This window comes from Orcinus orca, chromosome 5 (genome assembly GCF_937001465.1).
Source record: "Orcinus orca chromosome 5, mOrcOrc1.1, whole genome shotgun sequence".
Lineage (NCBI taxonomy): Eukaryota > Metazoa > Chordata > Mammalia > Artiodactyla > Delphinidae > Orcinus > Orcinus orca.
In genome coordinates, this window is record NC_064563.1 from 48,080,436 (window position 1) to 48,152,524 (window position 72,089).

The following is a 72,089-nucleotide window of genomic DNA, read 5'->3' on the forward strand; positions in this document are numbered from 1 at the left end:
TAGAAATCCATTTTCCAATAGAAAAGAATCTGTACTTGGTAAATAATGATAAAGGTATATAACTTATTAAGAGGTACAATGCAAGCTCCTTTACAGGCCTTATCTAAAATTCTCTTTTCTTTTAATTGAAGTATAGTTGATTTACAATATTATATTAGTTTCAGGTATACAACTTAGTGATTCAATATTTTTTTATAGATTATACACCATTTAAAATTATTACCAAATAATGGCTATATTTCCATGTTCTGTACAATATATTTTTGTTGCTTATTTATATTATACATAGTAGTTTGCATCTCTTTTTTTTGTTTTGCGGTACGCGGGCCTCTCACTGTTGTGGCCTCTCCCGTTGCGGAGCACAGGCTCCGAACGCGCAGGCTCAGCGGCCATGGCTCACGGGCCCAGGAGCTCCGCGGCATGTGGGATCTTCTCAGACCAGAACACGAACCCGTGTCCCCTGCGTCGGCAGTCGGATTCTCAACCACTGCGCCATCAGGGAAGCCCATTAGTTTACATCTCTTAATTCTCTACTCTTATATTTCCCCTCCCCCCTTCCCTTTCCCCACTGGTAACCACTAGTTTGTTCTCTATATCTGTGAGTCTCTTTTTGCTTTGTTATATTCGTTTGTTTAATTTTTAGATTCCACATATAAGTGATAGTATAGAGTATTTGTCTTTCTTTGTTTGACTTATTTCACTAAGCATAATGCCCTCTAGGTTCATCCATGTTGTTACAAATGGCAGATTTTCATCCTTTTGTGTGGATGAGTAATACTCCATTGTATATATATGCTAGATCTTCTTTATCCTTTCATCCGTTGATGGACACTTAGGTTACTTCCATATCTTGGTTATTGTGGAAAGTGCTGCTATAAACATTGGGGTTCATGTATCTCTTTGAATTAGTGTTTCATTTTCTTCAGATATACACCTAGAAATGAAATTGCTGGGTCATACGGTAGTTATATTTTTAGTTTTTTGAGGAAACTCCATACTGTTTTCCATAGTGGCTGCACCAATTTACATTACCACGACAGTGTATTACTAGGGTTCCCTGTTCTCCACATTCTTGCCAACATTTGTTATTTGTAGGCTTTTTTGTTGATAGCTGTTCTGACAGGTGTGAGAGTAAACTGGTGGTTACCAAGGGTTGGGGAAGGAGGAAATATGAAGTTGTTGCTCAAAGTGTACAGAGTGTCAGTTATGTAAGATAAGTGCTAGAGATCTATTGTATAGCATAGTACCTATAGTTAAAATACTACTGTATACTTAAATTTTTGCTGAGTTGATAGATCTTATATTAAGTGTTCTTGCCACAAAAAAGCAAAGAGGGTAGGAGGAAAATTTGAAGGTGATGAATATGCTTATGGCATTGATTATGGTGATGGTTTCATGAGTGTATGCATATCAGAATATCAAGTTGTTTCTGTCAAATATGTGCAGCCTTTAGTGTATCAATTATAAAAATAAAATATTTTAAAAGATTTATGAAATTTATAGTTTCATTTTTCTTATAAATTAATGTAAGAGTAATTTGTTCTTATATTTCAATATGTTACAAATTTAGTGTGCATGAGTCTGCATTCTCTAAGCCCAAATAACACAGGAGCACAGAAAAGATTGATTTTAAACACCTGAAATATTGAGAGATGAGAGATAGTTCCTATTCTGAGGCTAGTTTGCTAGTTAGGGTAATTAATAATTCTGTAGAAAATCTCAACAGTAACATTAGTCACATTTTTTTGGAGAAAACTCATCTTCACCGTATATGTACTTCCAAATTTCAGTTAGAAATATTAGTCATGAGAGGATTTTGTCTCTCTCTTGTCTCCTTGTTCCCTCTTTTTCTTTTCCCATCTTCCATCAATTACGTAAGCATGGCTAAGGTATAAAGCAGAGGCCAGAAATGGAAAAAAGCAATTCCGTGTAAACTGGTAAATATTTACAGTGATACATAGGGATAAATGTAAATAGGAAGAATCCAAAGGCTGAGAAATAATGGAAATAAAGTGTTGCATCTGTTGCTATTTGATTGGTAGTAACCAAAGTATAAATTGATATATTAGATTGCCTATGGAGTGAAGAGACCAACAGAACTGAAATGAACCCAAAAAGAGAGAACAAGTTAAAATTTTGTTTTTCAGATAAGACTCTTAACCATGTTGGGTTTACTATGCATACTTATGTAAAATGAACTGTAAAGCAATATAGCAGTCTCCAGTTCCTCTTCACTAAAGAGCTTATCCTTATGATTCCTGCAATGTTATGTTCCAGGTTGAATTCTTTTCCACTCTGGAATACTCAGCTACTTCATCAAACCCTTTATTTTAAAATATTAGTTGTACATAGCATCCTAAGAGACATAATTTATGCACCAATGTATTTTAATTATTTTTTGCAAAGAAATTTAATTCCTCCCAAGAACCCCCAGAATATTGCTTATTGTTTTGTGTTTTTGTGTTTCTCTCTCTTTTTACCTTCATAGTTGTATTTGCATTCTTGGAAACTATATTCTTTCTGGAGGTACAAAATTTTTCTGAGATGAGGCAACTGTCTATTTTTAGAAAGATTCAATTTTGGCTTGAAGAATTAGATGAAAATTAATCCCTCAGTACACAAAAATTTGGGAAAGAATTACTTCCTATGAAAAGGCATTAACTATCTTCCTTGCAGTCATGTCCTATCGCCTGTAAGTACCACCATTTAATCATGTTCAGAAAAAAACAAAATAAGATAATAAAAATAGTACTCTTTCATATTAGGAATCACAGTATAGGAGACCTCAAAGAAGGGGTCTTCAACAAAGGTCTAAAGACCCTGGTATAAGCTTGGCCAGTCTGATTCAAAGTTAGTGAAATGCACTCAGAAGTCTCTTGTACATATAAGGGACATTTTCTTATATTCACTCATTGAAATTTCCATATACCTAATCTAGGTGTGCATTCAAATAACCCCACTGCAGTTCATGCCAAACTAGGAATTCCTCAAGATAAAAGAAGGGAAATACATCTATAATATATTAATCATGAGAACAGATTGATTATAGGTGTAATTTCTGCCCACATTTTCTGCCTGTGAGATACTAATACACCTAGTAGAAATGGAGACTAAGTAATCTTCTGCTCTTTGCTTACACTGGATTTTTGCTTAAATTAACACACCAAAAATATTGGCTCTAATTTTAGTGCTATGAGCACTTCTGTTTACCTCTTTGTGCTTAGCACCTAGAACAGTGAGATTGGTATATAGGAGGTGCTCACTAAAGGTTTGTCAAAAGAATTATGAAATTGTCCTAATTGGAAACAAAATCCATGAGGGAAATTTTACATCTTGCTTGCTATTTTCTTGCAATCTTGTAAAAAACAGAGTAAGAAACAGGTTATAAGTTATTTAGGAAAACAGGTAGCTTTAGGGGTTTGTCTAATCCTGGTTCTGGAAATATTGAAAGCCTACTACATCTTAAAATCCCATATTGAAGGAATTAAAACCCCCAAATTCTGAGCCTGATAAAGTTTCAGGAAATTTGTCAAAGGGGTTACATAATAGAGAGATATTAATTGATAAATACCCCTTCATCTTTTCTTTTTATTCATTTGATAAATTAGGCTTACTATTTTCAGATTTTTTTGAACATTTTGTTCACAAATACTACTAGTTTTGATAGCCCCCAAGTTAATTTTAGGGTTAGATGAGTTAACGATATATATAGTTAAACCTTGAACAACTTCAGGGTTAATCTGCATATAATTTATAGTCACCCCTCCCTATCCGTGGGTTCCTCTGAAGCTGGAGATTCAACCAACTACAGACCATGTACTACTGTGGTATTAATTATTAAAAAATATTCACATATAAGTGGACCTGTGCAGTTTAAACCCATTTTGTTCAAGGGTCAACTGTATAGTTTTATACAGGCCATGAAGGGTATCTACCACTGTAAAGAAATCTTTTCCTGAAAGGAATGATAGATCTATTGTCAATGGGAAATTCAGAAGCCAAAGATACAAATGGGAGGGCATGAGTTGAGCACTTAAAAACTGCTAAAGTACTTTCCACCTAACTCTAAGACTCCCATGCTAGATAAGTTGGTCATGGAAAGGGTTAGATTTTAAATCGCCTCCCAATCTCAAGAAAATTTTCATGCTATGAGGTACACTGTAAAACACCACAAAATTCCGAACCCAACAGCACATCCCTCTTAGGTATTAATTTGACTTAGAGAGACCCAAGACTTAGCTAAATAAATGTAGTCCTCAAGTTTCAAAGAATTGAGTGCTCTACCTTCAGGTGCACCTGCGTGTTTTATATCTAAGAACCGTGGTTCTGGAAGCTGTAGACACCTATAAAAAATGGCAAAATCTTACTAAGACAACCTAGAATTATAATGAACATTATGGGGAACATTTCAGTTAGACAAGCTCATTCATCTAAGAAGTGCACTTGAAAGCAAGGGTTTCCAAACAGCAAAGAAAATGGGATACCTATTTTAATTGGCATGCAGAAGCCTCCAAAAATCTTGAAAATTCCAAATTAGCTTCACTCTTGAAGAGTTGTTGTAAAAGGCTAATGTAAAATTAAAGACACAGAAATACCTAAAATAAAAGATTATAAGATGGATGTGATATAATATATGACTCCTAATACTCTTCTCTTTCTTCTTTTACCTGAGTACTCAGTCTACTAATTCTCTCCCTGAATTGTCTTTCCACTCTGAAGAGGCTACAAAACCATTAGCGAAAGTCTGCCAAGTTAGTGGCCTTACAACTGCAACAGCTCCAAGGCCAGAACCTAAAACAACAACCTTTGCACCTCCTCACCCTTTGCACCCACCTCGTGGTCCATCATCAAAATTCTGGCCCAGAAATTGGTGTCATATTTGCAATCAACTGGATACTGTAAAAACAGATTGCCCTTAAAGGTTTTGTGCAAATCCTTGGACACTAACTCCGATGTCCCCATGTCTATCCTCAAAGAAAACACCCGTATGTTCCCCTCCCAGGGTTGATGAGACTCCAAGAGATTCTCCAATAAAAAAAGTTAGATTGCTGAAGCCAATGAAAGTGATATAGCTTTTGATATCCAGATGGAATTGAGAAATTGAAAAGGGTAATAAATTTTAAAACTCTAATTAAATGAATAAATTTAGGAGTCTTATTTAAAAAAATACTAAGTGTAACACCCACACCCACACACACAGTCTTTACAGAGACAAGAACAAAGATTTAGTAATAGCAAATATCTTGGAAATGGTTAAGTTTACTATTATGTTACAGATGATAGAAGTAATGTGTGAGACGCTGCCTGCCAATTCCTGGCCTGCCCGTTCCATTTGCACAGGTGTCAGATCTGCCTCTAGGTGCGAAGGCCTCCCCTGCCTAACGCTGCTTCCTCCTCCGTCTTTCACAGACTTTAGCCATCAATAAATCATTTGCAATTCTAACTCTCAGTGTCTGCTTCCAAAAGACACAGCCAACATAAGGACTTTGGAGTATTTTTATGCACAGGATTTGACACAGGATATGAAACTGATTGCCATCTTTTCATTCAAATCATACCTAATATAATTCCTCCTCACCATCACCATCCATGAACCAATTTTGTTTTTCTGGTTTGTTTGGAGACTGTCTTTTGCTTACCTCTTTATTATAGAGCACCTCTAAGAACAGCAAGGAAATGAGAATTGCTTGTTAGATTGAGAAATAAGTTGATCCAAGAAATTAGAAACTGGCATCTTTCTGTAAATTAATAATTCAGCATAACCACAAGAATTGTATGATTAATCTAGGCCTTTTCTTTTCTTAAAAAATAAAGAAAATATTAAATTACATCTTATGGTTGCAGGATTTAATGCAAATGTGTATACGTTTTTTCAGATCAATGTACGCCTCTATGCCACAGAATTTTGCATTATTTTCTCTCTTGGTCCTAGTTACATAAATCATCTGTATAAGCAACTCTTTTCTCACATGGTAAATTGTAACACAATATAGAATTACTTATATTTAAGAGTTACATCGTTTTGAGAGTTACATGAGAGTTATTGTGTAGAGAATAATTAAGGACTGTGAAATAAATTTGTGTTAACATTATGTATCTTTTGCAAGTATTTTTGGTGAAAGAGAATATCTACAACCTGGAATATTATTTATCATTTATCTATGAAAAGAGTAGCAGATTTAAAAAATGACAATTTACTTATAAAGAAATAATAATCAAATAATTTTCTAATGCTATTTTAAATATATATTTTCTCATCTGAGTACATAACCAGAGAGTTGGAAAAATTCGACCTCCTTAAAATCAGAAGCAGAATGGATTTTCACAGGTCTCTTGAATTTTCTGGCCAGGAATTCTGTACATCCACATAATTCTAGTCCTATTTAAAATAATGAAATCCAAAACAAAAAATGCAACGTTTTTTAGAAGCATTAATGTGCTGGCTATGCTATGGTTGTATAACATGATTATATGTGGTTATATAATATTAAGACACAATATGTCAATTATATCTCAAAAATATGTATTTTTACATATTTTTACAACTGGTATAGTAATATATATTGGCATGCAATATTCAGTAGATAAATTAAGTTAAAAATTTATATTCCATTTTATTCTGTAATTACATGTTATAAAAGTGCCCACCAAATGGAATATTGATGATCATGTCATTTGATAAAGTATCCCCATAATGTATAAATATTTTTTTATTGATGAGAGTTTTTCTTTTTCTTGCTTTTTTCCTGTGTCTAGCTAGAGTTCACATCCACCTGACCAAAAAAAAAATTGTGGTGAAGAGAAATATGAAATTCTTCTAACATGTTTTCTTTGCATTACTTAAGAGTTCCATATTATACAGCTTATAAAAATTACCTCTCCTTCAACTGTACCATGTTGACCTTTTAACTTTATAAATAACACTAGAACTGTTGGTTCCTATACTGTCATACTATATTTTTATATGGTTTATGCTTCACTTGCTATGCTTATATTTACTCATTTTCTTTCTATATATTTTTAATTAATATTTTAAATTTTGTTTTGGTATTTAAGGAGGGTTTATTTTATCTACTAGCTATATTTATAATAAACCTTCCACAAAGCTCTAGTTTTCCTTTGCTTTTCTTAAACTTCAAATGTTTTGTCAGTTTTAAATGATATCTTTTGAATTTCATTTAATAAAACCTCTGCATCATTCTAACTTCTATTTTTCCCTTGTTTTCTCTCTTCTCTTCTCAATTTTTAGTAGAATTTTATATTCTAATTATGTCATAGCATATGAAATTTTCATAATATTCTTACATTTTTTTCCCATGTTGCTTTAGTGTTAGAGTTAAACATAATTAGTTATCATCTTCAGTGCTTTTGTGATTTTTTTTTTCCCATATCTAGATAGTGAAGTATTTCTTCTGGTTGTCTTCAAGGAAGGATTCATGAATATGGTTTTTCCTGAACTCTTACATGCTTAAAAATGTTCGTTTGATTTTCTGTAGTCCTGAAGAACAGCTTAGTGAGTATAAAATTCTTCATTTACATGCTCTTTCCTTGAGTTTCATAAAAATTCATTCCATCATGCCTTGCTTGCTGAAGAGAAGGCTGAGATAAACTGATATTCTCTTTCTTATTAGACTTAATCTACTTTACATGGAGCCCCAAACCAAAGGATTTTATTTTTGTTATTAACATGTAATAATTTAGCTAGTATGTGTCTGAGAGTTGACCATTCTGGGCCACTTTTGGGATAGGAAGTAATTTTTTAAAATATTTTCTATCAGTTACTCCAACTTGATCTAGATACTTATTAGATATTTTTACCTGCCTTATCTATCAATTTCTATCTGACACCTTTTATTTTTTTATTTCATTTCTATTAATTTTGGAAAGTTTTCTTTTTATAGTTCTTGTCTGATATATTATCTCTTGAGAAATTTGTAATTTAGTATTTATTTCTGGTTTGACTTTGTCCTTTTTAATATTTCTGTTTTCCAAATTTATTTAACTCTTATTCTACATTAAGATGTTTTCTTTTTGTACATGTCTTTTCTGAGTTTTTGAATTTCTGATTTGAGGTATTTTTGCATATGTATAACTAGTGTTTAAAGATGTATAATTTAGGTTGCAGTATACTGTTTTAGTTTTTCTATGCTCTTGGTTACTCTTTAGAGATGATTTTCATCTGGGAAAATGGCTAACTCCTGGACTTGGGAAGAAAAAATACAAGATTAGCCTGAAACGTCTTGTTCCAGCAAAAAGTAAAGAAGGATCAAAAAATGATGGAGACAGGCAGTACTTTCTAAACTAACACTAACAGAATTATTAGTTATATTTCTAACTATATTTCTTAGTTCGAGTGCTTTCTTTTGTTGTCAAAGTGCAGTTTCTTTAATCAATTGTGCCATTTTAAGGAATTGAATTTGCTAGTCTTCTGATTTTTGCAATCCTATTTTATTTCTGCCTGATTCATTTCCACCTTTGTTTCCTTCTTTTCCTTTACATCAAACCTCCAAGAGACCCCTTTCTCTATTCAAGTAAACCCAATTCCCTGGAATCAGTGTCTTTCCTATACTTCAAACTCAAGCCCTTTCTTTTGATTCCCCAGTTGCCAACATCTAAGCCTCTAGATATTACCCCTGTTCCAAACATTTTTCTACAACTATGTGGGTCTCTTTTTCTGCAGATAGTTCAATATGAAGCCCAACATTTATAATATGATGCTCAATCAATCCTATTTTCCATGCAATTTCCACCTAGCTCATCTCTGGAATGGTCTCTGGAGTGTGCTTTGCTATTTTTGGATATTTTCCTACTATCAATAGGTGTATGAGTAGTTTATCATCTTTGCTTGATATGTGTGTCTATTGAGAGTGTGGAGATATGGATCTCAGCAGTCACCATTATTCTATGAAAACCTAGATTTTTGTTTTTAAAATATTGCTCTGGCTGAACTTTGACATATGAAATAGAAGATGGGGAAAGAGGGAATCCTTAGAGCATAGTAAAATTTTGAATATATTACAACAATTAGAGAAGCAAAATAACTGTGCCCAGAAAATATGAAGATGTCTATAATGAGATAATTTAAATAAAAGAAAAAAAATGATCAATCCTTGTTATTAGTCTATCTGGAATGTCAGGTAAATGATACCACCTGTCTCAACTCTATCTGTGCATCTGTAAGTGAATGAAAAATTTAAGCTACATTAAAAAGAAACCAAATATCTATTTTTATGATATACATCCTATAGAATTCTATGCCAAAAATTATTTAGACATACCAAAATATTTAATTTTCACAGTAACATTATGATTATTACGACTAATTTGCAAATGAGGAAATTGTTGCTCAGAAAGATTAGACTTTAAATATCATGCTCATGGCAAAATAGCTAATAAATGGTAAAGCAATTATTCAAAATTATGTTTAAGTATAATTATATTTTTAAAGATAAATTAAAATACTAGAAAATAAATACTTTGTTTCACACAAGTGATAGATAATAGTAAAGCCAATAAATCTGAGTTTATAACTTTCATTGTAAAAATCTGCACATCTAAATTGGAAACAGTTTTTTGAGAGGTAAATCACAGTATCTTGACATTTTAGTGATTGTCCATAGTATTCTTTTCACCCAATCAAGACATGTCAGAATGAGTTTCACCACAGAAATAGATTAATCGATTAGGTCGAGCCAGGTCTAGGCAATTCCTGTTTTACAATAAGAGAAAACACTGTGATATTCTTAAGTGGATATTGACTTCTACTATGGTAGAAGATCAAGATTTATTATCTCAAATGATAGTCAACAGATTGGCTGACAACTATTGACTTGGGGGAAATCGCAGCAGGGCACTGAACCACCACTGAACCTGAAGAAAGATCTGTGTCTCTCACAGCAGGATAAGGCCAATCTTACATCAAGAAAATAGACCTAACTAGAGACAAGGACCATTAAGAGGTGTTTTTCCATTTATTTGGTTTGTAATGTTCCTCTAACATCATAGTAACTTTAAGACTGAGAACAGTTAATTGTAGCATTAGAGAGTCAGTGATGAAATGTCTACAATGGTATGCAAGTCTTAACTCCTTAGTAAAAATAATTATTTATCCATAGTTCAAAATGTTCTCAGTTAATACTCATACCAGCTTAAGTATGATAAACCCAATTCCTAAAACTGTAAAATTCACTAATACCTCTTTTAGAGTGTTCAATTACTAATATTCTCATACCATTTCATAAAACTATTAAATGATAAAATGGTATTTTAAATATGAACAATTGTTTTAAATCGTATTTTAAAAGAACAATTAATAAATTATATTGTATTCTAAAATACAATATTTTGGAGACAGAATAAAAGGTAAATCATGTAAACCTCTTGTTTTTATCAGCCTATGTAAACAAGCCTGACAAAATTTAAACAAAAAATAAGCACCAATGGAGACAGATCTAGCTAAACACTTTGCAGCTTTTCCTCATTTTTGTTTAAAAGGAAATATAACATTCCTATTGCTGAAGGAAGGCAAAGGGACAAACTCAAGAATAAACAATAATCTGTAGACTATAAAACAAAACATGTAAAACAAATAGGTTAAGTAAGAACAAAATGGAGGAAGTGTAAAGCAAAATGTATATGGTAGGGAGAATCTTAAGATATCCCACAAGATTCCCCATCCTTAATACATACACACCTTCTCCCAGTTAATCCAATACTAATGTGCTGCTGTGAAGGGATTTTGCAGATGTAATTAAGGTATTAAAGTCCCAACTCAGTTAACTTTAAGATAGGGAGAGTATTCTCAGTGGAACTAACCTAAATAGATGAGGCCTTAAAGAAGCTATGGTCTTTCTAAAGAGGCAATCAAAGTGTAATAGGTATCTCAACATAAGAGAATTCTTCATTTCTGGCTTTGAAAGTGGAGGGACTTAATGACAAGACATGTGGGCAGCCTCTGGTTGCTGAGAGTGGCCTGACCAACAGGCAGTAAGGAACTGAATTCTGTTAACAGCCTGCATGAGCTTGGAAGAGGACTCCAATCTCCAGATGAGAACACAAAGAGCAAGATAAAAGTCTGTTATAAGTGTAGACAAAAGACCAGTAGAGAAGGGAAACTGACAATATAGACAAGATACATAATGATTGACAGGGCAAGGTCCTGGAGGAAATGCAGTGAGGGAGGGATTGAGGTCCATGTAGAGAGATTGTACTTGATTAGGACAAGTAACCTCTCCCTCCCTGGGACTAAAAGATTAAGACAAAGACTGATTTATACAAATTTGTGTTTGAGAGGAGGTAATTAGGATGCTGAATCATTCACACTTGATAGGCTTAGTTTTTACCTGAAGTAGAAGGCATTTTTTTTTCTTTGCACTGAGAATGAGTGTTGACTAGAGTAATTCATTTTTGGAAATATGACTGAGGAGTTTACCAAGAATAATAAATAAACTGTTATGTAGCCTTAAAAATCAAACTAAGGTTGTAGACCAGAAACTTTTAAAATATTTTTTGCTGTGAAGAAAATTAAAATCTCATTATGTATGTATTGACTGTCAACCCATTTAGCCACAGAAGAGCTACTTAAAATGAAGCAAAATAAAAAGTTAAAGTATTTTCTTTAAAAAGAATATTTGACGAAAGAATGTTTACTGAAATTGCCTTTTTGAAATCACTTTTTCATTGAAAAGTTTTACAAAAATTAGAGTGCTCTTGAATGCAGAAAATAATTCCTTCTGAAATACCATCAGTACGATCTGAACTAGACAAAATAGAAATGGGGTCAGTTTATCCCCTGCTGACCCTAGCCTCTCCTTACCACATCTGCAAAAAAATCACTGAGGGGCAGAATTGTTTATTTTGATACATCCTTCATGCATTTAGGAGAAAAATGTCTTTTAGGAGTTTTGAAGAGAAAACTGTGTGGATTCACTCAGACAACAATGCAGTGTGAAGTGAGAGTTTTGTCACCCTCTTTCCTTGTACATGTCTTATGGTTAAGGTTGCTCAGAATTAATTCATTAAATATTTATTGAGTTCTGACTAAATTCAAAGTTCTGAGTTTGGTCCAGTGAATACATCAAATACTAATAACCAAATAAAAACAAAACAAACAAACAAGAAAACAAACAGGGTCCCTAATCAAATCTTAATATACAATTCTTCGGAATAAGTTCTGGGAAGGAGTAAAACTGAGATCAGACAGGGGCATAAAAGAGAAGGGTTCTAAAGTTCTCAGGGGTCAGGACAGGCTGGCTAGAAAAAGTGAGAACTGAATGAGTCATGACATGCTAAATAAAGAGTGGGAAAGAGGAGCATATGAGATGCCAGAGGAAGAAGTAAGTGTAATGGATTGGAGACAGAAAGAGTATGGTCCCCAAACTCTGTACATGTGAAAAATTAAGAGCATTTAGGTATGACTGGAGCATAAAAGTATATGTGGGAGGGGAAGCAGCTCTATACGCACCAGTTGGGATCAGATTGTTAGAAAATTCTTGGGCCATTTTAAGATGCTTTAGAATTTACCCCAAAAGCAATGGTACTGAAGTGGTTACTAAAGGGTTTTATGCAGTCATGACATTTAGGAAGAGTATCCTAACTTCAGTGTGGAGAATGGATTGGATGTTTTTGGACTGGATTGGACTACAGGACATGGATTAAACATTTAATTCAGAAATTCGTTTGAAAGTCTGAGAGGTTATGGTGGCCTGATTCTGAGTTTTAGCTATGGAGAAAGGACAAAGTGAAAGGATTTGAGAGGAGGGGTTTGGTGCCTATTGCAGTGTAGGTAGGGGATTGAGAATGGGGTGTGGGAGTGGGGAGAAGTAATAACTGGATTTCAGTGGAGCTGGTGAGCAAGGTAATTTTCAAGTTAGTGAAAGCATAGAAATTTTATTAGACAGCCGCCATCTATTGTAATGGATCTGTTGTATTAAAGTCCAAAATTTAGAGTCAGGGGATTGCTGAGCGTGTTCTCAGCATTACAAAGGCTGAAACTACATGAAAGTAGAGATTTTAATCTTCATCAGTGCTTTCCCTACACCATTATAGATGGTCAAAACACATTTGATTATTATTACATTTGAGCTGGTAAATGTGTTAAGAATTATGCTTATCTTATTTCAAACAAATACCTATGGATACTTTCTACAAATTCTAGTTTTGATATTTCTTCAGGATTCTTATTTGCTTTTTCATGTGTTTTTCTCTATGATTTAATAGTTTGATATTGTATTTTGACATGTTTTTAGTCTTGATATTTTAGGATATAAAGAGCAATACTGAAATGTGACAATTAGTTCTCACTTTTTTCAGAACATTGATCTCAGTTAACAAGACTGCAGGGTTTACCTTCCCTAGACCTCATCAAAGAATATTAAAATATTGGTGAATTATAGCACCAATAAAACTATGAATATCAGAAAATACAGCACAACTTCTCCCTAGTTGGGACAGAAAGAAATTTCCATCAAGGAATTGTTTTGTACAATTAACTAGCTGCCGTATTGACTTCTGCTCTGTGGTTACTGAAAAATGTGCTGAATGAATCATCTCTCCAAAATTAAAAATCATCCCTTTCCTCAGAAAAAAATTATTATGGAATCTTGGAAATTAATGAAAAGAGCTAAGGATAATTTACTACTAATTATGATCTATTTTTAAACTGACAAACATTATTTGAACAATTTATATTCACTTAGTTGATCTTTATGGTTCCTTTTACTACTAAATTATATCATAGTAGAAACAGGTTCAATTACTATATTCTACTTTGTCAAGTTAAAAAAAATTACTTGAAATATAGATTATTACTGTGAATAAATCTACCTACTGATCTACTTATAACATAGGGACAGCATTATTTAAAATAAATATAATATATCTTTGCTTCTTAAAAAAACAACAAAATTAGTTTGCCAAGTCATGCCAAATTAACCACAAGGAGGTACAATTACTTGCTCAATTAAGAATTGTTGAGAAATATACCTAAATTTAAAGAGAAAAATTAAAAATTAGAAAAGATGTGCTAAAGAAGAAACAGAGAAAGCAATTTTTTTCAGATGATAATTTGATTTAGAAATCTTAAAGATCTAAGGAAAAAACTAATGTTCTTTTCTTTAAAAGTCTTGTAAAATAAGAAATTAATAAAAGTTGTTTACAAATAGTACTCTCATCTATGAGTAGGTACAGGATATTGGAATTGTTATGGCTAATCTGTTGAGAATTACATGGAGTAGTCACATCATTTGGTAAAAAAACCTGAAGAAGCCTGAATGAAAAAGGGCCAAAAAATTACATAACATTTACACTTTTTTTTTTTTTTTTTGCGTTACACGGGCCTCTCACTGTTGTGGCCTCTACTGTTACGGAGCACAGGCTCTGGACGCACAGGCTCAGCGGCCATGGCTCACGGGCCCAGCCGCTCCGCGGCATGTGGGATCTTCCCGGACCGGGGCACGAACCGTGTCCCCTGCATCGGCAGGCAGACTCTCAACCACTGCGCCACCAGGGAAGCCCAACATTTACACTTTTTGAGTTTTCTTTTTTTGATCATGTTCTAAGTTTAACATGTTTTTATTATTATTCTTATTTTATTATTTTTTATTGAAGTATATTTGATTTACAATGTTTCAGGTGTACAGCAAAGTGATTCAGTTATACACACACACACACACACACACTCATATATATGTATATATAGATATATTGTTTTTCAGATTCTTTTCCATTATAGGTTATTACAAGATATTGTATATAGTTCCCTGTGCTATACAGTAGGTTCTTCTTGTTTATTTTTATATATAGTATTATGTATCTGTTAATCCCAAATTCCTAAATTATCCCTCCCCTCCACTTTCCCCTTTGGTAATGATAAGTTTGCTTTCTATGTCTGAGTGTCTACTTCTGTTTTGTAAATAAGTTCATTTGTGTCATTTTTTTTTTAAGATTCCACATATAAGTGATATTATGTGATATTTGTCTTTGACTACACTTAGTATGACAATCTCTTTTATTATTAACACCTTTTTCTTTAAACACTATATTAATTCAAATAAATATATGATCCAACAATAAGCCTTTTAATCAGGAAAAACCAGAGATTTTTAATAAGATCTGGACGTCTTACAGACCAATTTGTGGCAGTGATTCTGATTCTTCTTGCATCATTCATACCAGTTCTCTTTGCTCCTCACCCCTCTCAGTTGTGACCTTCATTGATCCTTTTGACATAGTTCCTGCTTAACTTTTGGTATTTCCCACATTTCTCTTTTTGGGGAATCAAGAGAAAAAATAGTTCAAAAATTTTGGAACTCTGTTCTACTAACAGAGGGTACATGACTAGAATTCCATTTGGCCCAAGTCTGGTCTCTCTGAAGGGAGAATCACACAGTTTAAATGAACCATAGCAAAACTCTCACCTTAATTTGCCTACTTTGCAGATGCCTTAAAAATCTCAACTTCTAATTACAGCACTTTTTGCTAAAAAATTATTCCTAATATTTAAAATGATGCATTTATTAGATATTTGTTATGTATAAGCAATTTAGATGCATTATTCTTGCTAATCTTTCCATCACATTTATGTCTCATATTATATCAAAGAAAAATGAGGTTTAGAGAGGATAAATAATGTTCTTACAGTGGTATTTGAAACCATATCTCTCTGAAATGGAAGTTCATATGCTTAACAAACATGCTTTATATGTAATGTCATGAAAATTGTTATCAACAAACCTACAGTAATATTCTTGAGAGATGATAATAATGTTCTATACCTTCTCTGAAATATCAGGCTGGTGTACATGGGGTTCATTGCATTAGAGTACATAGGTCCTGTAGGAGAAGTGGTACAATAGGGCTTTAGATTTTTTAGCCATGATTGGGACAATTATGTTAAGACTCTAGGATGGATTAATACTAAAATAATAATAATAATTGAAAATTGTATAGGTAGAATGGTTTAATTTTAATACATTTCCAACATTTTAATCCCTGTTTTACATATATTTATAATATGTATTTATTTCGTGATATTTATGTATGCATATGACTAAACACGAAGTTACACGCAAGTATTACCATTAAATAATTTTACTATTTTTAAATGTTTATAGACAAATTCTAAATGTTTGACATTATAGAAAAATTTTTGTCATATATTTTTGATTATGTCTAAATCTATTGTACAGTGTATTTTCTATACTAAATAATGTCCATTTTTTAAGTTGTTTTTGAATCAATTAAAATGACCCCTCCCATTTCAGTATATTCTAACATGGATCATTCTTACCTTCTGGGAGTAAACTTTATATATGAATGGCATATTATTACTGTTACTAAATGCTGTTGTTATTTATTTACTTGCTTTCTATGTACTATTTATTTATGATAGGTGAATCTATGTTTACCAAAAGGCTGACACATAATTTTCTTTCCTTTTGTTTTTTGGGGGTTTTTTTTGTTTGTTTTATGTCAAATTATACTTAGCTTTAAAATATGAGGAGTACAACTTTGTGTATTGTCTGGAATATATTTAATATAAAAGTGGTTATAGATTCACTAAAAGTTTGATAAAACTAATTGTACAAATAACAAGTCAACTTTTTGGGGGGGTATTAAGATATGAAGAGATTTATTATCACTGCTCCAATCTCTTTTGTTTACTGGTCTATTAAAGTATTTTCTTTTTCCTTATTCTTTTTCAGAAAATTATCAATGTCAACAGTTATTTAAAACTGTTTATACATATATAATTACATAATTAAACTATTTTCAATGTATTTACTCATATAGATATATGTTTATTTTATTTTTGAATAAGAAATACACATATATGAGAGAAAAACCCAAAATATACAAAAGATGTAGAGTTAAAAGTACATTTGCCATTTTTACTCTACACATCTGTCCTATTCTCCTGCTTAGGACCACCTCTATGATTTGTGGGGCCCTAGGGGAACATATTTTATTAAATATGTTTTTTAAACGTTTCAAAATTCATAGATACATGTCAGGTAATAGTGATTTATTGATGAAAATTTAAAATAATGAGTAAATAAAGAACGTAGGTATTTGACTATTGTTCAATCAATGCATATGAAGATTCTTTCTAGGTACCATCTCTTCCTATTCAGGTCCAGGAACTATCTCTTGGTGTTCTTTATTGACAAATAGTCATTCTTGGCTAATTTCATAAATCCCACCTAGAGAAAAATGTAGCAATACTATTACTCACAATGCATGGCTCTTTGGAACCAGTTTCTGTATAGAACTTCTTGTATCTGCAGTTCTCTCATCATTTATTTAACTCTGGTTACATCATTACTCAGGACTCTGCATTATGCATCATGCCACCTGTGAATACTGGCTTCTATTTACTCTCTCAAACGTGGTTACTGTGCTCCCTAGATGATGACCACAGATGCAAGTCTTACCCAGAGTATCCAGGAAAATGTGAAGGAATATTTATTCATTGTGAGCTAGACTAAATTTACCATTCAGAAGTTTGGAACCTAAATGTAAAACAACATATTTTCCTACCAAGTTTTTACCTTTTGGGGAGGCTGTGGGTGAGCACTTTCCTGTTGACTCTACCCCATCTCCAGCAGAGCACAGTGGGAGGATGGTCGAGGGGCCCATGAATGGGGCAGGTAGAATGACCTCTTCAAACACAATGAGTGTTGGTCCCTCCTCAGATACAGGTGAGACCAACCCGGGAGAGTGACATATCACCATATCAATTGTATGCTGGAGTGCAGGAGAGGCCAGGAACTGTAAGAGCCTATTAGCTTTCCAGAGCAATAACCTGAAAAGCCTCAGAGCCTATAGGTGGACACCCTAAAGGTGGAGCTTGTGGGAGAGGAGGTGACTGCCTTATGTGCTACTGGGAGAGATACAGAAGGTAATGGACACCTGCCACCTCATACGAAGCTACCCCTGCTTCCTGGAAAGCTGAGAGCTGGGTGTAGCTCCTGGAAGTAATTCATAAGTGAAACTGTGCAGAGGCCCTCTCAGTGCTCAAGTCTGAAAGTCGGCAGGTGTGGATAGCCCATAATCCAGAACTTCTGTTATATCCCACCAGAACTAGCATATCAGCATCATCTTGGTCTCCCAGTCTCATGTGATCCGAGGAAAGAAATGCCTCATGGACCTCAAAGCAATTCTGCTTGCCAGCTCACCCTTGGGGATCTGGGGCCAGCAGTTTCAGTCTCTTCTTGTGTCACCATAGCAGCTGGTCCTGAGCACTAGAACGGGGCTGAGACAGGGCCGGATTTCTCAGGTCTAGGACAGTAATGCCCCTGTCCAATGTTCAGTCTCCTTTCAGAGGTATATGACAGTATATATTAATGTATTTATATAGCTATTCTATAAGTGCAGACTGTATTGTGCTTGCCTTTTTTTCACTTAATCATATGTCTTTGATATGCTTTCCATATAAAAGTGGAAGGAAAAAAAGAAAAAGAGGTCTCATTCTTTTAGTTACCATCATATTAAAGTCTTATAATTTATTTAATGCTTCATTATTTAATAATACATTTATGTTGATATTAAAGCCAATCATTTATCATTACAAAGAGTGCCATATTGAATGTCTTTTAATATACAATATTTTGTGCAAGTTTACAGTAACTATAGGATAAACTACTGTGAAGGAATATACTGCTACAAAATTATGCTCATTTTAAATTTGATAGATAATGCCTAAATAACTTTTGTGAGAGTCCAAACAATTTATATTCTCACTTTAAAAAAATTGGAGAATATATGCTTTTATACACTATCACATTATATACATTATCAATCTTGATCTTCATTCTGACAAATGAAAAATGTCTTGTAAATTTAATTTAAATGTATCCAATTATGTTATGTTCTGTATCTTCCTATCTGTTTAAGATCTATTTAAATGTACTTTTCTCTGAGCTGTAGGTTTATATTCTTTCCATATTTTTAAGTGGGTTGTTCTTTTTATAATATCACAGCCATTTATCATTATCTCTGGTAAGTTTTATAAACTTCTCCCCACCCCTCAGTGTTTTCACTTTTATTTCAGCTTTTATTTATAGAGAATAATTTTTGACTTGGAGGAATTTATTGGGTTTTATGATTCTTTATACGGTTTCTGGGCAGAGGAGCAGAAAGAATTATTTATACTGAGAAATACATATAACCACTCATACAAAACATACACACATGTGTATTTATATAAGCTCATAGCTTCATGTTTTCTCTTATACTTTTAAGACTTCTAATTTTTCAATTTTGAATGTTTGATTTAACTGGACTTTTGATATAAAGCAGAGATATTTGTCTTCTGGTATGCAATGCCATATTTATTAAATATATTAGGCTTTTAAAACCTCCACTTTTTTTAATCCAGATTAGAAATAGATTTTAAATTTTACATTTTAATATATTGTTAGTTCTTCATGAATATATTTTGAGATACTCATATAAAATATTCTAATAACGGCCTTCATAATTAGGAATTAAGGCAGCTTAGAAAGAAAAAATAATAAAACTTTCACTTTAATTCTAACTAAATGAAATGGATATTTTAAATGGAGTAACTAAGAATAAATGAATATATGATGGTTCACATGGTTTTAAAAGTCTCTGCTTCAGGAAATTTTAATCATAGAGTATAAAAGGCAATACTATAATGCTTGCTTTTGAAAAGTAGATATTCAAGGGTGGTGACAATAAAATGCACACTTGGTTTTAATCAGAAGTTTTGTTGCTGCTAAATATGTGAACTTGGGCCTGTATTTCAACCTCTTTGAAGCTCACTTTTCTCATCCACAAAATAGAGATTTATAAAAAAATAGTTTAGTACACAAATGTTTTAACCAGTTTTGTCCATCATGCTGTATCTCAGGAGATATTCTATTAATCTGAGAGATTTCAAGATAAGCAGTATGCAACATGTGAGAATAAAATGCTAAGTAGGGGTAAAAAGATGGGTCCCTAGAAAGGATATTACCTTCCAAAAGAATTCATTTAAAGTCTTGATCTTGAACATATAGCTAACTCACTTCTCTTTAAATGGTTTTATTTTTCCTTTGGCTACCTTTTTCCTATCCATAAAAGACTGTTCTTCTGAGCAAATGCTTCAAAGTCATTTTTTTCCCCTGTTAACCTCCCAGTGATGGGTTAGTGAACTATCATGTACCAAAGCTCAGGTTTTTTTACAGAAATATAACTAAGAACCAGAACCTAATTACACTATTTTAACCATTTACTGTCTTAAATATTCACTATAAATTAACAAGTATTTATGATGTTCTTCCAGGCAGACACTAATTGTCACTAGGATATGGTATGTGTGGCTGAGAATATAAAGGATAAATGGATTCCTGCACTTGTGCTTTTAGTGAATAACACAAAGTTCAGTAAATTACAAGGCAGTGTAAGTGTAATGATAGTGAAGTCAGAGTGTTGCAGTAGTCCATGGAAAGTCCTGGAAGATTAGACAGGCACTGGGCAGGAAAGCCCTGTCTATTCTCAGAATAAAAAACTACTCAGAATAACCCAATAAAAATAATAGAAAAGTTTGTGGAAGAGAGGAGAAAAAGCATGTAGAGGAAACAATATAAGAACCGAGGAGGAGCTTCAAGATGGCTGAAGAGCAAGACCTGGAGATCACTCTCCTCCCCACAAATACATCAGAAATACAACTACACGTGGAGCTGCTCCTATAGAACACCCACTGACCGCTGGCAGAAGACCTCAGACCTCCCAAAAGGCAAGAAACTCCCCACGTACCTGGGTAGGGCAAAAGAAAAAAGAATGAACAGAGACAATAAAAATAGGGACGGGACCCGCACCAGTGGGAGGGAGCTGTGAAGGAGGAAAGGTTTCCACACACTATGAAGCCCCTTCGCAGGCAGAGACTGCAGGTGGCGGAGGGGGAAAGCTTCGGAGCTGTGGAGGAGAGAGCAGCAACAGGGGTGCGGGGGGCAAAGCGGAGAGATTCCCGCACAGAGGATCGGTGCCGACCAGCACTCACCGGCCCGAGGGGCTTGTCTGCTCACCCGCCGGGGTGGGCGGGGCTGGGAGCTGAGGCTCCGGCTTTGGTCGGAGCTCAGGGAGAGGACTGGGGTTGGCGGCGTGACCACAGCCTGCAGGGGGTTAGTGTGCAACGGCTAGGCGGGAGGGAGTCCGGGGAAAAGTCTGGACCTGCGGAAGAGACAACAGACTTTTTTTCCCTCTTTGTTTCCTGGTGGGCGAGGAGAGGGGAATAAGAGCGCAGCTTAAAGGAGCTCCAGAGACTGGCGTGAGCTGCGGCTATCAGCGCTGACCGCAGAGACAGGCGTGAGATGCTAAGGCTGTTGCTGCAGCCAACAAGAAGCCTGTGTGCGAGCACAGGTCACTATCCACACCCCCCTTCCGGGGAGCCTGTGCAGCCCGCCACTGCCAGGGTCCCGTGATCCAGGGACAACTTCCCAGGAGAACACACAGCGCCCCTCAGGCTGGTGCAACGTCACGCCGGCCTCTGCTGCCGCAGCCTCGCCCTGCATCCGTACCCCTCCCTCCCCTCGGCCTGAGTGAGCCAGAGCCCCCGAATCAGCTGCTCCTTTAACCCTGTCCTGTCTGAGCAAAGAACAGACACCGTCAGGCGACCTACACGCAGAGGCGGGGCCAAGTCCAAAGCTGAACCCCACGAACTGAGTGAACAAAGAAGAGAAAGGGAAATCTCTCTGAGCAGCCTCAGGAGAAGTGGATTAAATCTCCACAATCAACTTGATGTGCCCTGCATCTGTGGAATACCTGAACAGACAACGAATCATCCCAAATTGAGGAGGTGGATTTTGGGAGCAATGATATATATTTTTTTTTCCCTTTTTCTCTTTTTGTGAGTGTGTATGTATGCTTCTGTGTGTAATTTTGTCGGTATAGCTTTACTTTTACCATTTGTCTTTTAGGGTTCTGTCTGTTGGGTTTTTACATTTTTAGTAGAGTTTTTAGCACTTGATATCATTGATGGATTTGTTTTTTAGTTTGGTTGCTCTCTTTCTTTCCTTCTTTCTTTTTTAAATTTTTTTAAATAATTATTTTTATGTTTTATTTTAATAACTTTATTTTATTTTATCTTTCTTCATTCTCTCTTTTTTATTCTCTCTTTTATTCTGAGCCATATGGATGACAGGCTCCTGGTGCTACAGCCAGGCATCAGGGCTGTGCTGGGAGATGGGAGACCCAAGTACAGGACAGTGGTCCACAAGAGACCTCCCAGCTCCACATAATATCAAATGGCGAAAATCTCCCAGAGATCTCCATCTCAGTGCCAAGACCCAGCTGCACTCAATGACCAGCAAACTATGGTGCTGGACACCCTATGCCAAACAACTAGCAAGACAGGAACATAACTGCACCCATTAGCAGAGAGGCTGCCTAAAATCATAATAAGACCACAGACACCCCAACACACACCACCAGACGTGGACCTGCCCACCAGAAAGACAAGATCCAGCCTCATCCACCAGACCACAGACACTAGTCCCCTCCACTAGGAAGCCTACATGACCCACTGAACCAAACTTAGCCACTGGGGACAGACACCAAAAACAACGGGAACTATGAACCTGCAGCCTGCAAAAAGGAGACCCCAAACACAGAAAGTTAAGCAAAATGTGAAGACAGAGAAACACACAGCAGATGAAGGAACAAGGTAAAAACCCACCACACCTAACAAATGAAGAGGAAAAAGGCAGTCTCCCTGAAAAACAATTCAGAATATTGATAGTAAAGATGATCCAAAATCTTGGTAATAGAATGGAGAAAATACAAGAAACGTTTAACAAGGACCTAGAAGAACTAAAGAGCAAGCAAACAGTAATGAACAACACAATAAATGGAATTAAAAACACTCTAGAAGGAAGCAATAGCAGAATAACTGAGGCAGAAGAATGGATAAGTGACCTGGAAGATAAAATAGTGTAAATACCTACTGCAGAACAAAATAAAGAAAAAAGAATGAAAAGAATTGAGGACAGTCTCAGTGACTTCTGGGACAACATTGAATTATAGGGGTCCCAGAAGAAGAAGAGAAAAAGAAAGGGCCTCAGAAAATATTTGAAGAGATTATAGTTGAAAACTTCCCTAATATGGTAAAGGAAATAGTTAATCAAGTTCAGGAAGCACAGAGAGTCCCATACAGGATAAATCCAAGGAGAAACACGACAAGACACATATTAATCAAAGTATCAAAAATTAAATACAAAGAAAAAATATTAAAAGCAACAAGGGAAAAACAACAAATAGCACACAAGGGAAAACCCATAAGGTTAACAGCTGATCTTTCAGCTGAAACTGCAAGCCAGAAGGGAGCGGCAGGACATATTTAACGTGATGAAGGGCAGAAACCTACAGCAAAGAATACTCTACCGAGCAAGGATCTCACTCAGATTTGACAGAGAAATTAAAACTTTTACAGACATGCAAAAGCTAAGAGAATTCAGCACCACCAAATGAGCTTTACAACAAATGCTAAAGGAACTTTTCTAGGCCGGAAACACAAGAGAAGGAAAAGAACTACAATAACAAACCCAAAACAATTAAGACAATGAGAATAGGAACATACATATTGATAATTACCTTAAATGGAAATGGATTAAATGCTCCAACCAAAAGACATAGACTGGCTGAATGGATACAAACACAAGACCCGTATATATGCTGTCTACAAGAGACCCACTTCAGACCTCGGGACACATACAGACTGAAAGTGAGGGGATGGAAAAAGACATTCCATGCAAATGGAAATGAAAAGAAAGCTGGAGTAGCAATTCTCATATCAGACAAAATAGACTTTAAAACAAAGACTATTACAAGGGACGAAGGAGGACATTACATAATGATCAAGGGATCAATACAAGAAGAAGATATAACAATTGTACATATTTATGTATGCAACATAGGAGCACCTTAATACATAAGGCAAATACTAACAGGCATAAAAGGGGAAATCGACAGTAACACAACCATAGTAGGGCACTTTAACACCCCACTTTCACCAATGGACACATCATCCAAATGAAAATAAATAAGGAAACACAAGCTTTAAATGATACATTAAACAAGATGGACTTAATTGATATTTATAGGACATTGCATCCAAAAACAACAGAATACACTTCCTTCTCAAGTGCTCATGGAACATTCTCCAGGATACATCATATCTTAGGTCACATATCAAGCCATGGTAAATTTAAGAAATACAAACACATGGAGGCTAAACAATACACTACTTAATGTGGATGGACCTATAATCTGTCATACAGAATGAAGTAAGTCAGAAAGAGAAAAACAAATACCGTATGCTAACACATATATACGGAATCTGAAAATATATATATATATATATGGTCATGAAGTACCTAGGGGCAAGACGGGAATAAAGACACAGACCTACTAGAGAATGGACTTGAGGATTTGGGGAGGGGGAGGGGTAAGCTGGGATAATGTGAGAGAGTGGCATGGACATATACACTACCAAATTTAAAATAGATAGCTAGTGGGAAGCAGCCCCATAGCACAGGGAGATCAGCTCGGTGCCTTGTGACCATCTAGAGTGGTGGGATAGGGAGGGTGGGAGGGAGGGAGACGCAAGAGGGAAGAGATATGGGGATATATGTATAACTGATTCATTTTGTTATAAAGCAGAAATTAACACCCCATTGTAAAGCAATTATACTCCAACAAATATGTTTAAAAAAATAAAAGAGAATGAAAAAGGAAGGAACTCATATGTCCAACAGGAAGCATCCTTAAATTTTTTATTTCCATAAAAAAAAAGAACTGAAAAAAATTGGGAATGTCTTAAAATCACACTTATAAATCAAGGTTGAAGAAACATTAATTTTTATTTAGAAACATAATTTCAGTTTGTTTGGCAAATGAGTATATGTACAGGAGGCCTGGTGGGTAGGAAGATAATTTTTGAGACTATTTTAATACAGTAAAGCAAAGATGATGACCTATTGAAGTTAGGTGGTGAGAGAAGGGATAAAGAAGAGGAAACATCTGTTTATGCTTTCTCAGAATTACATCACATAGGAACTGGCTGTGTGGGGGAAGTGAGGAAAAGACACAGAGGAACATTTTCAGGTTTCTGGCTTGATCTCTAGGCTACACGGTTTTACAATTCATTGAGATAAGAAATATAAGAGTAGAGAGTTATTTGAGAGAGGTGCTGATGACTACAGCTTTGGATGTTTAAGAAAACAGTTAAAAGCATCTCGGGATAGCAGTTTGGGAATCAGCAGTATACAGATGGTATTTTTGGCTACTGAAATACAGGAAATTATCCAGATAGAAGGTATAAGAAAATTTATGAAAAGTCATTTTATGAAAAGTCAAAGAAAAAGTCCACAATTAAGAATGGAAAATGGAGACTAAAAATATTGGAGCATATTGTTGTAAACATCAATTGGAAAATGTGTCCCAAAGACGTGTGTGAAGTCAAGAGGCCCATTACTAGTGAGACATCGAGAACAGTGAAGGATGAAAAATGTTCTTGGATTTAGCATTAGTGAGATCAGCTTCAGTGGTGTGGTAGAATAGCAGTCTGATTACAAGCATGGTAAGGAATGCAGGTGAGTTCTATCAACTATCTATCAAGAACATGATAAATGCAGGTGAGTTTGGTCAGATTTGGTGTTGAAGGGGAGAAAAGGCAGGAGGAATTGGTAGAGTAGATCAGGAGTTGAAATAGAGTTTTTTTTTGTTTTATGCCTTTGTTTACTTTCTTGTTTTTAAAGATGAAAAAGATGTAGGCATCTTGAAATGCTAGCGGGCAGAAACGAGAAGAGGGAGTGTTGAAGATAAAGAATAAAGGATAATCTCTGGATGAAGTACCTAAGAAAGGTAGGATATGGGATCGAGGGTTCAAGGTTGAGGGATGGGCTTTTGCAGGAAATAGGAGTGTGTGTGTGTGTGTGTGTGTGTGTGTGTGTGTGTGTGTGTGTGTGTGTGTGTAAGGGTGAAGAAAGAAAGCCAATTGCTAAATAAGTCTAGTTGAGAGAAGTTAAGTTAGTTCAGATTTTTTTTTTTTTGCGGTACGCTGGCCTCTCACTGTTGTAGCCTCTCCCATTGCGGAGCACAGGCTCCGGACGCGCAGGCTCGGCGGCCATGGCTCACGGGCCCAGCCGCTCCGCGGCATGTGGGATTTTCCGGACCGGGGCACGAACCCGTGTCCCCTGCATCGGCAGGCGGACTCTCAACTGCTGCACCACCAGGGAATCCCAGTTAGCTCAGATTTTATAGTTACTCTTGTCTTTGTGAATTGGGAGCTATTCATCTATTGAAAAGGAAGAGAGTGGTTACAAAGTCCACAGTTTCAGAAAAGGGTAATATTTTTGAATTGCTTTCTGTGGAAAATGTGATAAATTTCTAGTTATAAAAATAGACTGCTGCTCAACATCAACGATCCAGGTATTGTTACTAGCTATTAATTTATAGCCAGACCAGTGTACAATTAGCTTAATCCAGGGTTGAGGTTTTCTACAAGGAAGTTCAGATGGGAAGAGAATGAAATAAAGAAGAGGCTCCTGACTTAATAATGGTGAACAAAATGGACCTTGGAACTTCATCTAAATTAGAAAGGTAGTTGAGATAAGGTATTAATAGATAGGAAAAAAGTAAAGGAATCATATAGAAGGCCTTGAGAAGTCAAAGAATACATTTGGAAGGACTAAGGAAGCTAGAAATGTAGAAAGTTATAGTCAGAATGGAATGACTTGTTTTACTCATTTCCCAAAAATAAAGTTCTAATTAAAATATTTCATTTTCAAATTATAGTGCAAATTATATGCCCTCTCTACTATGAGTCAAAAAGGAAAATGTTTAGAATTGCCAGTCAACTTATTTAAATATGTGAATTTGTGCTTTTTAAAAGCAAGTGGAGGGTCTGTAGGTGCTGCAGGCTGGTTGCTTTGCATAAGGATTTAAGAAAAAATGCAAACCCTGGGAGCCACTTCTGACAAGAGATCCCTCACAATCCCTAGTTATCCAGAAACCCAAATCTAATCATGTTGCTATCATTTAATACATTCAGTAGATCACCATTTTTGTAAATAACGGTCCCCAAACCTTAGCATGTTATGTAAAATACTTCCTGATTTGGCTTTTACCAACCTATTTTCTGTTCTATCTCTTACATGTTGGCATTGTTAAAACCATACCTTATCAAGCCTTGCTTTTGTGACTTTGCAATTGCTCTTTCATTTACCTGAAAAAAAACTTTCTCTTCCATGTCCAAATAATAAATTCCTAGACACTTTAAAGTTCAATTTAAATATCTCTCCTAAAAAGGCTTCATAATCCTTCCTTAACTTTGCCTCCCCAAATCTCATTAAACAGAGAGAATCTATCTTTTATACACTGACTGAATCACATTCATACAAGTAGTGCATTTGGAGATGCATTATTATTTTTATATTCCTCTCACCACTGTGAGACTGTAAGCTCCTTTTTAAACTATGTTAAAAGACAAACTGAGACATTAAAATTTTTTAGGAGCTTATTTGAGCAAAAATTGATTAGAATTGGGCAGCATCCAATGTAGCAGATAGAAAGGAGTTCTGAGGAGCTGTACAAAATGAAAGGCTTTTATAGGCAGAAGGGAGCAGGAAAAAGGATGTTAAACTAGGCCAATAAGTGGGTGAAGTCAAGAGGCCCATTACTAGTGAGACATCGAGAACAGTGAAGGATGAAAAATGTTCTTGGATTTAGCATTAGTGAGATCAGCTTCAGTGGTGTGGTAGAATAGCAGTCTGATTACAAGCATGGTAAGGAATGCAGGTGAGTTCTATCAACTATCTATCAAGAACATGATAAATGCAGGTGAGTTTGGTCAGATTTGGTGTTGAAGGGGAGAAAAGGCAGGAGGAATTGGTAGAGTAGATCAGGAGTTGAAATAGAGTTTTTTTTTGTTTTATGCCTTTGTTTACTTTCTTGTTTTTAAAGATGAAAAAGATGTAGGCATCTTGAAATGCTAGCGAGCAGAAACGAGAAGAGGGAGTGTTGAAGATAAAGAATAAAGGATAATCTCTGGATGAAGTACCTAAGAAAGGTAGGATATGGGATCCAGAGTTCAAGGTTGAGGGATGGGCTATGTTCCTGGTGAATTTAAGGTTCTTGTTTCATTGTGAAGGAATTCGGAGACTAAGTGATAGGTAAGAAGTGCATTTATTTAGAGAGAAACACACGCCACAGACAGAGTGTAGGCCATCTAGGAAGGCAAGAGGCCTTGAAATATGGTGTGTTTAGTTTTTATGGGCTGGGTAATTTCATAGGCTAATGAGTGGGAGGATTATTCCAATTATTTGGGGGGAGGGGCAGGGATTTCCAGGAATTGGGCCACCACCCACTTTTTGGACTTTTACTGTTAGCCTCAGAACTGTCATGGTGCTGGTGGGTGTGTCATTTAGCATATGCTAATGTGTTACAATGAGCATATAATGAGGCTCAAAGTCCACTGGAAGGCGAATCTTCTACCATCTTGGGCCTAGTTGGTTCTCACTAGTTTTTGTCTTGTACAATGGCTATGTCATTCTTTTAAAAGTTGTGCCCTGCCCCCTTCCTTCCTATTTCAGTTATTGCAAGGTTACTTTCCTTTAGGGGATGGCAGGGGTTGTCAGGCAGATTACCTAACTAGTGATGATCAGGCAATTCCTGACTGACTGGTTTAAGATTTCATTTTCAGGAGAGCCAAAACTGTAATTAAATTAAGTCTTGGTTGGTGATGTGAGGCTTAGCATAAGCTGCTCCCTTTGGGGCCTGTTGCGTTTTTTTAAGTTTGCATATGGTTGGTATTTAACAAATGACATTTTATTAAAACTTAAAAGTGGTTCTGTCTTGCCTGTTGGAAGGACAAATAAAAATTTTAAAATAAGAGGTTTAATTCTCCCTGTTGAAAATAAGGGAAAAGACTTTTCTCCTTCCCTTTTTCTTAGAGTGTTTACTGCAGAAAACTTCAAAGTACTTTCTCCTCTCTTTGAAATGGGTATAAATCTTTTTATCAGCTTTATGACCCGGGGATCCCTTTCTGGAGGACTCAGAAACTCTCTCTTTAATATGTAAACATCAAGGAAGGTAACATCCATTTCTCCCAGTTTCTGTGGAAGTACAGGAACCTAACTTCAGTGGGCACCTTACTCCGAGTTACAAACTTAGCTCTAGTCCTAAAGGTAGGAGAAGTTTGTTTTCTTCTGGTTAAAGCCAGTTAGCTGACACAGATGGTCACTCAAATTACCAGGCAAATCTAGTATGAACTATGTGTGACAAACGGTGCTGCCAAGTTCTCTTACTTGAAGACTACTTATTGTTTGTCTTGAGAACATGTATGTAATGGGTTCTGTATGCTTGACTGCGTAAAATAGTTGAGAATTATTTCCATTTGGGCAGTCTCTTAGTGTATTGCCAGGATGGGCATCATATTGTCGTTTAATGCTTATTCAGTAATGCTTTCTCTCTTTATGACCTCTGTGAAGAGGTTTTTCTGGGTTGAGAGACTCTTAGGTGCGAGATGCGCAGAACTCTCCTGTGCCCTCATGACAAGATTAGGGTCCTAAGATTTTGTTTTTAATTATAGTTCACCAACACACTCAAGGTGAATGATTCATGTTCATTGTAAAAAAAAAATACAAAAATTAAAAATAACTTTAAAACCCATAACCCAGATTTAACTAGTACTAGCATTTTGGTTATATATTTAATTTTTATATTAATGGGTTATTTGTATATATATGTATTTTATAAAATATAGTTTATGTGTACGTAATAAATTACCTGTATGAAGTATATATGAACTTTACCCATATACATTGTATGTAAATTATTCATTTCTTCCTCTACTCTAGTTAGTTTTGCCATCAGTCCTATTCGTATACTTTTTTTTTTTTTTTTTTTTTGCGGTACACGGGCCTCTCACTGTTGTGACCTCTCCCCTTGCGGAGCACAGGCTCCGGACGCACAGGCCCAGCGGCCATGGCTCACGGGCCCAGCCGCTCCGCAGCATGTGGGATCTTCCCCGGGCCGGGGCACGAACGCGTGTCCCCTGCATCGGCAGGCGGACTCTCAACCACTGCGCCACCAGGGAAGCCCCTCGTATACTTTTTATATCTCAAGAATTATTTAAATTGTGTCATCTTCTTATAGCACCTTCCCATGTTTCATAGTTTTTGGCAGAAACTAACCTCATTAATTTTAGCAATACCTATACTTTATTAATTTCAAGGTGATTTCAAGTTTTATTCATGTATTTCTTTTTTCTTTAATTAAAAGGTTCTCCCTAATATGAAAGAAAAAGGTCACATATAGAGGGTAGGTCATTTAAATTTTAGTAATTTTTGTCTTAACTACAGTAAAGGCATCAGAATATAGATATGTACAATATAGATATGAAATAACTAAGATTTTTACTTCTTGTGTCAGTTGAGTTGAATTTATTGGCATAAAGTTGCTTAAATATTCCTACATCTTTTAATATATCTGGGGTTTATGGCAATATCCTTTCATTAATTTCTATAATTGGAAAATTTTTTCTTGCTTGCTTGATCAGTCTTTTTAGTAATTTTTATTTAACTTTTGCTAAATTGCTAATTTTTCAGTGATTTTATTAATCTTTTCAAAGAACTGACTTAGGCTATTTAATTTCCTAATTTTCTCTGTTAATGCTTCTCTATTTCACTGAGTTCAGCTCTTATCTTTATTTTTTCTACCTTTTTTGTTTCTAATTTTCCCTTTTTTCTATTTTCTTATGGTGGAAACAAATGACTTATTTTAAACTTTTGTACTTTTCTGATGAAAGCTGTAAACTTCTATCATATTAGTGCTTTAGTTGGGCTCCACAGATTTGCACTTTTATTTTCAATCTTGTTTGGTTTGAAATATTTTCTAATTTCCCTTGTAATTTTTTACTCAAATAATGGGTTAATTGGTATGTTATTTTAATTTCCAAATATTTGAAGAATTTCTATATCTTTCCCTATTGATGCTAATTTAATTCAGTTTTAGCCAGGGAACATATTCTGTAAGATATCAGTAATTTCATAGTTCTTGAGGCTTATAGACTATCATCAAGCATATAGCCTAACTTGGTGAATATTTTATGTATACTGATAAGAAATTACCATTTCGTCTTCCTGGTTCTGTCTTTGTTAGAGCAGGCCAGCTTACTTGGTTTATCTATTAGTGTGAGCTTGTGGCAGTTATTCTATAGGGTGGTATTTACACCAAAGTATTGTCTTTTCTTGAATCTCACCAAGGGACTCACTGAGGTTTCACTACTCTTGCTGGGTCATAAATCTAACGTCCACCACACTACACAGCCTTTACTATCCCCATTCATCTTTCAGCCCTGTATCAGGTGATCTTTGTAATACCTCTTAGAGTTGAGCTTTGAGCATGAGTAGCCCAGACCTTGGTCAAGCATTTATGGTGAATTCTGACACAGACTACCTTTTCCCATGCGATTTTTTCTTTTCAAAAACCTATCTTGAAAATTCCTTCTACATTAGCAGCTTGCAACTTCAATATTTATTTTCTCTGCTCAGTGACACTGCAGCCCTTGCTTGGATTTCATCTTCATTCAGAAAAGTGTCCCAAGGCAGAAACCTAAGGGGATCATGACATTTTCCTCATGCATTTTCCTTCTTTCAAAGATCACAGTCATGAGCTGCCTATTGGTCAGTGCCTGAAAACTGTTGCCTAATATACTGTGTCCAGTTTTATAAATAATTGTTTTTGATGGAAGGGTAAGACTGGTACCAGTTACTCTTTCATAGCTGGAAGTAAAAATCCAACCACACTTCTGGAGTATAGTTGAGAAACCACTGTGAGTGTTTTCTGTCTCTTATCATCATAGGCTTGAACTTATATAACAATAAAGCTATTTGTAACCCTTTAACAGGGAGGGAAATAGAAATGATGTGGACAGTTATGTAATCCTTATGGGTACTATTTCCCTCAACTGTAGAGATAATAATACCAATTTTCAGAGTTATTACCAGATTTAAGTAAAACAATATATGTAAGGTATCTCTCACATTGAAAGTATATAGATTTTAATATTTTCTCTCTAATTAAAAGAATGTGTATATATATATATACTTTTTTTTTTGGTTTCACATCCATTTCAAAGTCTACCTTGTTCCACTCAGTATCAAAATTCCTCTGCAAATTGCTTTCTCGGCCAAACACTGAGAAATAGTGTATAATTCCTTAGGGTAATATTAATACCATAAAAAGCGTAATCTATATCTATAACCTTTTTCAAAACTTTGAAGATTACATATCTTTGTTTTTGTCAACTTCCTTTCCTTTATTCTCCTTCCCTATAATCCTTTCAAACAAATGCTTTTACTCTTCTTTTCATTTGATAATCCTATAAGCATATTATCTCTAGAGATGATTAGCGTCCTCTGGAGTGACTTTGGACATTTGCTCACTCTCATTTACAAAGAGGAAACTGATGAGGGAGGTAAGCAAGGGTTTGCTCATCTTGTATTTTATTAAGGTATATATTACAAATAATAACACTGTATGTGTGCCTGGCAGTTCAGTTGTCAGAGGAAAACAGGGCCATGTATTGCTTTATAGAAGAAACTATAACACATTATCATTGGGAACAATTCCATAGCCTTTCAGGGAAAATTTTTACCAATTCAATAAAAAAACCAGGAAGAATTTTTTTTTTTTAATAAAAAGCCACATAATTTTGTTCCCAATATTTTGGCCTAAAATTGGTCACAACCAATGCTCATTGTTGGGCTACCTCATAAGAAACATAGGGGGTTTTGACCCACATTTGTTGAGCATCCTGCATGAACCATGTTCATTCTTTAGTCTGTTAGTCAGAAGTAGTCCTAGCCTAGAACCTCCTGCTGCATTTTAATTTTGAAGACTGTTTTTTTGGTTTGGCTTTGTTTTTTTGAGAGTCACAGCCTGAGGGAAAGATTTTAATATCATAGAAAAATATTTGCAAATTTATTTTCCTTTATATTTTTTAGCAAGTAGATTTACTCAAAATGTATTAAATGAAGTTAAACTTTTTATCACTATGGTAAATGGAAGAGAAGAACCATCTGACAGCAAGAAGTGGTTTAAAATAAATACAGTGAAACTGCCATAATATTGTTAACTTCCAGCCAAGTACAATGTTTGGTAAAGGCTCTGAGACTAAGGCCTACTTCTCTTTTATAAAAAGGGAGATTAGCAAAAGTCAGGGGTTGTTAAACGTATCTTCATGCCAAAATGAGACATTCCTCATGATGCAATCAGAAGGATTGAAACCAAATTGAAAAGGGGATCATTTTCTACCCTATCTAATCCAATGTAATTTAAATACCTAAAATCACCTCTATATCAATATTAGCACTTGTCCCACATATTTGGAAAGGTTACCCTAGGGAAAAACCTTTTTAATCTTAGAATACAGGTTCCATAGCTACCTGCATCTCCCCTGAACCTTTAGTAATCACTGTACACAAGGCATTATTCACCTAAATATAGAGAACCCAATGAAAAATATCAGCATCCTTTGGCATATTTCCTAATTAAGAAAAATTATCAGTTGTATTTTTTTCTAGCTATGGTTTCAAGCATGGTAAACAAATATATTAACTTTAAGAGTCCTGAAAAAGTGATCAGGTTTTATCAGAATGACAGGTCAGTCAGTGCAAACTGCAACATTATCCAGAAATTCAGCAAACCTGAGGAGCAGAGCAGGTGTTTTAAGGATTCAAGTTTTTAAAAAGAAACTGGTTCTCAATTATATATTTCACACTTACTTTCTTTAACTGAGCCCTTTAATGAATCTGTACCTTCCTGAAGGCAATCATGATTGCCATAAGAAGATTTATATTTTTCTGTAAAAGTCTCAGGCACACTCATATAGACACACAAAGAGACAGACACGCACACAAATAGTGCCCTGGGCAGAGTCCAAACTACATCAGAAGGAAAACAGGAGACTGAAAACAGAAAATAGACAATAAGTGTCAAGAAAAGTTATTTTACAATATAAGAACTTCAAAAAAAATTAAAAACCTTCTGGAGTTACAATTCCAATAGAGTTCACAAAAACCTCTTTCTTTGCAGTATTGTTTATTACAGCACACTTTTCCCTCTTAGGTCCAAAGCAATAGGCTGGGCCTCCAGCATACTCACAGAAACGTCTCAATTTCTCCAAACAGACTCATGCTCAGCTCCAATCTTGCTTATAGGCAGAAACTCACAGTACAATTTGAAGGATATTTGGAAAAAGCTCCTACCCCACATTAATTATTGATCATTTCCCATTGATATATTACTTAATGTATAGATTTTTGCAAATTCTTTCAACCTGGCGGGCCATTCTTTTCCATTTTCTGCCCTAGTAAACTCCTATTTCTCTTAAAAGCCAGTGCAGATCTCCTTTGTGACAATTCCTAGGCTTAAACTTCTTTTGCCTGTGCTCTCACATCCCTCTGTTATAGGGTGTATTGTTTCCTTCTATAGTTTTTCTTTGATAGCCTCCCTCTCTAGTCCAGAGATACTATTTTGAATCAGCTCCTGAGAAGTTCAGATACCAGCTTGGTTTTTTAATTAGTATTGAGACTTTGGGGATGACTTTTTCCAATTTCTTTAAAATTTTACTTTGTGTTTTTAAATTTTAATGGCCTGTTTTCTTAATTAAAATGAAAATAGTATCCCTTGTATTTTTTCTGAAGATTAAATAACATATGGAAAATGTCCAGCACATATTTGAGACTCCATAAATGGTGGTGATTAGTGTTATTTTTTTGAACTTTGAGTTACTCTAGAAAAAGGGTCACTTTTGATCCTGAGAGCTATAAAATTATTGTATATGACTTATTTTTGTATGCATTATAAGTCATATAGTAACTAGTATTTAATTTTATTAATAACTTCAAAGATACAAATAATTTCAAGGCACAGGGCAAGTTTGAGACCTCCAGCCCCACACCCTAGATTCTTTCTTCTTGCATTGAACATGCTTTGGTTCAGGTAATATGTGAGGCTTCTAAGTGGGGTATGTAATCACCTCATTCACACAGGAAGAACCATTTAAGTCAAGAAACACTTCAACTTTATAATTGGATAGGTACATCCCTTATATAGTATTTTTCATATACACCCTGCTCAAGGCATTTCATACATAAGGACCATTTAGTTTGTTAAGGAGGAGGTCTAGCATTTGCACACTGATAGGCTTGGAAAGAGAACAAATGGATTGTAGAGCCACTGTTTGACCATTTACTTATTGTGTGTTTCATAAATTCTGTAAAGTTACTATTTATCCACCCTATCTCTCTTTAAATTACATATGTATATCCATTTGTGTGGATCCAGTTCAGTAGCTTTTTAATCCAGTTCAATAGCTTACAATAAAACAATTATGCATCTTTAATTGTTACAATCAGTTTCTGGAGTTATCACTGTCTATATTAACAAATCTGGCTCCTTTTCTCAAAGTCTTTCCTTTTTCACATTTGACCAAGAATATTTGAGGCTTATTCGGTGCAGAAGGTATCAGACCTGCTTCCAAATGCTAGACACTTAGAGAGAGAGATGCGAAGTGTAATTAATCCACAGTATTAAACTTTGACCCCAGCCACTTGGTGTCAGTGGTGACAACTCCATCCTCAGTCGCATGGCAGCTTTCCTACTGCTGAGATGATGGCTGTCCCTCCCGTATTCATGCACAGCCTCTGGGCTACCCTGCAGGGTGCCAAAGTCAGTTCTTCCCACACACTCCTCCAGCCTTTAAACAGAGAAAATACATACTTCTACTCAGGCAGAACCATCTGTGTTGCCGTAAAAATGCTAAGATTTTTAAGAATGCACAAGATCAAAATATTCAACTTTCAGTCTTTTTGACTTCCAAAATAAGTCTAATTGGAACCCTTTGCCTCCTTTTCTTTCCATTACCTCAGTTGTTACAAACTACTATTTGCTCGCTTGCACAACCAAAAAGGACCACTCAAGTGACTGCAAGCCTAGTAGCTGGACTGAGCAAAGGGGACATTGTGTCCCTATCTTTTAGAGAGGGAATGTCACCCACACATAGATAAAGGTAAAATCAGCCTATATAATACTTTATTTCTACCCTTGAACACAATGCCTGGCATGTATTAAGTGCTGATGAAACTATGGAAATATCTCAATTTATTCTATGTAGCTTATTATATACGTTTTATAGAGAATGTGTTCAATTTTAGCTATATCCTTAACTCGAATTTATGAAACACATATTGTTTTTGCCAGAGACTGTGCTAAGTACTTTACATATATTCTCTCATTTTATCATTACATCGGTTATACACAGTGAATATTATTATTTCCATTTAACAGGAAACAGTCTTATAGGTTTACCTGAATTGCTCATAGCTCCTAATGGAGCTGGGATTTGAATCTATTTCTTTCTGAATCTAGAAGCAAATGTTTAAAGAGCATGATAATACTCTCTGCTCATTACAATGCAAATATTCCTGTAATGAATAATATAATAACTCTTATTATGTTATTATGAAAGTGTCCCTCAGATGGCTTTCCTCTGTGATGTAACAAATTATACATTAGGAAGTATAATGCAGGCAAAGGAAGTATTTAAATGGTAGAACAAGAGAGGAAGGAGAAGGACTATGCCAAAATCAGCCAATATGACCTTCTTTATGATTCTGCTTTGCTCTAAGATATTAAGATTCAATCAGTTTGAACATGTGCATTTTTTAAAAATAAGCACTTTTACAGTTTTATTGTTTAACATACATCACACACACAAATGCACAAATAGATGTGTCAAGCTGTACAAACTCAATATAGATGAATTAAAGTGGTATAGATTATTTGTTTTTATTCTTCCCTACAATCTGAATTGCATAAAATTAAAAAATCAGAATTTTTGATGGACTGGTCACTTTTTTCATCCAAATTATTAACCCATAAGAAATCGTATGTAAAATGTTAAGGTAGAATTTCATAAATCTACTATATTTGATATTCTATCTATCTCCATTTATCAACCTGTGTGTAACTTGTAAGCCCTCCACACTTCAGAGATCAGCAAAGATTATACATGCATTTAAACTCTTTAAAATAGAATTTGGAAAATTATTCAAGGTTGTGTTTATTGTTGTAAAATAGCAATGAGAGATAAGAGCATAAGGGTAAAGCCAAATGAGATGTCATGGAAGTGTTAGCTACCCTTTAATCATAAAGGTTGTAATCATATTGCAAGATAGGAGTGTATCATGTCAACATTTTGTACATCTTAAACTTACACAAAGTTATATGCTGATTATATCTCAATAAAGCTGAACAAATAAAAAATATAATTTAACATGAAAAATCACTCAGACATAATTTTTATTGGTAGACTAAATGGGTACTTAAACCATTTTAGAAGTGAATGCCACATTATTTCTATGTGTTGGCTATGTCCTTACATACATTGTTATGTAAATGTATTTAATACTTACAAGTAAAGATGCTTTGGTGAACTTTAAAATTTAAATTTCCAGTTAGTTTCTGATAATGTGCTGGGATGTGATTTTTATAATTTCAGTTGTCTAGGAACATTTTGAAAACAGAGATCCATGTTCATTTTTTAATTTCCAGTGCTTTGCAAAATACCTGATTTACAATAACCATAGGGAAAATGATTGAGTTTTGAGGTAATAAATATATATTAATATGCTCATTTCAAAATTATTTTTGACCAAATATGTCTTCATATTTCAGTTGCATCTAGACACTCACTTGAAAATTTTATTACTTGCTACCACATTCAACATGTTATATGTATATGGCATTCAATCTGTCTTTGTGATAGCCTGATTAATACATTTCAATCTCAGAATTGAATATTAGCAGTTAATAGAAACTTAACATGTTACATACAGAGCCTGATTTTCCCCTGTTTCACATTTTTATCAATTTATTTGTAATATAGAAATTTTCATGTCATTTTTTAAGACTTTCACCACTGATGATCACCATTTCCAGGCTTGAATACAGTCGAACAAGTAATCTCAGTGTAAAATCTCTACTATCTAGTATAGACAAAGCATGTATAGCACTCTCAGAAATTAACAACTATCTTTTACACTTTTCTCTTATATTGCTATATATCCTCACATTTATGTTTGAGGTAATGTTAGAAATTATATAAAGATTTATTATTTAATCATTTGGGACAGAAGTAATGGGAAAGCAAAAATACCAAAATATTAGTTGAATCGTCAGGATTCCAAACCATGTACAATTCAGTCATTTGATTTAGGCAGTGGGTCACTGAATGATTTTATTAATCCAAATGAGAAATTGACCCAGGTGATTATCCAGCATTTATCCTTTTTGGAGAGCCTTTAATAAAATTTTTAAAAACAATTGGGGGACAGATAATGCAAATATATCATTTAATTTTATAACTGTTAGAAAATATTTGAGCAATAAAAAGATCTCGCTTATCCAGAGTTTACAATTTAGTAATCTCCTCTGCAGACCTTACTCTGCTGCTTAAAAATATTCTCTAGTTTCTGTAGTAGTTCAAGACAAAGCAATACAACAAAGGACCTTCTTTGTGATCCAACTGTGCCCTATTATTCTTCGACCTAAATTTTTCCTTCTCTTCAAAAGTTATCTTCATTTATATTGCTTGAAAGCCATCTTCTTTCATCTCTTATTATCCATTTATGTCTTCAGTCTTCATTGCTTACAGTTGCTTCTTTTTCCCTACCTCTCTACTGAAATTGCTCTCTCAAAGGTCATTAATGAGTTCCTTCTTCCCAAATACAACATATTTCAATCTCCTTATCTTCCTCAAATTCTTTTACTGTTTTGCACTGGAAAAACCTTTTTTTTTTTTGGTCTCATCTAGTTACAAGGGAAGAATATGGTTAGATGTCTGATATTTTGTCAACAAATCCCAAAAGAGGCATTACAACGATGATAAAGTTCATTGAACCTACAGCCTAAAGATTATACTGTTTTCAAAGTAGCCTTAAGGACCTCAACAAGAGGAAGGATTTTTTATATCTTTAACATTACATTGCTAATATGACAACTACAGTGTAATATGACTACTATTACTACTATTCTACTACTATTTCTATCTTGTTCTGCTGTTGTACTTTTCTGCCACTGACAAACTTCATCTTATAATTTATAGTAAAAAAGACCCATCATGACCTCTCTGGTTCCAATTACGCTTCATGTCATTTAAAGTCTATATCTACTCATTGATTGGATCAGATACTTTGACTCATATATATATATATATATATATATGTTGGTTTATTTACTATTTGTTTCTTTATTTATATACATATATAATTGTCATACTTATTATAATTATATACCTCTCTATAACTGTCATCTATCTATATCGGAGAGAGAAAGAGTTTAAGGATTCCCTCTTTTTTAGGCCTATTTAGTTGCTAGAAACAGACAGTTAGACCCTCAGGCTAGCAGAATACAATTTTTTATTGGGTATGTGTAGAGAACTAAGTGAAATCTAGAACAGAAATTTTAACAGGGCCAAGCCTCAAAGAGAATGGTAAAAGGTAGTTCTTGTGTCAATGCAGTTCTCTTGGCCTCAACAGAGAATCATTGATTTACAACCAACAGTGTTGATGTGATTCCTATTTTTGCCTATGTCTGTTCCTCTGCCAGTTGGCTGACTTTATTGTTTTTATTATTATTTGCTGCTGCTGCTGCTGCTTAATTTTGTCTTACATATGATCCATTATGGTCATTGGAATATTACTATACCTCAGACACTGTTAGCTACAAGTTCTACTTGCTAACTCAGTCTGCATGGTTTTCTCAATATGAGTTATTAAAAACAAGACTTTCTTTGGCCAAATGTATCGTGCAAGTATGCTCATGGACCACCAACCACACTCTGAATTTGTTACCTTTAGATGAGATGTCTACCCCTGGCCAAAACAGCTTGGCTCAGGTGGATGACATGGTCACTTAGTAAAATAGATGAGTAAATATCTATGAACTGATGGTCATAGATGAGACTATGTTGATTAGTTTGGGCTGTTGCCAGGTCTGAGATTGGCACTAATCCAACCACTTCCTGCTTCTTAAAAAGATCTTCTGTATTTTTTTTTAACTTGCAACTTTTTTTTTTACATCTCTGACACATTTCTATCTCTGTCTCTGAAGAGAAAGAAAAGAGACACTTCCCTGTCTTTCTCTGAAAATTGTCCTACTTATTTTTCTATGAATATGTGCATTGTTTGTCCTTGTATATGAATTTTTTGCCCTTTGATTTTTCTCGACATAATAATTCTTATGAATTCAGTTATAACATTTTTTGTATAGTTCTTCAGTCCATAATTATAGCTTCAACTATCCTCTGAAATGCCAAACCCACCTTTCCAACCACCTACTTGTTTTCTCTACTTGAATGTCCACCATGTTTATTTACACTAATTCAGAAACAAACTTGTTTTTCCTAACAGCCATGAAATTAATTTATCTTTCTGACATTGATATTTCCATCAATGGAAAAACAATTCACTTAGTTACCAAGTTTCATCCTTGAACTCTCTTTAATACCATTTTTCTTCATCCCCTACATTTAGTCAGGTGCTAAGTACTACGTACTCTACCTCTACAGTATTTCTTGTATCATCTGTCCTATATTTTTATGCTCACCACCTAGTTTGTGCCTTCATTACTATTCTTATCTGTGTTAACATATTCAGTCTCTTCCCTCTCTTCACCATCTATTCATCACTGTCATATTAATCTTCCCACAAAAATTTTGGTTATATCAATTCCAGTTTCAGTCAAGTCAAGCAGCAAACAGATGGCACATTCAAATTTGGTAATTTGAAGAGAGTTTAATAAAGAGATTTTTAAAAGGTTTTAGATGAGTGAAGAAAGAACACAAGGGATAATACCATACCCAGGGACTTACATAACAATGTTTTTCCCATTATTGTACCTTAAGGGGAGAGAGAAGGAAGTGATTTTTGGAACCCAGAGATAAAAATGGGCCATGTAGAGAGGCCACCTGTTGTAAAGGAGGTAGCCAGCTTCTCAGGAAGAAAATTTAGGAATATAAACCACTTAACTCCCCTTTCATCCACAGATGTCCTGACACTGCTTCTGATTGGGCAATCCCCACTGGAAGCCCAAAAGCAAGGAATCAAGAATGTGGTTCAGATGGGTGGGCCTTCCAGGGTGAAGAGCAGAGAATATATCTGAAAGGACAAGCTGAAGACAGTTCAACTGTCTTGAATATTCAATAGCTTCTCACTACCTACTGAAACAAGCACAATGTTTAAAGATTTTCACTGAATGGCTTAAATCTTCCCCATTAGCTTTATTGGCCAAATTGGGCTATAGGAATACTCCCTGTATTTTCATATTTCACTATAATAAATGCCTTGCTGTCTATTGAAATACTGTTTTTCTTCCTTCGGCATTATCTGCCACTTGGAAAAACATATATGCTTTGAGACTTGTTTCACCATTTCTCGTTCACATTTCTTCCTCTATGTATATATAGTATGCATAATTTCAGTTTCCATAAATCTAACTTCTATCTTATTTAGACACTTATTTTATTCCAACTTGCACTTAGGCAGAACTCTAAGATGACCTCAAGAGCCTACCTCCCTTCCCCCACAATGTACATGGTCTGTATGATCCCCTTCCTCTTAACTGTAAACTAAACTAGTGAATATGATGGGGTATCTCTTCACTAAACTAGTGAATATGATGGGGTATAATATGATTATACTCCCTTATATGGCAAAGGGATTTTCTAGATGTAATCAGCTGACTTTGTATTAAACAAAAGATTCTTCTAGGTGGACTTGACCTGATAAGGTGAACCCTTAAAAGAGATGGGAGCCTTTCTTAAGGAGGAGATTTAAATCAAGGGAAATTCTCCTATCAGGATTGCAGTCTTGGAGGGGGACATGCAAGAAAGGGTGGATAGCCTTTAGTAGGTGAGAATGGCTCCTGGATGCCAACTAGCAAGAAAGCCATAGTAATCATAAGGAGCTGAATCATCCTAATAACCAATAAGCTTGGAATAGGACACTGACCCTCCAGTGGGATTGCAGCCCTAGCTGACACCTTTCTTTTAGCCTGGTGAAACCCTGAGCAGAGGACCCAGCTAACTCATACCCAGACTCCTGACCAATGAGATAATAAATTTTTGTTGTTTTAATCTGATAAGTTTGTGGTAATTTGTTATACTAGCAATGTAAAACTAATATTACATCAATTATATCTGTATTTAACTCAACTTTCTAAATTATAAGCTTCCTTGAAAGTTATGATTATATTCTACTTCTATGAGTCTCCATAATTGTTTGTTGAATAGGTGACATAGAATATATGTAAAAAAACTGAAAATAGGGAAGAAACCAAAATATTTTAATATGATATATTTTCAAGCTCCATTTATGTGTAGAGGGAAACTACACTTTCTCTGAAACACTGGAAATACAGTGTATTGAAATCTCACTAGATGAGTTGAGCTACTCAATGAAGAATGGATATCTCTGTGTTCAAAGATTAATGTTGTTGTGGGGCTTGACTTAAGCAATCAGTACATAATAGAGGTCTTAGAGTAGGTCAGATAATGGCTTCCCAAAAAGACTTTAAATTATAGATTGGTAGAGCCTCATGGGACCTCAAATATCACCACATCCAACTCATTAGCTTTGTAAATGACAAACAATAATACCTCCTAAATGATCAAAACCACACTCTTATAATAAATCAGTTACAGAGTATAGGTAAAGATTCAAGACTTATGATTTACCACAGAGAACAATCTCTGCCACCTCCTTCTACACACCGATGAGAACAATGAAGTCTTTCCTATTAACAATATTTTAAACCTTTTTACATATAATGCTAAGATTCACAATGAATTTCAAAAGTTATTTTCAGACCTGCTTTTAAAGAAACCTAACTGGATGTCTTCATCTTTCACTAATTAGAAAACTCAATGTGATGTGAGTTATTGCATATAATGACACAGTTTTCATTACTCTGCTATTTAGTCAAACTCTAATTAAGAAAACATGTGTTGATCTTTACTTTTATAGAAATCTGAAAATGCTATATACCCACGTAAAATTTACCCCATTTACTACATTAAGATTAGTGGCACACCTGACTTTCTCAGAGGAAATAACCTCCCTCAGTCTCCCTTCAACATGTGACAGAGATGTAGCAGACTGGGCATGGTTTCTAGATCTTGATGTTATCAAACAAAATAAACTGTTATTATAAAATTTAAGTTAGGGCTTCCCTGGTGGCGCAGTGGTTGAGAGTCCGCCTGCCGATGCAGGGGACACGGGTTCGTGCCCCGGTCCGGGAAGATCCCACGTGCCGCGGAGCGGCTGGGCCCGTAAGCCATGGCCGCTGGGCCTGCGCGTCCGGAGCCTGTGCTCCGCAGTGGGAGGGGCCGCAGCAGTGAGAGGCCCGTGTACCGCAAAAAAAAAAAAAAAAAAAAAATTTAAGTTAAATATAGAGAGGTTCAATTCGCCTAATATCAATGGAGAAGAAAGTTAATTGAAACATTTTCTACAGAATCTGGAGTAATCCATTTCACTTTATTCTCTCCATAAAGTGAAGAATATTACTCTATATAATTTCATTATTTTGGTTAAGAGCACTTTTACCTGAGAAGTGCCGACCAGAAAAAAGAATGAATATATCCCTTCCCAGGCACACATGAACAGCATATGGATGTGCCTACAGATTCTTATAGCCCTGATCAAAAATGTATCAGGCTTGGGCTTCAGTAGTTGGGACACGTGGGCCCAGTAGTTGTGGCTCACTGGCTCTAGAGTGCAAGCTCAGTAGTTGTGGTGCACAGGCTTTGTTGCTCTGCGTCATGTGGGATCTTCCTGGACCAGGGCTTGAACCCATGTCCCCTGCATTGGCTGGTGGCTTCTTAACCAAAAAAAAAAAAAAAAGAAAGAAAAAAAAATTATCAGGCTCTAAAGAAAGAGCAATGACATGAGTCAACTTTGTATATAACTTTGCAGTTCGTGAAGCTGTTTTACATAAAGGAACATCTTTCTTTCCTCATGTGAGTTTGTGTCCTATGATCAAAGAACCCCCATTCACATAGCATATAATATCAGTGGAGACTAGTGGAATTGTACAAGGCAAGAGGCTCTGTTGCCTTGGGTCCATTGTTTGTTTTATTTAATAGAATAAATACTAATTTTGAAGTCAGAAAATTCTGAGTTTTTTTTTATTTTATACACATTTCTTAACATGATATTTTAAGCACACAAACACATGCACACACACAAGAATACTTTTAGTTTTGCTATTATATCGTCTATGCATATTGCTATTCTGCAAACAGTAAGTATTAAATATCTTTGAATAAATAAATTATATAAGCAATGTGTGTACATGGTAAAAAAAAAAAATCACAGTTTAGGAGAGTACGAACAAAAATAAAAGAGACCCCCCCTTTTGCCCATTCCTTACTCTGTACTGTTCCTAGCAGTAAGCACTTTAATAACTTCTCTAATTATTTCTTATTCTGTTTATCTCAGCAACTGCAAATAAGTTTCTATTACCTCTATTTCTGAATTAATTTGCTTAAAAATTGTCTATTAACTTTTTTTGGATGGTTGAGTTCACAAAAATCCTCTTCCAATCCCCATATCTATCATTAAAATAGGCTTTCAAGTCATAATTAATGATATGAAAACTCAACATCACATTTTGCTGATTTTTACTATTGTTTTTGTATTCTTTTCACATAGGACAATTCAATTTCCTCAGAATATGACCCACGGCCCACTCCCCCATCCCACATAAGGCTCTGACTTCATGTGCAATTTGCTCAGTTTACTTTCTATTCTGCCAAGTAATTTCCTGCCTGAGAATTAGAACAGTACTTCTTGGATACAATCTCTCTGTTCCTTTATTTTTCTTTATGCTTGAGTAGATAGATGATTTTTTAAAAGATATTAGTCAACCAGTTTTTGTAGATTTTTCTTTCTTCTCTTGAAGAATTCTAGGGTCATCTCTTTATTCTTAGTGGTAGGAAAATCCACAATTTTGTTTCTAGACATATGGGGTGTTTTTACATTTATTACATTAGCCCTTAGAGAGCTGTTTCAATGTGAAGATTTGGGTCTTCTTACCACTCTTGAAATGTGCTGGATTTTTTTTTCTTTTATTATACCCATAGTAATTTTCCTCTATATATTCTCAAAACGTTTATTATTTCATTAGGAATCTTCATGTAAATGACTTTTTTCAGATACCCATTAATTAGATGTGGAACATACTGTATTTACTCTCTATGACTAATTTTTTCATATCCTCCTTCTCCAGTTTCTAATCCTGTATTTTGAAATATACCTTCCAGTTTTATGTCTACTTTGACAATGATATTTTAACTCTAAAAGGCTTTTTGTCATGATTTTTTACTTTTCTTTGAGTATATTAATTGATTTATTGTGCTTTTTAAATGTTCTCTCTTGTCTGCTGATGCCCAAATCAAAGATCATAAAAACATGACAAATTTGTAATGCGTTTGGCAAACTACAATCAGACCTGCAATCTGAAATAATATGGGTAGAGAGAAGATGACTGACAAATGGATTAGAAAAATCTTCAAAATACAGGTCTATGCTATATAATAGTGCCTGTTTTACCTAAAACTAAATAATGAGTAATAATTGCTGTCCTTCTCTTTTGCCTATTACTGCAAAATCTCTCTTATCTTGACATCAGTCACATATGTAGAATGGTGTCATATTTTCCAGTATTCTAATTCTGCCACTAAAATTTTTCTATAAGTATTTTCCTACACTCTTAATCATTATGTATATAAAAATCTTGGGGTAGAAATAATTTAGTGCCAATATATTAACATAGGTAAATTGTATACAAACTTTCTCCTTATTAATGTGATTTATATTTACTCTAGATTAAAATAAATTTGAACATGCTTTGTAATAGATGAAAAATTTAACAGACTTGAATATGAAATTATTTTCAGATTGCTCTTGAAAAATACATGGATTTCTTTGTATGAAACCTGACAAAAATACATTCTGTGCTTTAAAGTAATTTAAAACACAAAGCAGGATGGCAATTCACGATACACTAATGCGTATCACAGTGGTAATTAATTCAACTTTTTGTAGAGGTTTCAGAAAATAATTTACTATATTGTGAAGGGGTGTTCAAGAAAAGCCTTCAACATCCTCTCCCAGCCACACATCCTTGGATATCCCCAATGAATGAATATAAACCGATTTGCTTCGGAAGATTATTATTTTACCTTAGGAGAAAATGATTGATTTGTGTAAATGTTTGCAATTTTCATTTGTAATTTTGAATTAGGAGTCTCTAACCCAGAAAAGAAGGAACATTAATTTTCCCCCAAAACACTTTCTGCCCAAGTTTCATATTGTAAAACATTACAGAGAATCAAATTAGTTTTCCAAGAATAATGGACATCTCTCTACTTAATTTATTAACTCAATTAGTATCTGCTAGCATCACAGGATACATGAAATTCTGGTATTTTTAGGATCAAAAGGACCCAGGGACATTACAAACTTACATAGTTCTTTCTATAAGAAAAACATCACAGAAATGAAATTACCCTATTACATTTAAAATAATTCTTTTTTTTTTTTTTTTTTTTTTGCGGTACGCAGGCCTCCCACTGTTGTGGCCTCTCCCATTGCGGAGCACAGGCTCCGGACGCGCAGGCTCAGCGGCCACGGCTCATGGGCCCAGCCGCTCCGCGGCACGTGGGATCTTCCCGGACCGGGGCACGAACCCGTGTCCCCTGCATCAGCAGGCGGGTTCTCAACCACTGCACCACCAGGGAAGCCCTAAAATAATTCTTATTAAGAATCTCTAAAGCTCTTTGGGAACCTATTTCGCAAGAGATTACACTTATTTGCTTTCCTTTCTGTGCTTGTCACAAAATTTAAATTGTTTTTAACAACCATTTAAAAAAAAACACCTTAGTCTTCCAACTAAAAATATAAGTTGAGGGACTTCCCTGGCGGTCCAGTGGTTAAGACTCAGCACTTCCAGTGCCAGGGGTGCAGGTTTGATCCCTGGTAGGGGAACTAGTATCCCACATGCTGCAAGGCCAAAAAATATATATATATACACACACACACATAGAGAGCAATATAGATAGATAATATAATTATTTGATGTTCCTTATAAAAACATTATAAAGCAAAAGACAAAAATAGGTAGGTCTAACTTTTATGATAATATTTTTTTTAATAAACCTATTAAGCATATTATGTCAATGGCAGTATGTAGGCCCAATGCAATTTTCGCAGATTAACACATTTCCTAGAATTCAAGACCTAGCAGGGGAAATGCATATGTAAACTCACAATTATGCAAAATAGAATAAAACAAATGCATAATGAGTGTACAAAGAGGTATAGCATGTGGTGAGGGGGTTATTAACTACGTGGAAATTTTAAAAAATAATGCCTTCAGAAAAGATGTGTATAAAACGCATTCCAGTTAAAGAAATAATAGGAACAGAGACTTAAATATGCCCACAGATACACATATGTCATTATTAAGTATGCTTTTTGGCCCACAGAGAGAGCTCATAATGAAGAATCCTAGGTTGAGCGTATCAGCAGCAGTTAGAGCTCAGATTTGAACCTTTACAAATATCAGACTCATTTCTACCAGATCTGTCCTAAAACTTAATTAAAATGAAATCAGGAAGACGATTGGAAGCACCAGAGGTATTACAATAAAATATTAAAAATAACCAAAGGTGTAAAATTACATTTAAGGAGAAAAGCCAGGCTCAACTAGGATACAAGTATTGTGAATGAGGGCGACGCCTGGGACCTGCTGGCAGAGCTAGATTAGAAGGGTATAGAGACTGGTAAAAATGAGGTCCATTTAATGAACTTATGGGAATTCCTTCTGATCGGCTCTGAGCTTTAGGAATGGCCATGATTTTACTTTCCCAGTGATGTGGTGGTTTTGCTTCCCTTCATGAAAACCTCATCCAGTATCTGATGGGTAAATATGGACAAGTTGTCACACATAGAGTGTTTTCATTTTTTTGTGTGAGAAGCTATATATATAAAACATAGTTTGAACATGCAGAGTACTTGCTCCATTTTTCTGAATTTAGAACACTTCGAATGGCACATGATATATATATAAACCACTTTGTAAACTATGTAAGTGTACTTAACTGTGACTTTTGTTATTTGCTTTTACCAGAGGAAAGAAGTTGTAGACACTTAGGAAGGGTTAGGATATGGCTGCAATCAGAATAGTGACTTTTTTCCTCTGGCCTACACAACACACAGCCAATATTCTACACAGTTTTTACCTTGTGTAAAAGTAGTAATCACACAAGGAGAATAGACCCCTCATGCAGAGCACTGGAACATCCACTTTAAAGTGTAACAGACAATAACATTTGTCACTGGAGGAAGTCAGAGTTTCTTCTTTTATTCTAAGACAGATCAAGATGAAATATAGGTGACACTATAATAATTATGAATTTTGGGAGAAAAGGAGCAGGTTGAAAGGAAGTAGACCCTACCTGTTATGTATATTTTTCAGTCTTCATGGCAACTAGGAGAAAATATTTTGGATAGAACCAAGGAGTTTTAATTGTCTAAAAAGCAAGAAAAGCAGACAAGTATTAAGGTAGATGCTATTTCAATAATTGTTCATAGTCAGGTACAGAGGTTAAGATGTAACACAACTGCTTTTCTTTCTCTTTGTACTTCCCTACCTCCAAAATAATGACACAAAGATTAGTCGGACTTAAAAAATAACTATTAAAAAAGCAGAATGTAGAAAAGGTAATATAGAAATATTTAGTCAAACTACAATATCCATAAGTTGACATCAAGTTGACCAAAAATGACATTAAGGAGTGACACAGATTGCTAGCTGCCTACCAAGGATCCATGCTGTCCTTTTCATAGAATAGAGTAATTTCTGTGAAGTGGCTGTCAATTCAGGGACTGCATTTCGTAGCACGCTTGCATTTTGGTGAGGGGTGAGGCTACCAGATTATTTCTTGTCAGTGGAATGTGAGCTGAAGTAATATGTGTCTCTGTCATTCCTGGGCTTTGTTGTGTGTGTTCAATGTTTTTGTTTTTGTAGAAGTAGGTGTGCCTTCTCCAGTCTTTTTTTTCCCCCTTTTACATTTGGATGCAGAGGACTCAAGAATTACAGGCTAGGTAGCACAGGGTGGAAAGAATCCTTGCACCACCACAGGGAAGAAGTCTACTGCCAGTCAGGAACACTCTCAATAGGTTGTTATGTAGGCAAGAAATAAAATTCTATTTGTTGAACATCTAAAATAAAAGACTTTTATTGTTGTTACAATGACTAGTATTATCCTTACTAATATCCTGGAATTCTTTTAAAATAAAGTAGGATAAAGGGGTAATGATTAATGATTAAATGTGGTAAAAGTAAACAGAGAGCTATTTTGCAATTTAAATCAAAATTTACTGCCTAGACCTTGGATTGGCAAACATTCTCAAAGGGCCAGACAGTAAATATTTATAATATGCAAGACATACAGTCTATATCACAACTACTCAACTCTGTCATGTAGTGCAAAATTAGCCACAGACAATACATAAACAAAAGGGAGTGGATGTGTTACAATTAATACTTTACAAAAACAGGCTGCTGGCCCGAGGGGTCATTGTTTGCTAACCCCTGGTTTAGCTTTGGCACTCTCTCTCCACCTGGTGGCAGAAAATTAAATTGCAAGAATAATAAATGAATGGTACAACTAAGTCTGAGAAATAACATAGTTGAAAAATGATGTACACCTAAAGTCATCAAGTGCACATGTGCTTAAGGTTATTTTTATTTTATTTTACCTGTATACCTGCTCCATTACCTCAGTGGTTGAAAATCCAGCTCCTAGTTAAAATGTATATAGCACTTATTTCATAAATATTTTATTTTTAAAAATCAAGATCATTCACCAAAAAAATTGATGTATTCTTTACCTATTTTATGGCATCATTTTTAGTATGCTATATAATATTTGAACAACAAGAAAAGACAGGGTAGAAGCTCACTTTTATCATATAAATTCTTAACCATCTGACAATCTGTTCAAAATAAGGCTAAGGTTAAGGTATGAGGGCAAGCGGGATATGGGGAATAAGGGATTCAAGGACTTTCCATAATGGCATCTGCATTTTCATCATATTTTCCATACAATTTCTCTCATTCATCCAGCTTCACATAGTTAAAGTAACACTCATTTCTATAAATAATAAAAATGAAAAGAGACACATCTATATGAGGGCATGCTGCCAAGCCACCTGAATCTGGCTCTGTACCAGTCAGGAAGGTTTATAATAATAATTGACTCTATGCCTTAAAAAAAGGTTTCATTGGTTCTCCTTTTAATATCAAAATTAATTTAACATTTAAAAAATTGAATTTGTTTAAAGACAAGTCATTATTAATAATGCAAAAGAAATAGTATTCATCTAGAATAGTCTAATAAACAAAAGAAAGTTCAGTTTTTCTTTCTTCAGGCCAAGCCCCAAATTCTAAATGTTTTATTTTTACCTTTTGAGCCCACAAAATTTTTGAAAAGAAACACATTATTTAACCAATAAAATGTTTTTGTTTTTGAAATCCTCATTAAAATATTAAAAGGGAAAACTAAGGAGGTAGAATTTGCTACTGAAAATGTTGGTTTGCAACATGTCAATTACTAATGTTCTTCAATCCATCCTTTATAGTCCAACTGCTGTTTGAACTGTTCATGAATTCCTTTATAACTATTTGGGTTCAAGTGGATGTCCTCCCAGTGAAATTCTCTAAAATTATTGTCTAATACACTTATTTAAGTATGTAGTCAAGATTTTTTTTGTGCAATGTAAAGAGGAAAAATAAAACAGTGTTTGATAGTCAACAAGAAGACTAGTTTAGAAGAAATAAAAGTTTTGCCTCTGAGAGCAATTGGAGATAAGATTTAAAATTTGAACGGGCTGATTGTATATAGACTTTTACCTTATTGGTAATAAAACATTGTAGAATTTTCAGTGTGGGAATAATGTGATGGATTCAAGTTATGAATTTGTTAATGTATAGGGAATGGATTGAAGAAGAGAAAAAAATGTATGTATATGTATGTAGATGGATGGATGGATAGTTAGGTATATTCATGACTTTTTCCTAACCAGATTGTTTTTTATTTATTTGTTTTTTCTTTAGATTATCTTATAACTCTTATATCACCAAAGGACACAGAATCTGATGATATGCTTGTTTTAGAGTAGGTTTTTAATTAATGCTCATCGAATTGGAAGGAATTGTATTGTTAAATCGAACACCTTTAAGAAGTTATTCTCTTGATCACGTCCAGAACCATCTGATTTTCTCTGTAAAGATCCAATAGGAATCACATAGATGGATGCACACAAAAGCAATACAGACGATTATACATTGAACTGAACAATTGAAGGTTTTTATCTAGGATGCTTACACTCACTACATTAACCTCTGTAATTAAATAGACCTCTTTTTATAATACACAATTGAATTCTCTAATAACACTAATATAATCAACATAATGAGTGAAATTTGGGTTAATTTGAACATGAAATGACTTGTTTCCTAGGATTAGGATTAAATTAAGGCATCCATTTCAAGTGGTGATTAAATCAACAAAATAATCACCTACAAACAAATTTTTTTTTTTTTTTGCGGGCCTCTCCCTGTTGTGGCCTCTCCCGTTGCGGAGCACAGGCTCCGGATGCGCAGGCTCAGTGGCCACGGCTCACAGGCCCAGCCGCTCCACGGCATGTGGGATCCTCCCGGACTGGGGCACAAACCCGTGTCCCCTGCATCGGCAGGTGGACTCTCAACCACTGCGCCACCAGGGAAGCCCTACAAACAAAATTTTAAAATGCATACGCACACAGACATCAAATGTAATTCTTTAAAAATATTACTTTCTAACATGAGTGTAAGTATACTTATTTTACCAATTGATTTTTATTCATTATATCCAGTGGTTGCTTTAGAGCTTAAAATATCCTGTAAATCTATTTTTTAAATGCTTGCTGTACATTGGACTAAAGTGAAAGTTTATAAAAACATATATGTATATGCATATATAGTCACATGTTCATAAACGTTCATAGTTTATATACGTAATAAGTGTACACACAGACCCACACACATACGCCATATGTATATATCCTTGCTTTGGAACTCAGAATCTAATGGGTGAAACAGGGTGCATGTAAATGAAAATGATATAAAGAGAGAAAAGGAGTCAATTCATCCAGGGCTCATCATAAGAAAGTGTATCCAACATATTTGGAAACGTTACAGCAGTGAGGACAAAGGGTAGGGATGAGCCAAAATAGAGGGTTTGCGTTTTAAAGGTGGAAATCTAAGTGGAAAATGAGGTTAGGCAAGAAAGTTTCTGAAGGTCTGGATGACCTGCTATTGCTGAACAGGGAACCATATGACTCTTTGAGGAAGGAATTAAAGTAAGGGAAAGTAGGTATAGTGATTGCTACGTTTAATGTGTTTATACAACAAGTGGCCTGGGAGTGATCGAACAGATAAATAGAAGGTGGTAGTCAGTTACTGGAGATGAAAGTTTTGGGTGTGAGACTGTTTTGAATGATGGCAAGACCCAGGGTATATCTAATGTCATGTATCTTTGAATATGGAGATGATATAGTTAAAGCCAAGTTATTGGGCTGGTTTTGATGACACCCAAGATGAATAGGGTATCCACATGTATGCATTTACCTGGAACAACCTGGTTTATACCTGATGTCATGACATAATTATCAATAACATTCTCTTTCACTCTCAAATTTTACTAATTTGAATATAACTTATATGATCATCTTGACTTTGACCCAGTAGATAAACTCTGCAAAGATTAGGTGGAATGGCCTGGAATTCTTTTTTTTTTTTTTGCGGTACACGGGCCTCTCACTGTTGTGGCCTCTCCCGTTGCGAAGCACAGGAGACGCGCAGGCTCAGCAGCCCGGACGCGCAGGCTCAGCAGCCATGGCTCCGCGGCATGTGGGGTCCTCCCGGACCGGGGCACGAACCCGTGTCCCCTGAATCGGCAGGCGAACTCTCAACCACTGCGCCACCAGGGAGGCCCCCTGGAATTCTTTAGAATAAAGGATGAAAGAGAGAATGGAAGAGAATAAGTTGATGTTTTGAAGAGGAGCTGAACAAGGACTTTTGCGTGAGGAAGGAAGAGTAACAGTTTGGAAGCCATCCAAACTTATCTCCTATTTCTCCTCAGCAGAGCTGTTTTTGCACTAGTCTGGTTTATTCTATGATCTTGTGCATGCTCTATACTTCATCATGAATTTTATATGTACCATGCCCCTAACTGAAATAATTTTTTTCTCTTCCCCTTCTTCAAAGCAATTCCCTCAACTGTCCAAAGCCTATTTCAGAAATGACCTCAATAAAATACCTTTAAGTAATAGGAATAAATAGTAATCCAAACTGTAATTCAAGAAGGCTGCAGCATTTAATTATTGTTGGTCCTGTCTTACATCAGATCCTGGTGAACTTCCAGGAAGTTAATACTCCCTAGTGACTGTTAAAAGCTGCAGAATAGGACTTCCCTGGTGGCGCAGTGGTTGAGAGTCCACCTGTCGATGCAGGGGACACGGGTTCGTGCCCTGGTCCGGGAGGATCCCACGTGCCGCGGAGCGGCTGGGCCCGTGAGCCATGGCTGCTGAGCCTGCGCGTCCAGAACCTGTGCTCCGCAACGGGTCAGGCCACAACAGTGAGAGGCCCCTGTACCACACACAAAAAAAAACCCTGCAAAATAGTCTGGTGAGGTATATATGATGCTAATACTTAGTCTAAAAGGTAAATGTCAGTTCATCTTAGTATTGAGGTGTGTTTAATCATGCATACTCAGCTTTTATCCTTTGATCAAGTAATAGAAATTACACTTGGCAATATCTGGGTTACTAGTTAGATTTGTGTGGAAACAGACTTACAAAGTTTATTATAAATGTGGCCTCTCTGCGTGTTATCACATACAGATATACTAGTGTCTAGTTTAGTGTCTGTATGTTGACAAATTTTACTTTAAGAAAACAGAAAATAAAGGTTAAGAAAGATATTTGGTGGTGGTGGTTGATGTGGGATTTTTGTGTGTGGAGGGGAGGGTGGAGACACACCCACTCTCTTTGCTACTAAATTTTAACATCTTATCCCTGAAATTCTTTGTCTTTCTTTTTCGTTTTTAATATCACACAGTAGGGAGTCAGTTACCTACAGTCAGTAAGGCTCAGGAAGGAGAACCTGCCAATGCCCCATATGCTGGTTTTAGACCTCAAGAAAGGTATAGCTGCATTAGAAGAAAAAAGGTGATTCAGCATTGTTTCAGTACTAAAAATTGCTTAACAAACATTAAATGCAATAAAAATAATTTTTCTAATTTATAGCAGCTATCTCCAAATACAGAATAGTCTGTACAATAATGTAAATGCAGTCTTATTTCTTTGAAAAAAATTACACAGCATCGATATCATGTGATTCTTTCTCTTAGAAAGTTGTCTTCATTATTTTAAAGATTTTATAGGTGATTTCTACAAGGAAAGTAATTTCACTTGTTTTTATTAGGAAAAAATTTACTCTTGACAAAACTTGAAAGTAAATACATAGGCATCTTCTAAAAAAATGAAAATATATGGCTGGACTAAATTGTATGGTGATGTTATCTTTTAATCATAATGATCTCCCCTTAGCCTACAATTCTATTTTGTTATATTTTAGGTTGTATATCAATTGAAACTCACATATTATGTGTATTCAGTTTTCAATAGGACTATTTAAATTATGCAAATGAGGTGAGTGGAGAATTTTGAAGTGAACCAAGTGACATGTGTTAGGGTGTTAAGTCAGACACTATTTTCTTTCAACTAGATATATCTAGTACTTCTTCTGATACCTTAAATAAAATTAAGTGGAAATAATCTTCTAAAGCTTTTATTATATAATGCATATGTACATAATGTAATACAAAATTCAAATATTAAAACAGCGGAATAAATTGTAACATCAATTAAGTTTTACCATCTAATCTGTTTCATTCCATCTTTTCATCTCTATGAATACATGATATGGTATGTGTTTGTGTGTGTAGCTTTTTTGACCACATAGATGGCTCAGAAACCACTGGTATAATAACTAGCATACTTATATTCTTGTGGATTTTTTTGTCCCCAGTCTAAATTATTTTAGTACAAGAATTGTTTGACTTTTACCTTTTCAATATTGTATCTTACTATTCATAACACTTTTCTAATGAATCATAAAGTTTATAAACTTACTATTCATAAATTCTGGCCTTTGGCCAAATCGTTAGTAATGCCCAAATTCCAAATTTAATCTTGATAATCTTGACATTTTGATAGTCTAGCTTTGGGGTGGTAATTGGGGAGGCTAATTCCAGATGTTGTTCCCAGAAAAACCATTGGAAGATATAAAATCTAGCACAAGAAACAAGACATATTTTGGAGAGGTGAAGTTGAGATTGAAAAACAGGGGCTTCCCTTAGAGGGCTGGTAGCCTAGCTTCCTATTCACATATGATATCTGCTGTGAAACTGCATCTGCCAATTATATATGGTTAATTATATTCTTTAGAATATTTTAAGAAATACTTAAATTAAAATGATGGTCATTAATTTGCCTTATAGAGTAATAATTGCATATTTGAGGTATTTATTTTGAATTTAGTGAAAGATGAAGTTTCAAATTAGTTCAGTCTTTAAGTATTATCAGAATTATGACAGACCTTATGAAATAGCATTATTACTTCCACTCATTTAAATCACTTTAGGAAGTACTCAGTATTAATGAATAGCTCTGTAACTTTAAATGACAATAAAGTAATATAGGTAAGAGCATTTGCTAGACATTACTTTTCAGTCAGCTGAACTTGAAAGTCAATCCCATTTCAGCCATGGTGTACTCGTGTGTTGTTGGCCAGGTTTTCTACACCATTTAAAATAGGGAAATAATTGTGTTTTACAAAGTGTTTGGGAAAATGACCACACTGAGTGATGGATGGTAAGCACTTAGCTCAATGCTGACACACGTTTAACACTCAAAGACAATTCATTATCATCATTATTCTTATTTTATTACTGCTACTATTACTAATTCTATTTTCCATGTCATTTATGGCTCTGTTTCTATTGATTTTTCTCATTAAGGTTCATATTTCCATACTTCTTTACATGCCAAGTAATTTTTTATTGAATAGCAGGCATTGCAAATTTTAGATAATGGGTCTAAGAATTTTTGTGTTCTTTTAAATATTTTTGGATTTTGTTCTAGGATTTAGTTAAGCTACTTGGAAACAATTTAATGTTTTTGATGCTTCTTTAAGCTTTGTTGGACAAGCCCAGAACAGCCTTTAATCTATGGTTAATTTGGCCCCACTACTGAGGACTCTACTTGATGTCCCATGTAATTGAAGAACTTCCCACTCTGGTTGTTCAGAACGTGAACTATTTTCAGCTCTATGTGATTATCAGTGGTTGTTCTGCCTGTTTCTTTCCAGGAGTCTTTTTCTGGTCATGAGATACTTCCTCATGAGTAGGTGTCTGAGTATTGATTCAGATGAAGATATGAGGAAAATTCTCTGAAGGTCTTGGTAACTTCTCCTCTGTATAACTCTCTCCTCTCTGGAATTCTGCCTCACAAATTCTAGCCACTTTGGCTAGACTTCTGTACTGTGTCCCCTCAGTTCAGGGAGATCAGCAAGCTCTGTTTACATATTCTGTCCCTGAATTTCTTTCTAGAAATTTTCTCCAAAAATTTAGCTGGGACAACCTTAGGGATCATCATATTCATTTCCCTTCTTTCAAGGATTACTATATTGAGATACCTGTTGTCCAATGGGGAAAAATGTGTTTCATATACTTTGGATATATTTTGTTTGTTTAAAGTGGGAAGCAAATCCAGTCTCAGTTATTCCATCATGGCTAAAACCATTTCCCCATAAAGATTTCTTAAAAACACTTTATCATCTTTGAAACTGCAGTTAGATTTCATCGTTTTTTTCTTAACATTTTTCTTGTGTAATCTCCTTACCCAGAAGTGTGTCTGTATTTTTGTTGTTAAATATCTTGCACAAGACAGTTTGTCAAGTGACTTTTATTTTTATTCTATTTTATTAATTTCAAGTTTTATCTTTATTAGTTCTTTCTTTAGCATAAAGTATTTACTTTGAGTTTTTCTGTTTCTTGAATGCTGCTTCAAAAATTATTTTGTATTTTTCAAACTTTTTGAACAAATGCATTCAAATTTTCACCTTTCTGGCCTTTAGAGGAATAGCTTCATTGCACCTCTTTGATTTATTTTGCTCAGTCTCTTGACTTAATTCTCATTTAGGTCTCATGGGATGCTCATTAAAAATGCTCCATTCCAGTTTTCTTTCTTGCCTATTGAGACACTCTATATTATTTTCTCTTCTTGTGTCTTGAAAATGTATCTGTTTCAGGGTGTAGCTGCCTGTCAGTAGAACCATATTCATTTTAGGTTTCCAATGGCTTTAAGTGGCATGAGCTCAGATCCCCCAGGTGTGTATAAACGTCATGATGCTTCAAGTATAGCTCATGTCTTCTTCTTGTGAAGAGTGAGTTTATTTCTCCTAAGTTGCTAGGGGACAAATATAATTTGTCAAAAGGAATATTTGTTTTTCTTAAAATTGCACAATGTGGTCTGTATAAGAGATTCTTAGAGACACATTGTAACTTTGTATTTATTCTTCAAAATACAAATTGAAACTCTGGCAAGATTATGTTCAAAGCTGACTTGTACTTCGTGATGATATTCAGTTTTTAAAGGCCCGCACATTACCTCTTGAGACATCCAGAATTCTCAAATATTTATGTCCAAGTCCCCAAATATAATATTTCTATTTCTTTCTTGATAGTCGTGGTGATGGGTTTCAGTTCTTCATAATACGTTCTTTTTTTTTCTTCATTTTAATCAGCCTTAGAAAGAAAGAAACTCAGGTAGTCAATGGCTATCTTGACTCAGAAATTTCAGAATCATTTTAAATCCCTGTAGTGAGTTAATGTGATACATAGAACTCCATTCCAGTACAAGACACATTCCCTCAGCTGCCGGAAGTGTTGCTTGCTGATGGCTCACAGCTGAGTGTCCCTCCAGGCATTTTCTTCTATAAGGAAGCTGCCTTACTCAAGGTTATTCTCTCTCCCTGGGGTGGCCCTTGTCTAATGCCTTGTGCCATAATGCAGCCTCTGCCTTGATTCACTGTAACTTGGTTGCAGTTCAATCTCTCCCTCTGCACAAGCCTGCTTCCCTCACTCTGCCACAGGTGTTGTTGAAAACTTTGTTACAAACGTGTGCATCCAAAATCCATTTCAATGTCTGTTTCCTTTAGATTTGAATCTAAGCCAAACTATTTAATCAACTTTTATATCATGCTTAAATTTTCTGACTTGCAATCCTTATGTATACATATTTATTGGTATTTTCACCCACTTTTCACCTTCGCTCCTAAGTTAAAAAATGTGGTATCCCTTTAAAAAAATAAACGAACAAAAATACCCAATATGTTCAGTAACCTGAGCTTTGTATCTAATCTTTCTTTTCCCCAAGGAATTCAGTACATTAATTACCCCTTTCTCAACTCTTCTAACCATGCACCTTCCTTTCATCGTCAAAACATTCTTCTTCCGTCCTTCATTACCTTTTAGTTACTGCCCTATGTCATTCACTAACCTTACAAACTTTTGCAAAAAGTTGTGTTATGCTCTCTCCCTACAATCTAATTTTGATCAGTTTGATCAAATCATCCCACCTATGTTGAAAATGCCCACCCTACAAAAGCGACAAGTAACTTTTTTGCTAAAACAGATAATTTTAAGCATTTTGATTGATTCCTTTACAGTAGGAATAGTTTATTTAGTAAAGATTTCCTTTACTGTGAAGCTCTTTCCTCCCTGATTCCTATGAAAAGTCTTCCTCTGGGTACTTTTTCTCAATATTCTTAGTTTTTTTCTTTACTATTCCATTCCATAAATACTGGCATTCCTCAAAGTCTGACCATGTTGGTCTTCCCTTCTCATTCTATGCAATCAACTGACTATAACCTATACGCTGATGACACACAAATCTATAATATTTGTCTAAATTTCATACCTGGGTTCCAGATTCAAATAACCAATTAAAATTTACCAACTCCAACGGGATGTTCATGGACATCTCACAATTAACATGCCAAACAAAACAAAACGAAAGCAGTTTCATCATTCTCTCTTCCAGACATAAACATTTTCTTTAATTGCCTGCTGCATAAATGGCACCAGCATTTTGTAGAGTTACTCAAACAGGATCCTTATAAAATATCATGACTTCTTTCTTTGCTAATCAATCATCAAGGCACATCAACACCTTAATTAACTATCAAGTCTGCCTCCCTTAGCTCCATTTCTTGTCATACTGTTTAAAATTATGTCCCTGAGACTCTGCACTTGGATTACTACAGCTATCTTCAAACTGTTCTTTCTGCTCGTATACTTTCCAACTCTCCAACACATTCTCAATACAACTGTCAAGTGATTTATTTCTTAATATTCAAAATTACTCCTATGAGTAAAATCTTTATTGTCACCTCATTTCATACAGGAATACTAAATTCTTTAGCAGTTCATATAATGCCATCATGGTCTGATCCTTACAAAAACTTCTAATCTCACTTCATGATGTGTTTCCCTGCCTTCCAATTTAAAAATACAAAACCAAAACCAAAGAAAAATTTATAGCCATCAGACTTCACTTTGTCACATCTATAACCTTTTCAAAAAATTGTGATAAGAACACTTAACATAAGCTAGACACTCAAGTTTTTAAGTGCACAGTACACAATATTGTACAACACAACACTGTACAGCAGATCTCTAGAACTTAATCATCTTGCATAACTGAAACGTCATACCTGTTGAACAGCAACTTTCTCTTTTCTCCTTCCCCTAACCCCTGGCAATGACCATTCTACTCTCTGTTTCTGAGTTTGGCTATTTTAGGCACCTCTTTTAAGTGTAATTATGCAGTATTTGTCCTTCTGTGATTGGCTTATTTCACTTAGCATGTCCTCAAAGTCCATTCATGTTGTAGTATATAATAGGATTTCCTTCTTTTTTAAGGCAGAACAATATTTTATTGTATGTAAATACCACATTTTCTTCATCCATTCATCTGTCAGTAGACATTTAGGTTGTAATTCCATATCTTGGCTATTGTATCAATAAATAATGCTGCAATTAACATGGGAATACAGATATCTCTTCAAGATACTAATTTCAATTATTTTAGATGTATACCCAGAAGTGGGATTTCTGGATCATGTGGTAATTTTATTTTTAATTTTTTGAGTAGCTTCCATACTGTTATCCATAGTGGCTGAATCATTTTACATTTCCTACAACAGTGTACAAGGATTCCAGTTTCTCTACATCCTCATCAACACTTGTTATCTTTTTTTTGGTAATAGCTATTCTAACAAGTGCAAGGTGATATCTCATTGTGGTTTGATTTTTATTTCCCTAATTAGTGATGTTGAACATCTTTTCATATACCTATTGGCCATTTGTATGTCTTCTTTAGTGAAATATCTATTCAGGTCCTTTGCCCAGTTTTTAATTGGGTTGTTTATTTATTTATTTATTTATTTATTGTTATTGAGTTATAGGAGTTTCTTATATATTTTGAATATTAATCCCTTATGAGGTATATGGCTTGCAAATATTTTCTCCCATTCCATAGGTTGACTTTGCACTCTGCTGATGGTTTTCTTCCCATTCTACAGAAGCTTTTTAGTTTGAAGCAGTACCATTTGTCTAATTTTGCTTTTGTGACTTGTGCTTTTCATGTCCTATCTAAGAAATCATTGCCCAGACCAATGTCATGAAGGTTTTCCCCTAAGTTTTCTTCTAGGATTTTTACAGTTGTTGGTCTTATGTTTAAACCTCTAATCCCACTTTGAGTTGATTCTGTTTATGGAATAAGATAAGGGTACAGTTTCCTTCTTTTGCATGTAGATATCAAGTTTTCCCATCACCACTTTTTAAAGAGACTATAATTTCCCCATTGTGAATTTTTGGCACATCCACCATAGATGTGTGGATTTAGTTCTGGGCTCTCTTTTCCATTCCATTGGTCTATATGTCTGTTTTTATGCCAGCATCATACTGTTTTGATTACTGTATCTTTATTTATATTTCAAAATTAGAAAGTGTGATGCCTCCATCTTTGTTTTTCTTTCTTAAGATTATTTTGGCTACTCCAAGTCTCTTGTTCCATATGAATTTTAGGATTGTTCATTATATTGCTGTAGAAAATGCCATTGGGAATTTGATAGAATACACTGAATCTGTAGATTGCTTTGGGTGGTATGTATACTTTAATAATATTAACTCTTTCTACCCATGAACATGGGATGTCTTTTCATCAGTGTTTTGTAGTCTTCAGTACACACGTCTTTCAACTAGATGGCTAAATTTATTCTTAAATATTTTATTCTTTTTGTGTCTATGTGAATGGAATTTTTTTTTAATTAAGAAAGAGCTATCCTTTCAGATAGTTCATTCTTAGTGTACAGAAACAGAACTGATTTTTGTATGTTAATGTTGTATCCTGCAAATTTGTTCTATTTGTTTACCCTAACAGTTTTCTCATGGAGTCTTTAGGGTTTTCTACATATAAAATCACATCATCTGCAAGCAGAGATAATTGTACTTCTTCCTTTCCATGCCTTTTATTTCTTTTTCTTGCCTAATTGCTTTGGCTAGGACTTCCAGGACTATATTGAATAGGAGTGGTGAGAGTGGGTGTATTGGCCTTGTGTTGATCTTAGAGAAAAAGCTTTCAGCTTAATACCATTGAGTATGATGTTATCTGTAGGCTTTTCATATATGGACTTTATTATATTGATACAAATTCCTTCTATGCCCAGTTTTTTGAGAGTATTTTATTATGAAAAAATGTTGAATTTTGTAAAATGCTTTTTCTGCCTTTATTGAGATGATCATGTGCCTTTTGTTCTTCATTTTGTTAATGTAATGTATCACATTGTTTCGTGTATGTTGATTTTACTTTTGATTTTGTATACTGTAAGTAAGTTCTGATGGATGAAGCAATAGCGCATCGGATGGGGTCTCAGAGCTTAGGCTAATGTGTAGACCCTTTTCCCCAGCCTCCTGATCTCAGTAGAAGGGGTTCTCAGATGCCCATTCCCTCAGTTACTTGTGTCACAGGACCACCCATCTTCCGAGTCCTAAAGCCCCACCCAGAGACTGACTCTTTTGGCTGTCAGCCTGGGTTCCAGCTCTGGGAGGGTAGGGGTTGCGATCACACACCTAACAGAGTCTGGAGGAGGGGCATGGTGGTAGCGGTTCTGTCTCAGGCTGGCAGTGTCTGGCCCAGGTTCCTAGGTACATAGCATGTTCCAGCACAGAGGTTGTAATATCCTTGGGAGTCACTCATCTATTGTGTGTTCCCACATCTGGCCTTTAGGAAGAAGAGGTGGCTGGCTTGCTTTCATACCTTAACAGAGGCAAGGCTTATCTGTTTAGTGACTGGAAGGAAATGAACTTAGCAACCCTCAAGCCAAAACGTGTGTATGCCCTTGGCCACCACACGCCCACTCTCAGGGCAGAGAATTTTCATGAGTATCCTGTGTTCAAGAGAGTTTTTCCTCAGGCCCTCTTAGTGACTGGGGGACACTCTATCTCTCATTTCAAACTTCCTGAATCTAGCTTGTGTTGGTCTCTTCTGGTCAGCTCAAGCCTCACTTTGGATATGAACAATGAAATACAGATTGTGTAATTGTGATGATTCCACATAAATGTTAAACGCTCTGAAATTTGCATTTAAAACCGGCATCACATAATATAAAGTTCATGCTAATAACTTAAGTTTTGAATTTTTCTTTACTTTGAAAAACATTAAATATCAAATAAAAAATATACCATGCAAAAGAAAGGAAAACACCTCATTTTTAGTACCTATAACAATATTTTCCCCCTGTTTTTGAGCAAGGCACTCTGAATTTTCATTTTGCTATGAGTCTTGCAAATTATGTCCCTGATCCTGAGTGAAATATATGCTAATTATTAAAACTATTTTCCTCAGAAGAAAGCTGAGGCTTAGAGAGATTTGGTAATTTTACCAAGATCACATAGATGCTAAATAGGGATATCAGGAATGGTAACAGGTTATTCTGATTCAAGAACACATACTCTCAAACATTACAACATCATATTTCATCCCTTGTGGTTAAAATGGAAAATGATGATGATCATAATGATGATGATGATGGTATCACCACCACTGATAAAAATAATGGTAACACATATAATGCTTTCTATGTTTGAGGCATTGATTTTGAAAGAATTACTTATGCTATTTCATTTCATTCTCACATTAGCCATATTAGGTTGGAGCTATTATTATCATTTCTATTTTCATAGATGAGTAAAGTGAAGCAAGAAGTCAAATAAATTTCTTATCTTATAATTAGAAAGCAGAAGAGTCAAGATTTGACTCTAAATAGACTCTAAAGTATCTTCTAAATCATTTAAGTGACAGAATATATAGACTAACAATTAAGAACTTCTATCTGTATCCTATGTGGCTCACATGCATTATAGATAAAAATATGTTTTATGTTTCCTTATTATTTAACTAAATAGGTAAGCAGTCTGATTTCTATTATCTTTAGTTTTGTTGTTAGCTGCAATCTTAAAGTCATATATTGACAATAGGTACATGGAGTGGATGATGATTGTCATCATGTAGATGTTTATATCAGCAGATTTGCAAGTGAGGTAAAGACTATAATGCTGAGCCTCTGTGTAGATTTTCAAAGGATTTGGCCATCCTCTTTTCTTCTCATATATAAATATTTCAAAATTAACTTGGCAGATGTCCATTTACCTATTTAGCACTGAAAACCATGACTTGTACTCATTTTCTTGGGGAGAAGCATAGGAAGAAATGAACAAAACTTTATAACCATCACTCCTATAATAACAATTGTATATGAAATGAACATCCAGCTACAGTTGCTTAATCCTTTACTACTTCAATTCTTGCTAGTGTCAGGTTTGTAAAGAATTTCTATTCCCACCAGTGGGATTAGTAAATAGAACCAGAATTGAAATTATACAATGTTAGCCCTGGAAAAGAGAGCTCAGATTACTAAATTAATATTCTTTCATTTCCAGGTAAGAATTTGATACATAAAATGATGCATATCTTTATTAAATTGATACCATTTGCTGGTAGAAACAAGACTTTAAAACTTATATTTCCAGTTCCAAATGCTAGCAATAACCATAATATGGACTTCGCAAGATACTAAATATTTTCTGCCGAGTCTTAAAGCACCCAGGTAAATAAATACCCTCTTTATATTCTTGACAAAAAGTACCTATATGGGTAGCTTTATTTTGCTTTTTGACATGTTACTATGATGCTGTGAATCAAATGACATAGGAAGGATTCTTTTTTTCTCCTGTTTTCTGACAATTTTTAATACTTACATTTTTATTTTGTCAACTGAGTTTCCTATTTGTCACATAAATATATTTAAAGGGAAGGAATTACTAGACATAAAAGGTAAAAAATTCAACATGAAATATTATATAATGAGCTAATTTTTCTTTTTATTGAAAGAAAAAGAAATCATTAAAGAATTAAATAATTTTATAAGTTTTGGGAAATTTGAGATGATTAAATAAACACATGGTATCCACCCATATATGGGAGGTCTCTGTTCTAACCACTCAAACTATTGCTTTCTTTTGGTCTCCCATTTGTTTTAGGTAGAAATTAGGTCTTTGTCTTTTTGTGCTAAGAATAGATATATGACTTAGAACTCAATAATCACTGCACAAGATTAGTTCAAATTTCGACACATAGCCTGCATTGAACAGTATTTCAACTGTTTTTCTTGAGGTTATGTGGAAAGAATGGCTTTTTCTGCACTGAGGTTGTCCATTTCAGAAACAAGCCTACAACTTTAGCCATCATAAATTCTACCACCATTTATTCTTTTCTCCTTTAAGGATAAAATTCAAAGTCAAAAACGTAATTTAACAAAGTAAATCCAGCATTTATTGTGCAATGTATTATGTACATAGAATGCTTACGAGATTATAAAGGTATGAATGAAATAAATGAAGATATATGCTTTCTTTAAAAGTAAAATGGGATTCTAGAAGAAGTAGCATTTTATTTTGGATTGAATGTGTATGTCTCTCCAAAATTCATAGGTTGAAGCCCTAATCCCAAATATGATGGTATTTAGAGATGGGGCTTCGGGGAGGTAATTAGGGTGAGATGAAGCCATGAGAGTGGGAGACCGTGGTCTGATGGGATCAATGCCTTTATAAGTAGAGACACCAGCGTAGAGACAATTGTGAGAGCTTATTCTCTCTCTGTCATATGAGGGCACAACAAGAAGTTGGCTGTCTGCAAACTAGGAAGAGAGCTGGTACCAAAATCTGATCATGTTGGCACCCTGATCTTAGATTTTCAGCCAAAAATATTATAAGAAAATAAATTTCTATTGTTTAAACCTCACTGTCTATGATTTTGTCATGGTAGCCCTTAGCTGACTACTGTACTTTTCAAAAAATTTTATTTTAGTCAAGGAGTCTATGATATATTTCAAATTCATCAAGAAGAACTTCTCTGAATATGTGAGCTAGACCTGTGGAAAAATGCACTGCAAGTTATCTTGCTTTATTATGTGAGGATACTTCAGGTCAATTATATAAATTAATATAAGCTTACTATCTAAATGTAACTCTTCCCTGTATTATAGGAAATAATCATCAATATACCTACATAAAATTTTCCTTGTTGCTATTCATCTTAAGGAATTACATACTCTGCATTACACAAACCTATTATTTTTAATAATATACAGGTGATATATGTTTAATATACTGTATATTCTATAGTATATGCATGTATAGTGGAAGGAGAAAGAGAGAGGGAGAGATATTTTGGGATTAGTGTTTTAAACACATTGCTTTCTAGTTACAATCTGATTGATGAGATAGACTTAATCCTTTATTTCCTTTCTTGTCTCCTTTGGTCATTCATCTACTAGAGGAAGTTTCTGTATTCCTAAAAAAGTCATATCTTATGATACCATTTTAACTTTAAACACTATTTCTTAGATATATGAGTTGATTAGTAAGGACTTCAATATCTCAAGTAAATATACATTTTAAAATGAGACAACACTACAAATTTTCTGGATGATTTTCATAAACATGGATATGTAAAACATTATCAATAGATGTGAGGCATTTAGAAGATTTACCTCCAGTTGTGGAGAAAATCATTTGCGATTTGAACATACCAGCCCTGCCTAGAAAAATGTATTAGCCAACAAGAATCTCATTTACATACATATCTTCCATGTGGTCTCATACCCTGTCAAGTAGTATTAATGGAATTCTGGAACACAAGGCAGATCTATTTGATTTTCTCATGGCCAGTTCTCTTTTATCAAGAGTACCTAAATAATAACTTTTCATTACATCATCTCTTTAGAGCAAGTTGAATGAAACCTTTTAAAACTAATGCCTTGAGGGTAAGGTTTACCAGACTTAGCAAAATACATAATGCCTAGTTAATAATTGGGAAAAATATAAAAAATTCATTATTTATCTGAAATTCAAATTTAATTGTACATCCTGTATTTTATCTGCCAAGCCTACCTGAGGCATACTTCTTTGAAACTGCAGAAAACGTCAGTTTTTAATCAAATTTCAGGTATTTAGTAATTTTTAACCTAACATTCTGATAACTTGTTTTAGCCCCAAAGAAAAATTAATTGAAACTTATTGTTGAAATTACTTCTTAAAAAATATTTTTTTGAAGTTTGACAAAAGTTAACTAAAGTTGATGCATTAATTTTTGAGGCAGTTGTAAATACGTGTATCTGATCTTTACTGTCTTCTGCAATAAATGTCAATAGATTATGATTAAATTGTGATAATGTGATTCAATAACTCTGTCTTATCTACTTAAAGAAGATTTTGCTAAAGAAAGCTGCAGAATACAATTGTACAAAAATGCACATAAATTTTTTTTTAAACTTTGCACTTCTGACAAATAATCTGCAATGTTAGTGTAAATAATTTTTTTAAAACATGCTATCTAGGGTATGCCCAAAGTTCACTTATGACTTACCACAGGTGGTAGATTGTTATAGTAATGGCTAAAGGATCACATCGTCCTATGTCCATGCAACTATATAACCCCTTCCAATATTGACTCTGGCTTAAACATGTAACTGGTTTGGCCAATGAGACAGTAACATTTATGCATCAGAAGTAGCCCTTTGTTGTTCCCTCAACTCCATTTGAGGAAACCTCAACTGCCTAGTGGAAGGTGGGACTCACAAAGCATAGAGAAGCAGTCCTGCTAAGATCCCTGAGACCACTGATCCCCCGACTAATAGACTAACTGACTGTCTTGTGAGTAACTCCAGACAGATGCTACCAGCAGAAGACTTGCTCAGCTGAGTCCAATCCAAATTTCTGACCCACAAAATCACAGCAAATTAATCTTATTTTAATCCACTAAGCTTTGGGATGGTTTGTTATGCAGCAATAGATAACTGATATATCCTATATTGTTTTCAATTATCTTTAAGAATGCATTGTCAATGCATCATGTCAAACTGACAAATAATTATAAGTATACTAGATTTTGCTATGAACCATAGCAGCACCCTGACTTAGTATCTGTCTACATGCCTACATGATCTAAGCAGCACTTTCTCTTGGAGTGAGTTATTTTAGAGTCCTCTGGCCTCTTCAGACTCTCCCTGTTGGTACTGCCAGTAAGAGTTTTAATAATGGTAATATTTATGATGCTGTGCTTTTCTAGCTTCTACTAACAAAATAGAGACAAACCAGTTCATTTCAAGTTAGCTGCTACAATAGCTGATAGGTGGTAAGAGTTATAAATACCTTAATAATTTAGATTGGAATAAATATCCTATTAGTGAAACTTATTAGTAGTACTAAGAGCCATAAATTGTTCTACTTTCCAATAAATGCCCATGCCAAATTGTGGTAGTGTAGATTGAACAATTTTAGAAACTTTAAGTGTTTTCACTTGACTAATGCTAAGTATTTTAGAAATATGCATATTTCATTGTTTTAAATAATTTGAAAGGTGAATCATTTAAAATTAATGTTTCCTGCTTTTTTCTGAGAAAACTGAATCAATGGGGCAATTATAAACAGGTTTAAATATTTTTAGGGATAACTTTTATATCCTTCAATCTCTATTCCCTTTCTTTAAAAATTTCAAAATGTCTTAATTGTATACAAGTCATTCATTTATTCCACTATTTGATAACATTGACCAGGTGCCAAAAACTCTGATAAGCAGTGGCATTTGAAAATTTGGACATGAAGGATATGGATTTAAGAAACAAGAATAAACTAAGTTAAGAAACAAAATAAACTAATTATTTAATTAAACAATAAATAATTAGCATTCAAGAAGTTCAGAGTATATGTAGGAGAAATAAATTCAAAGTTTAATAGAAGAAAATGTTCATAAGCTAAAATCACTTATATGTATAAATCAATAATTCTCTCTAGCTTCCAGTAAAAATTCATAAAAAATACAAAGATTCTCATTATTGTGAAACTTCTAAACATAAATGGAAAATAAATAATAGTATAAGAGCCAAGTCAGAAAGTACAGTTTCCTACAAAGGTATAAAACTTAGGTTGGCCTCAGAATTCTCCACAGCGATTCTGTGTAGAAGCTTGTTTATTCTGCCTTCCAAGTAACTGAACAAGATGTATACTGTTTACGTCATAAAGTGGCATAGTTCCAGGCACTGTGTGAAATTAAAGGATGAATAGATCATGAGCCCTGCTTTAGATTTCTCTTAATATGATGAGAGAGCGAGACAAACATAAAAGTCACTGGATATTCAGAATGTAAGACAATACTGTAATAAGTTCTATAATACAAAGTGGTAAGAAAATATATGAGAGATTAATTCCAAATGAGAGGTTTTGTAAATGATTCATGGAGAAGTAACTTTTCATCTTCCCTTCCCTCATCTTTCTTGATACTGAGAGAATTCAAAGGACATTCCTAGTAGAGAACAACTTGGATGGAAGAACTGAGCAGGAAATTATAAAGCCCAAAAGAACTGATAGATAGTCCCATTGGACTATAGGAGGAGGTTTTCCCTGCATTTCAAGCAGGCAGAGATGTTGATACCATTAGGGTTCAAGGAAGCCTCAATGTTCTATTGGTTAGCACCTCCTTATCCACAGGTAGCCTCCTTTCTTACCCCAATGTGAGTGTCCTCACTACTAGTTTCTTTACACACCCCAGCGTTGACAAAAAACAAGGTGCACTAACTGAAGTAGAAGCTGAAATGAAATGTTGGATGATCTGACTGATAAGATAAACGGTTCACAATTTGTTTTGTGAAAGAAGGAATCATGGAAACATTTTTTAAACAAAGGTTTGGTATGATAAAATGGTTATTTTAGATTAATTTGTAAGTTATGTGGAGAAAAACCAAAATGGGAAAATGTGCTCACCAGAGATTGTTGGGGAGCAGAATTGCCAAAGGTTTGTTGGAAGTGTTGGTCTGATGGAATAATAGAAAAGATATTCCAGAGATATTATTTTTAAAGGTACAGATTGATTACAGGTAATATTTGGAATATGTAAAAATATGCAATAAAATAAAAAATTTTAATCACCTTAATTTTTAATTTAATTTCTATAACAACAGCCCCTTGAAATAGTTTTTTTTTAAAGTATACCCATTTAAAAGATGAAAAACACTTTGATCCAAAAATGTAGTTATTTGCAGAAGGTCAAATAGTAAATTAGTTTAGATCCAAGGGAAGAACCTAAAAACCTATGTCTCCTAACCCTTCTGTGTAATTTTGATCGCATAGGTCTTTTTTTAATCATGTTTTAATTTTTCAGGAGACACAAAAAACAGCAAAATCTTTACTCAATTATTTCAGCATAATCTTAAACTCACTTGTAAAATTTCATAGTAATATCAGAAACTGTCATAATTTTTAATGGTAGGAGCACAGAGTTAAAGAAAAAAAGCTCATAAAAGAAATGCTTTATCTCTGTTTAAAAACATATTTTGCCTTTGTTCTAGTAAATTAGGTATTTCACTACAAGCATGGTAAACAATCTGAATTTTCAAAGAGCTTTTGTTCCCCGCAAGGAGGAAGGGAAGACATATACTAAAATAAGCAGTTTGGAAAATGTTATTCGTAAAACAAAGTGCATCCTCTAACTACAGTTTATTATCTTCACCCCAATTCCCAAAAGCCAGCAATATAGTCACATGACTTTAATATATTAGGTCTGTAGCTGATTATATCTTTTCAGAAACAGTGTCTCTACCTTAGTTTTTATGGCATTATTTCACTTACTACCTTATATTGATCTTGGTGACTCCATTCATATGTTTCTATCACCAGGATCCCTAAATTATATACTTTCCTCTTAAACCTAGCACTTAAACAGTAAAATTTCCTCTCCATATTGAAAAAGCCAAGCTTTATCTTTAAGGTCTCTTCTATATTTCAAATCAGGGTTTTCAGAAATTCTATTACAGGGGAGAGCTTCCTGCAAAAACCATTCCTTGTGAAGGGAGTAACTGATAATTGTGCAGTGATCTGAAAGTTTTGTGTTGTTCAAAAATAAAATGTGTAGCCATATTTTCTAGGCACTGTTATTCATCAGAATGCCTTAAATCTTTGTTGTAAAAGTTTGGTAACTTTCAGCTTTGGATATATGTTCCAGGTTTAGGAACACAAACTCTGTAAGTATTTAAAAATAAATTTTCATTCTCAAGGAACTCAGTAGGGCCCAGTTAATGGCACTTTACTTAACTGAAATAAGACACAATAAATCGACTACTACATGACATTTGTCCCTTAAAAATATAATTGTTTTAACTAAGGATTCGCATGATTTTAACAAAAAATATTTCATGTATTTGATCTGCCTGTTTTATTTTTTCCCAGATATGAGTCCTTTAAATGCAGAAAATAATTCATATAATTTGGCTATATATAATAAAATTTAATGTAATTTCATTTGAAAGTATTTAAAGACAATTGGGTGAAAATACTGTGTTTTTCCTGAAATAAACTGAAAAATGCAGTATCTATCTTTAGGCTAAAAGCTATAAGGTTGATCAGAAACAGATACCATTTTGTAAGCTGTGCAGATAAAAGGTATCTTATGAGAAACATAAAAATAACCTTATATATTTTTCGTTTCTCCTTGCTAAGATACCTCTCCTTAAAATTTCTGATCACAAACTTAGAAAACAATCTTATTGTTTCCAAAGGGGAAAGGTGAGGGTGGGGAGGAATAAATTAGGAGTTTGGGATTAATATAGACACACATGGACACACAACTATATATAAAATAGATAATCAACAAGGACCTACTGTAAAGCACAGGGAACTCCACTCAATATTCTGTAATAACCTATATGGGAAAAGAATCTGAAAAAGAATAGATACCTATATGATGGCATCACTTTGCTATACACCTGAAACTAACACAACATTGTTAATCAACAATGCTACAACATTAAAAAAACAACAAAAAAAGAGCTTATTAGGAATGAAAAAAATTCCTGATCAAATTTTTGGGGCTGAGTATTTATTTCTGAGATTAAAAAAATAAATAAAAAGAATATTTAAAATGAACAATTACAATAGATATACCCATATCTAAAAATTAATTATATTCAAGTATGTATATATAAGACATTATAAATATAGATGTATGCATTGCAAAATGCTGGTATTAACTTACATTTTCTTTTCACAGTGAGATTAATGAAGCCCTTTGCCCCCTGTGAAGATATTGGTGTCTTAGCCTTGGTTTATATTCATTAACATTTTTTAAATTGAGGTATGGTTAGTATACAATATTAATGTTACAGGTATACAA